We start from the raw sequence: 72,089 nt of genomic DNA, 5'->3' as shown, positions 1-72,089 counted from the left end.
GAAATACCATTGGTTTACAAAATTACTGAAATACCATAGGTTTGTAGATTTACCAAAACACCCTTGTAGGATGAAATGACTAAAATACCCCTATTAGGTAAAAAGACCGTAAAGCCCTTGTAGGGTAAAGTGACCGTAAAGCCCCTGTAGGGTAAAGTGACCGTAATACCCCTGTATGGTAAAATGACGAATATGCCCTTATGTTCCATATGACTGATGTGCTTAGGATTTACATATATTGATATTGGATTAGTTAAGTTTGAGTGACAGGTGGTGGTTATCGTAGGCGATTGATTTTGGAAACGTTTCAACTTCAACCCGTAACAGGTGTGTACTAACCCTCGTAATAGCTTAGATTAATATTTGCTGAGAAGCTGAAATGCTAAAATACCGGTATTTCAGGAACTTGTAATGTTGCGTTTGGGTATAGATGCGATAAATACGATAAGATCGATGTTTGGATCGATGGGCTGAAATTGGCCCAATGGGCTTTCGGACCCATTTGGGTAGAATTGATAGAAAATGGAATTTGGAAAAGTTGCACGTTAACACGGTTAGTATTGTTGTAAAATTTGGGTTAAGTAGGCTAAATCAGTATTCGTAGGGCCCATTAGGGGTTTTGGGCCCAAAAGCTCGAATTTGATAAAGTGGGTTAAAGATCATTGTTTAAACACTCAGAAATATTGATAATTGTAATGAACATGGAAAACCCTGATATTTGGTAAAATTACGAAAATACCCTTATAATATGAAAAATGACTGTTTTGCCTTATGGGCAAGTGACTGACTTGGACTGTGTGGTTGACGGATTTGATTGTGAATATATGTTGGTGATATGAATGACTTGACTGTGATTGTTTAATTTAAATATGGGCATGACATTCTGCATACATGACATGTTGCATTGGGTTGGGTTTTTATATGGATGGAGGAAGTGCAAAAGGGCTTATGCCCTAGTTTATTGAAAAGGGCTTATGCCCTAATTTACCAAAAAGGGCTTATGCCCTAGTTTATTGAAAAGGGCTTATGCGCCAGTTTACCGAAAGGGGCTTATGCCCCAGTTTATTGAAAAGGGCTTTGCCCCAATATACTGAAAAGGGCTTTGCCCCAGTTATTAAAGAGGCTAGGCCTCCAGATATATGATAAAGCAGCTATGCTGCCAGTGGTGTGTTGGTTGGGTGGGTTGTGTTATTCCCCACATGGTGTGTTGGTTGGTACGGGTGGAGAGTAGCGGATGGTGGGTTGAGTAGTCTCCCCAAATGGGCTTGCATACATTCATTGGTATTTCATGTGATATTGAAATGGGCTTGCATACATCTATTGACATTACATGTGATATTGAAATGGGCCTAAGGGCCATACCATTTACAGTAAAGGCTTCGGCCCAATGATATGATTTATGAAAAGGCTTCGGCCCAGTGATATGATTTATGAAAAGGCTTCGGCCCAGTAACCGTTAAACGAAAGGCTTCGGCCCAGTATATGTCAAGACTAAATAGGGCTTTGGCCCAGATTGTACTGATACTGTGTTTTCACTGTTTGTTTGTTATTGGGATTACACACTGAGTTTTTGTAAACTCACCCCATTTCTAACTGTGCAGGGAATCCCTAAGCTTAGATGGTTTAGAGCTGCGAGGGACTCAGAGATGGCCACACTACTGTTTCTGTTTCTTTTAATTGCAATAAGTAGCCGATTTATTTCTTTATAAGTTTTATCTTATTAATATTATTGTTTGGTTTTGGGTTGTAATAAGGCCATTTTAATTATTTTTCTGGGATTATTTTATTTTTAATAACTTTAATATGTTTGTTAATAAATGGACTAGACTTAGGACGTGTTTTCAAAATGATAATTGTTTTCAAAATAACACCACGCCACGATTATCTGATTTATCAAAGATTTCAACTTAAATAAATTACAACTCGATTTAACCAAGTGTGGCAATGGTTGTGGGCATGTCTAGGATTGGATCCATTAGAAGAGCTTGGTACTTAAGCAGCCTTCATGGCTCACCTCTTCTGTTACGGATTCCTACCTGGTGCCCAGCTCCCATTCACTTTGTTAGCTTAACAAAAGTCAGTTTTTAAGGTACTAAAACGAAACATGGGTTTTTAACTTCAATGTGGCACATCAGATTCGGCCATAACGTCTGGGCCGGGTTTGGGGTGTTACATGATCCATATCAGAAGCCGGATTCTTCGTCAAGACTGAAGATTTCCCTTCAATTTCCTTCAGGACTTTTGGGTTTTCTTTATGTTTTGTTATCTTTACTCATTTGAGATGTTTTCTTTCATAATTATGAACTAAACCCCCTAAATACCTAAAGGGAATGAAACCTAAGACAGATCTTGTTATTATTATCTGAATTGTATGATAAATATTTGACTTGTTCTTAATTATGTGTTCTTAATTCTTGTTTTAATATTCCAGGATATTGATTCAAGTTTATGCGCTTATTCAAAGGAGCAAAAGTCCCTGTCTAAGAGGAAATTTGTCATAATTAAGCGGAGTAGATTGCATGCCTAGAGATAGGGTGACAAGATTTTGCTGGATTTAGGTAAAACCTAATAAGGGAGTCCATAGATCGAGTAAATGCAACACTATGGTGTTAATTAGAAAGAGATTTCAATTAATCAACCTAGGGTTAGACGTTATTAGTCTCGAGAGGGATAATAATATAACTTAGGGATTTCTACAGATCAAGTCAAATGAATAAATCGTCTGATTCAGAGTTAAATAATAAGTGAAGTCTAGGTGGATTTTTCCTTGGGTATTGTCTTAATCAATCGAATTTTCCTAAAAGCTTTTCCCCAATTTTCTCCCTGTGCACCCTTAGTTTAGTTAATTAGTTTAGATAAACAAATCCCTTAATTTTTTGGCTAGATAATAAAAAGAAAGTACTTACTAGTATTCTTGGTTCCTTTGGGTTCGACAATCCGGTCTTCCTAAAGCTATACTACTGTTCGATAAGTACACATGCCTTCATCGTGATAATAGTTAGTTTCAAAAGCGATTAATTGTAAATTTTTAAAACCTGTCACGAATATCACTTACCACTGTGCACCAAAACAGGGATAAGGAGAGAGGTAAGAATAAGAGGGATTCAAAGCCCATGAATTCTGCACTGAGGCCTAAGAAAAAGGCCAGATCTGATGGGCTAGTTAGAGTTGGGGCCCCTGTTGCACCTACTGGGAATGTGTCGTATGGGCAATGTGGTAGACACCATCCGGGCGAATGTTGGAGGATGATTAGGGCATGTTTGAGATGTGGGTCTATTGAGCATCGCGTTCGTGAGTGTCCGCTGAGGGCTGAACAGATGCAAGCTCTTGGTGCTTGTACTACGTAACCGCCGAAGGTCATTCAGTAGCCATCTAGGGATCGTGGTCAAGCTAGGGGTGGTAACGGCATGGGCCGTAGGCAGAGAGCACCGGGCATATGTGCTGGACATACTGAGGTGAGACAGTCTGCTCTTGTTTATGATGCTCATCGACGAAAGGACAAAGATGCTCCAAACATCATTACGGGCATGTTTTTAATTTATAATGTACCTTATCTTGCACTGATAGATATAGGCTCCACACACTCATACGTAGCAAGTATTATGTCTGAAACTTTGAGGACTCTAGTTGAGAGTACTAATAGTGAGGTAACTATACTGAGTTCTTTGGGGCAATCTGTCCGGGTTAGTAGACTGTATAGAGAAGTCTCATTAAAGGTTCAAGGGATAATATTTCTGGCTGATCTGATGAAACTTCCATTTGGGGAGTTCGATTTAATTTTAGGGATGGACTGGTTAGTCAAGCACAGAGTAAGTCTAGACTGTACGACCAAGAGAGTTGTTCTGAGAACCAATAAGGACACTAAGATAGTTGTGATTGGGGAACGTCAGGATGTTCTGACTAATATGATTTCGGTATTGGTGGCAGAAAAATTAGTTCAGAGAGGATGTGAGGCATATTTGGCCTACGTAAGTGTTTCTAATTTTGGGGATTCTTCTGTAAATGACATCAGAACTGTGAGGGAATTTTCGGATGTCTTTCCTGAGGAGCTACCGAGTTTGCCTCTGAACTGAGAGGTGGAATTTAGGATAAAACTTATTTCACGTACAGCTCTAGTGTCTATTGCCCCCTACCGAATCGATCGTGGGTTCATCCATCCGAGTTTAAATCCATGGGGAGCACTGGTACTGTTTGTAAAGAAAAAAGATGGATCCATGCAGATGTATATCAATTATCGGTAGTTGAACAAGCTGACGATCAATAATAAGTACCAAGTTCCGAGAATTGATGATCTGTTCGACCAGTTTAGAGGGGTTTTTGTATTTTCCAAGATTGATCTATGTTCGGGTTATCATCAATTAAAGTTTAAGGAAGCTGATGTGTATAAGACGACATTTAGGACTCGTTATGGTCATTATGAGTTCCTAGTTATGCCTTTTGGTTTGACCAATGCACCAGCAACATTTATGGACTTGATGAACCGAGTGCTCCAGCCCTACCTAGATAAATTTGTAATGGTGTTCATCAATGATATATTGGTGTATTCAAGGTCAGAGGATGAGCATGATGAGCATCTGAGAGTGGTACTACAGATTCTTCGTGAGAAACAACTGTATGCGAAGTTCAGCAAGGGTGAGTTTTGGCCCCAAGAAGTAACATTTTTAGGACATATGGTCTTTGCTCAGGGGATACAAGTTGATCCTCGTAAGGTTGAGGCAGTTTTGGATTGGAAATGGACGAAGAATGTGTCTAAGATTCACAGCTTTCTAGGGTTAGCGGGGTACTATTGGGGCTTTGTAGAAGGGTTCTCTTTGATCGCAACTCCGTTGACTAAGCTTATGCGTAAAGGATTTCCTTTTGTATGGACTGATGCACAGCAAGAGAGGTTCAAGAAGCAAAAGACTGTTCTGACTCAAGCTCCTATTTTGATTCAGCCTGAGCCCGATAAGGACTTTGTGGTTTATAGTGATGCATCACATGTTAGTTTGGGTTGTGTATTGATGCAGAAATGAAAGGTGGTGGCATACGCATCTCGTCAACTCAAAACTCATGAAGCGAACTAACTGACACATGATTTGGAATTGGTTGCCATAGTTTTTGCTTTGAAACTCTAGAGGCACTATCTGTATGGTGAGAAGTGTATTATCTACACTAATCATAAGAGCCTCAAGTATCTCCTCACTCAGATGGAGTTGAATCTTAGGCAGCATAGATGGGTTGAGCTGCTTAAAGATTATGGTTGTACCATTGAATACCATCCTGGCCAGGCCAATGTGGTGGCTGATGCATTGAGCCATAGGGCTATGACTGATCTAAGAGCGATGTTTGCTCGACTTAGCCTATTCAACGATGGGAGGTTGTTGGCTAAACTTTAAGCCAAACTGACATGGATAGAGCATATCAGAGGTAAATAGGTGGGGGATAAGTCTTTCGAGTTACATTTCCGTCAGATTGAGAATGGTGACACTACCGATTTTGGGATAAACAGTGATGAGGTACTTTCTTTTTACGGTCAGATTTGTGTAACGAATAGTGAGGATTTAAGACAGTCGATTTTGAGGGAAGCGCATAGTAGTCCCTATGCTATGCACCCTAGCGGGAATAAGATGTACTGAGATCTCTAAGAATTATACTGATGGCCAGGGTTGAAGCGTGAGGTTACTGACTTCGTTGCTCGCTGTTTAACTTGTTAGCAGGTTAAGGCTGAGCATCAGTTGCCTTCAGGGTTGCTGCAGCCGGTTAAGATACCGTTATAGAAATAGGAGCGAGTAACGATGGACTTTGTTAGTGGGCTTCCACTAACACCCACTAAGAAAGATTCTGCCTGGGCCATCGTGGATCGATTGACCAAGTTTTCTCACTTCATCTCGATTAAGGCAGACTTTTCTCTTTAGAAAATGGATAAGCTCTACATATCGGAGATAGTGAGATTGAATAGGGTGCCTGTCTCGATCATTTCTAATAGGGATCCTTGCTTTACATCTCGGTTTTGGAAAAAGCTACATGAGGCTCTGGGTTCAAGGTTGAATCTCAGTACTGCTTTCCATCCTCAGAAAGATGGCCAAACTGAAAGGGTGGTCCAAATATTGGAAGATATTTTAAGGAGCTGTGTAATTGATTTCTGAGGCAGTTGGGAGGAGTACTTGCCATTGGTAGAGTTCGCCTATAATAATAGTTTCTAGACTAGCATCCAGATGGCACCTTACGAGGCACTGTATGGTCGTAAGTGTCACACTTCTCTATGTTGGACTGAGTTGCGGGAGCAACGTGTTCTGGGTCCTGAGTTGGTCTCCGAAACTGAAGATACGGTTCGACTGATTAGGGATCGATTGATGGCAGCTTCTGACAGGCAGAAGTCTTACACTGATCTAAAGAGACGTGAGATCAAGTATTCTGTAAGGGACTTCGTGTTTCTGAAGGTCTCGAAATAGAAGAAGGTTTAGAGGTTCGATCGCAAGGGCAAGTTAAGCCCTAGGTTTATTGGGTCGTATCAGATTCTGAAACAGCTGAGACCAGTTGATTATCAGTTTGAGCTATATCCACATATCGATGTTGAGGCGCTACCACTCTAATCCTACGCACATCGTTCCTATTGAAGAAATTGAAGTTAAACCTGGTCTGACCTTCAAGAAGGTGCCGATTTACATTCTAGATCGCGATGTAAAGGTCCTTAGGAGGAAATCCATTCCTTTGGTGAAGGTGCTGTTGCAGAATCATAGCACTGAGGAGGCTACATGGGAGCTTGAGGATGCGATGCATCAGTAGTATCCTCATCTGTTCTAATCAAGTAAATTTCGAGGCTAAAATTTTCTTTTAGGGGGTAGAGTTGTGATGCCCCAAAAATTTAATTTTTTTTTGCGTATGTGTGACACACAACTGTGTATCTGCTTCAGTGGTTAAGTGTTCTGGGTGTGTGTGTGAGGTCCAAGGTTCAAGCTATGACTTGGGAAATTTTGGTATTTTTATAAATGTAGCTCAATGTTTGGTTGTTAGGCTTTTAAATAAAAGATGGTAAATAATTAACAGAATAGGCCTGCTGGTCTGATGGTTAAGTGGAGTGTTAATATGCTGGTGGTCCTGTGTTTGAATCCCTGCTCGAGCATGGATGATGTTTTTGCTCCAAATTTTGGCCAGAGTTGTGTAAAATTGGGTTTCTGAGTAGTTGGAGGTTAGTGGGAGTAGTGGTGAGATAATTAAAGAATTTTGGGATTCTATAAAAATCTGTTTTACAAATTTTGGCTCATCCAAAATTTTTGTTCTCTCTTCCCCAAAATTTCTTCCATCGTTCTGACGTTTGTTCACCCATTTTGTTGCTGAATTTTCACCTTTCCCTCTCTCTTTTCTTTTTCATTTACCTTGCTAACTGAAAAACCTCCCTTTTTAGCGCAGCGTTTTATCGGGTTGGTTCGGTAAGTGGTGCTTTCTCTTAGTTCTGTCGTATTTGATTAAGCAATTAACATGAAGGTTTGTGTTACTCTCATTTAGGTGCTGTTCGAAGGTTGTAAACGGATATTTTAATGGGTGGTGACAGCTATTATCGTTTCCGTCGTGGTGAGTTTTTCGAATCGTTATTGGGTTAGTCTCTTAGGTTTTTCGTTTGGGGGTTTTTGTTTAAATGATGAATCAAATGATTAATTAAGTGTTATATTGGTCAAATATAGGTTCTTGAATGCTCGGGTTACTTTTCACAGCGAATCAACACCAGGTGTGTACTCGAAAATACAGAAAATAAGATTCGGCAAAAGCCAAAAAAGTAAATTGTCAACACCACACAGGCGTGTGGTTGCTCATGTGGTAGGCCGTGTGATCGACGAGTGTGGCCGTGCACGCGCAACACGACCGTGTGATGGCCAGATGAGGCCATGTGTGACATACAAGCTCGACCAATTGGGTCGCGTAGGCCACACGGGCATGTAGGCCTACAAGGGTAGTCTACACGGACATGTGGAATTCTAGGTCAGGCCATGTGATCGACACAACCAAGGCCAGTTTGGGCTGTGTAGGCCATACGAGTGTGTGGGCCCACATGGGTAGGCCACATTGGTGTGTGAGCCCATTTTTTTGAAATATCCTGTAAGGTTACACGGGTCGTCCAAGTCGATTGTGGACCTACTGTAGGGTTGGTAAGCTTTACTTAGACCCCTAATTATGTGATCTGATTCTATGGTGTCTGACTGAGTCTGATATCTGTACTGAACTGAATGTATGTTCTGTTATTAGCATATTTGCATTCCATTTATGGTATGTTGAATAGCATCGAGGTGGGTTAATGATATTTGGAGGAAGTGTCTGAAAGGATCTTAAGCCAGTTATCTGGCAACTCAGCTGCAAATTTCTGATTATGTGCCACATTTCAATACAACATGGTGTGTAGGGATGGGTGGGTTGATTTAATCCCCACATGATGTGTAGGGCTGGACGGAGATGGTATGTAGAGGCTGGTGGGTAGGATTCTGATTTACTATATCTGCATTCTGTGTCTGATATGGGACAAGGCCCTAATATAATTCTGAGATTGTATCTGAATAGGCTAAGGCCAAATTGATTTTGTAATGGACTTGGGCCCAGACTGTAAACAAATGTATTCTGATATGTTTCTGTATGCATGTTTTCTGTTGGGATTACACACTAAGTTTGTGAAAACTCGCCCTTTTCTGTTAAATCTAAATAGGTAGTCCCCAGACCTGAGGGGTCAGCGCAGCGGAGGACTCGACGGTGGCCACACGTAAATTTTAGGCTATTTTTCACAAACTTTCAGATTTTATTACTTATTTGGGGTTTGATGTAATTTATGGACTTTGGACTATCTGGCTTTAAATTTTTGGTTTCTCAAATTGTTTACGATTTATTACTGCAAGGCATGATAAAACATGGTTTTCCCTATGATCAGACGGGTTTTTTTCTAAAATAAGTGTTTTCAAAGCTTCCGCTAAAAAGATACGAATTTAGACATTTCGAAAAACATGCGTTTTTACTTCGACATTAAAATAAAGGCTAATTATTTGAACGGTTTTTAACTCGACAAACAAGTTTTTGAATTCCATTCCATGTGACACCACCAGATTCGGCCATAACGTCTAAGCCTGGTTTGGGGTGTTACACAAGATTCATAACTTGGCTTCGTGCTTGACTGTATTTGACCTTAGATTAACATATGTGCGCCTATTTGAGCGCATTCATCTTCATTTAATGCTCATAACATCCTTTAATTATAATTGCAACGCTTGTAATATTTTTAGCTTCAATGATTGTTTTATATGTTTTTCTGAGTTGTTGTAGTAACTATTGCATCTGATTGACTTTCAGGTTAGGTGAATGGTGTTAAAGCCATGCCCCTCTGCAATCCCACACTATGATCAACATTGGTTGTTGATAATCTATGGTTGGAACATTGTTGTGCTTGAATGATCTATGTGATTGTTAATGAAATCTGTTAGAAAAACAAGACTATGTTTATGAGTTGTTCTAGGATTATCTCATTTTTAATTATTTTCTTCTATAAAATTATTATTGTTCATGATTTATTCAAAGTAGGATATTGTTAGAACTATAATGTTGTTACATACCTTGTCTGACCCAATTGTCAGGTCTGAGTGACAGGATGCTACAGTAGTTTTTGAAGAAACTACCATCAAATGCACCAAAAATAAATCACTCAAACATTCCATTATGTTTTAAACACATTCATAATATGTTATACAATTAAATTCGAGCCTAATTAAATTTATAAAAGTTGTTTAATATACCCAAGCATAAAATAAGAACAAATTGTAAAGTTTTGAAAATTCAAGATCAATATCGTAACGTCACTTTCTCCACGTCATGATGTCGCCAAATAGTTGGTCACGTCACGATGTCAGACCACTCGACATCGTAACGTCACATACTGTTGGCCAAGGTTGTGACGAGGAAAATGTGGTCATTGGGATGAAAAATCTATTTTTTGTACAAATTCGGCCAATTGGTACCTATTTCAAGCCCACTACACCATTAACCCATTGGGTGCATAATTCCACCTTTGTACCTGCACAAAACCAACCAAAATGCATTCAATAACATTCATTTAACCATTTTCAAAACCAATAAATCCAATATGCCTCAATTTGGCACCATTTCATACCAATTCAATCTATTCAAACTTCACATTTACAATGATGCTTTTAAGACATCCAAACCAACATTTAACTATGCCATTTCAAGCTCAATTATGCTATATAGAAAGCTATACATGACATCATGCAAGTTAACAGGAATAAATTTACATATTTGAACATTAGCATTCCATAATTAAAAATTTTACCAAGTTCAATGAACTATCAAATACAAAGTTAACATCCTTAGTAACATCTATGCACATGCCATATAACCAAACTAAAATGATAAAAAAAGTACTGACTCTATGGTAGGATAGTGTGGTCTCCGAGTTGTTTCGATCAATAGGTTCTGCAAATCAACAATTTACAAGGAGAAGGAAAAATAATGGGTAAGCATAAAAAATGCTTAGTAAGACAATTGAAATTTACTTAACTTATCTTAACATACCAACAATTAGACAATTAAAAAAACATTGGAATTAAGCATGGAATCCATTTGGCATCTTATTCATTCATATGCAAATCAAAAAATACATCAAATAGGTTAGTTCATTTGTATAACATAGAATTATATCACAATCATATAGATATCACATTCCATCTTATAATATATGCAATTTAAATCATATTCAAATTTCAAACATGTGTAACTCCAATCACATACGTTCATTTCAACCATTATAATTCCCTTAGTACATTTTCATTTCTGTTTTTGCCCGAAGAACTATAGTAAATTGATTTTGGATACACGGGACTGATTTGCTCACACAAGTTGACATATTCAAGCTACTCACACAAGTTTCAAACAAGGGTTGCTCACACAAGCTTCAAACAGGGTTGTTCACACAAGCTTTTGAGAATCCGCAACACATGTTGGACCTTAAGCCATCAGTAAATAAATCTCATATCAAACACCCTATTTCCTTTTTGAATCCTACTGGCATGCCATTTCTATCCTAATCGTTTACTAAGTTCACATAGGCACTATTACTGTTTCCATATCATTTCAAACATTGTAACATCTTCATATACATATCATTCAATAATATAAAAATCTCATATTTGTTCAATACATCGTATCTATACATACTAACCATAGTTTCCATAATTTACGATTTAGTCCTTTAGATGCCAGCATTATGAAATTACAATTAACCTAAACTAATAGACATTATAATATAATTCAAATATAACATAAATAACATAATAAATTTTATATGAAATTACCTGACAAAACAACAACAAACAAGACGTCAATTTTACTTTTTCCTCAATTATCCTCCGATTGATTCAAATCCCGATCTGTATGATAATTCATTTTAAATTATCATTTCCAAATACCTTATAACATCCTATTATATGCATATGATAGTTCAATTTCACTTTTCAAATGTTTCCTAAAATTTTTCATTTTATTCAATTTAGTCCCTAAAACTGAAATTATTAACTTTCAAATCTAAGCCTCGATTTCAAAATCGATTTCAATTACATCCTTCTAAGGTTCTCTACTGTCCATAATTGCATAAATTTCATAGAAATTTTAAAATATTTACACTTTAGTTCCTATATTCAAAAACTAACAACTAAACTTTACAAACTAGTCCTTTTATCTAAGCTTAAAATCTAACAAATTAACACCAATTTCTTCAAGAGTTCATTAATGGCAACTTTTAGAAACTTTAACAGTTTTACAAATTAGTACAAAGGATAGCTAAAAATGATAAAAGTTCATGGAAAATTTATGAAATGATGGTTTGTAAATATTGATTTAGGTCCCTAGAGAATTCGGCTAGCATGAGAAAATGATTAAAATGTTTAAATTTCAATTTATGAGCTTAAAGGCTAAATTATGAAAAGTTAAAATGTTAGGGGTAAAATTGTAATTTTGTAAAAATATGAAATATAGACTAAATTGAATGCTAGAGATGTTAAATGAATTAAATTTGTCTATTTAGATCAAGATAGACCACGTACGGATCTAGATCAGGGAAAAGCTAAAGTATCGAATTAGTTGATCTTATTTTTATGCACTAGTCGTTAAGGTAAGTTCGTATGTATGGATTATTATGTTTATGTTGTTTAACTATAGGTTAATATGTATTTAAAATACTAGTGAACAATGTATATCCAAAGTCATGCTATGACAATTAATGAGTCTCAGTTGAGCCTTAGGAATTAGTAGGATACAAATGAAATGCCATTAGGGATTTCATGTTTCGGGTGCTAGTCTTGAATGTCCTATTGATGGCTGAGGTCCTCTTTTTGTTTTGGATACTCCACAATTCGTGTGAGCAACATTGTGTAGCTTACATTCTAACCCACAGCTCGTGTGAATAAACCCATTTCACAGCTCATTTGAGTAACGATGTAGAGGAAAGGTTACAATTATATGTTTAAGCACATTTCGTGTGAGCTTTCCAGAGTATCTGATGATATTCTAAATGGTTCAACAGGAATGAAAAGGAAAGGATATCGTAAGTTTCCAAATGGAATAATGTATATGCTCATGAAAAGATGAATGGATCCAATGATGTATGTTCATGTGGAAACGGCCTACCTTATGTTTAATTCAAATGAATTATGTTTAAATGCACTAACTTGTGTATTGATGATGATGCTTAGGCTTGTGCCAAGCAATTGGCTGTACTTTATGCTTATACTAAATGTTATATAAATGAAATGGTAAGTTATGTTTCATGTTTTACTAACTTACTAAGCATTATTTGCTTACATAGCTTTCTTTCCTATGTTTTATAAATAACTGGAAGCTCAGTTAGTTTGGAAGGTCGTCGAAGATCTATCACACTATCCAGCATAAATATCAATAGATTTTGAATATTTTGGCCCAGGTTATAATCGAATGTATAGGTGGACTTGTATTGGTATTTAGTTGAATGTTAGTTGATGATTTTGGCATATATAAGTTATTTGGAATTGATTCCTTTTGATGCTTGCCAAATTATGTCATTTTTGGGTACTTGTGATGCTTGAATGGTATGGCTCAAAAGTTGTGTTTGTGATGAAGTGCTAATGGTCATATTTGTGGCATGATTTGTTAGAAGTTGAATTATGTTTGATGATGGAAATGTGATCAAATAAATGCATGTTTAGGTAAGTATACATGTTTGCATTTGAGGTCCCTTGATTGGCATATTGGTTGATTGCCTTTGGGCCACTGAATTGGTCATTATATGAATGATTTGGTAAGGCTTTGATGCTTTGATAATGTGCACTAAAGGTCATTGGGTGGATGCATGAGTTGGTGTTGGAAATGGCTTGATTTTGGGCAAATTCATGTCCACACAGCCTGAGACACGGGGGTGTGACTCAGCCGCTTGTGACACACAGCCTGGCGACATGATCGTGGGTCCCCTATAGGTTTATTTCATGCAAGTCAAGTAGTTACACAGCCTAACACACGACCTGGCACATGGGCGTGTGGGGCTATTTCGAGATTTACATGACCTGGCATACGAGTGTGTGACACGACCGTGTTACCCTACTCAGAGAGTTACATAGGTAAGGACACGGGTTGGATATGGTCGTGTGTCTCTAATTTGATTTTTACATGTCGTGTGTCTCTAATTTGATTTTTACATGGCCTGAGACACGGGCATGTGTCTCAGCCATGTGAGGTACACGGTCGTGTGACCCATACAGTCAAATTTTTCTAACTTTTTCTTGAACTTTCCAAATGTTTCCAATTTAGTCCCGAATTGTTTATAGTTTATTTCTAGGGCTTTGAGGACTCGATTTAGGTACGATATGTATGTAAATGAATGATTTATGTTATGTATATATTAACGTATGAAATGTATGTTTTAATGTTCTGTTTTTCTGGTAATGCTCTATCACCCTATTCTGGCGACGGATAAGGGTTAGGGGTGTTAAAATTGCCATAATGTTTTGGATGCTTTCATGAAATTATTGCTCTTAGGATTTGTGGATATTGATCTTGGTATATTGATTGCTTGTTCGGACATATTTGTGATGTTTTGAACTGTCATTATAGTTGTTTTGATGATTGTTGGATGAGGTAATAGATACATGTTGAGTAGAGATAAATTAGAATTGACTAAAAAATTTAAATATGTTGTGTTTTTTATGTCTAGAGCATATGTATCGATATTCGGGTTTTAATATCGATACCTCCATGATATTTTGAATGCGCAAGAAGTCAGTAACACAATTTGGTATAAATACCATATCACAAGTATTGATACTCAAGGTAAAAACATTGATACTTTTTGAAATGTACCGATAAATTCTTGAGTTTTAATTTTAAGTGAGAAACAGAATGCTAATTTGGTATTGGTTTTCTAGGTGGTATCGATACCATCTATAAGAATTATCGATACCCTAGATTCTGTTTGTTGACATTTTTTTAGTTTGCTTTTTTTTTAATAATATTGTACTATTCTATCTACCAACATTTTTGCTAACTTATATGTTTGCATTTTCATTACAAAATATTTTTTTATCTTAGTTTCCAATTTTTAAATAAGAAAAAGGAATTCTAGACAGTAAACAACTTCAATTTTTTATTAAGATTTTTAGGACAACATTGAGTTTTTATTCCAATAAAATCAATCTTAGTATAACTTACAAATACAAAATGAAAATAAAAGAAAAGAAAAAAAATTGACTATATCATCAACTATGCCGAAAGAAGATTTGTGCAATGATCTAATAATATTTGTAACAACAAAATCAACAACAATAAAAATTGATTTAAACAAAAATAAGCACAATAAAATGATAAAGAAAAAAATAAAAAGAAATAACAAAGAGATTAATCCAACATTTTTTATCCTAATAAAATTAAATTCAAGAAAACAAATTAACACAACAAAACCATTTCTCAATAAATTCAAGCAAGGCAAGGTTTGGTTAATCTAAATAGAAGATTATACAAGGTAAAAAAAATTACATAAGAAAATAAAGATTGAGATGAAGAGTCACCTAGAGGATTGTCATTTTCCAAGCATGTAAAGTGATACCTATATCTCGAGCTATGAATTTCATTGTTTTGAATGACGCTACATATTGTAGAAGTCGAATACCCAACGCACCAGCTTTCGGTTCCTTATCTATTCAAACTCAAGCTTTTACTTACATCAAAGTGTACGAGTCACGCATACATAGCCTGTCATCCACTCAAGATTTAAGTATGTCACACTATAAATGTCACAAGTGAATAAAACCATAAAAAAATTCAAGATCTATTCTTCTTGGGTCCTATTCAATGTATTGTTAATCCAGTCATTCACGTCTATGTCTCTATCTTCTAGGAGTCATCTGCTCTGATGACCAAGACAAAATATCTCCCCAATTTGACTTGATAGAAGACATATTAAACTCTCAATCAATTTTTTCATTTTCAATTAGACTAAGGACATGTTTAGGTTTATCTACTAATATAAGTTGTCTTTCTGTATTACAATTCGACCATATAATACCGCTTAGTATTAGTTAAACATTAGACAACCATGAGTAACATTTACTTCCATTTTACTTTGAGCACAAAAACCATATGAGGACATTATACAAAGTATTAATGTATTTCATAAATGGTTTTATTAACAAATTTTTTTTGAAAAAATTACAAGTGCACTGGAAACACGAAAATACACAATGTTTCATGCCCTTTTTAACTCAAGTTCATGCAATTTCGGTAAAATTATTGTCGAAAAATATATAATTATTATAAAATAATTATTTTGGACTTAAATTTGTTAACATAATTAATTTTAAATAATTTTATAATAAATTTTGATTAGTTTTGATCATTTTCGACAGATTTGCACAAACGGCAAAAATTGGCTCGACAGACACTGCTAGAAGGCAAAACGGAGAAGCGAAAAATCGAGAAGTGATTTTTGAAGCGTCAAGCCGAATGATTTTTTTAGCTAATGAAAGTCCAAGTTATGTGTATTAATTCATAATATAATTAGTTTTACTTTTAATTCAATTTAATTTGGGTTAAATAAATTATTATTAATTAAATTATGAAAAGTGGTCCAGTTGAGTTGAACCGAGAGAACCAAACCAATCAAGCTTTGGGCAGCCCAAAACCGTCCAGCGTGCTGACCCAATAACCTTGCTTGGCTGATTAATTGACTTGCAAAAAGGCCCTTGAAGACTTCGTCAAACTGCAAACAAGTCCCTCCACTATTTGTGCCTTTCTAGATTTGCCCTAGCCTTAATATAGCAAGTTTGAAAACTTCAAACTTGCCACATGTGTGGCCGGCCATGGGAGGGCTTTTTGGCTGCTGATTTTGTATATTTTTAGCAGCCCTCTCACCCTATTAAAACCCCCCTTGGCTGCTCATTTCAACACACCTCAATTTTCTCATCTCTTCTCTTCTCTCTTAACTTTCTCTTTTTATTTTCCATCTGTTTTCCTTTGTCCTCTTACCGATTTCACCTCTTGAAAAAGACTTGTTCATCCATAATTTGGAGCAGCATTCAAGTATTCATAGAAGCATTAGTTCGACAAGGACAAGTGAAGAAGGAAGAGTGGAGCAACCCAGCCAAGCCAAGGAGAAACACCGAATTTGCTTCTTATTCCTTATCTTTTTAAATTCTGTTGTTGTTATGATGAACATGTCTATGATTATTTATGTTGATATGATTTATTTAATTAATATGGCTTAAATTTAATTCATGTTAGGTTGATTGCATTTTGTCTTCTTAATTTATTAAAATTGTGTTTGTGTTGTTATAGGCCTCAGTAAGATGTTTAATTAAGTAAAACCATGACTAAGTTATTCTTGTATTACAATTGTAAGGTAACTAATGAATTAATTATTTAAAAGGATTGAAATTGTAATTAACTGACATGATACTTAATCAGTGCACATTTAATCATCTAAGGTAGCTGAGGGTTAAATTAGCAACAGTATCAAGCGATACAATTGCCTTGCATAACTTGCAAGATTATTGTGATTAACTGTTTCAAGGTAGAAATAGTTTGTTACCTCACGTAATCTTTTATGTGCTTATGTGATTAAATTAATTGTTTAAATTAGCATAGAGATATGTACAAGAGATTATTTTAATTTCATAAGTATGTATGTGCATTAACACATTTGCCTATTAAAGTTTGTTTAATCAGTTGAATTGACATGGAGATATAGTCAAGAGATGAATGGATTTTTGTAGGTGAGTATGTTCATAAGTTAGCAAATTACCGAGTTGCCGTGAATTTATTCGTAACAACATAAACATGAGCTTAGTAATTCTAAGTTAAGAAATGTAATTAATCTAACACAAGTATGTCATCTTGATTAAAATCAGCTTTTGAAATCGTGCATTAGAAATTTATTTTATTTTACTCACTTTACTTTGTTTTATAGTTTTTAATCACTTTTCAAAACAAAATATTTTCTCCACCAAAGTGTTTTAAATTGCATTCATAAATATTTCTTTTCACAGTCCCTGTGATACGATAACTCGACATTTACTTGTCACTTTATTACTTGTTGCGATTGTGTACACTTGTACATTTCTGTCGTTCCATGTACATTGACAAAAATACTACACTTAGGGCACCAGATCCAACATACACAACCTAATCCATTAAGCGAAGCATCACCGTAAAAATGAATTCTTTCTCGGATCCAAGTTGAGTCAACACTGAAGTTTTTATTAACATAGATTTCGACTAACTGAAACTCTATTGACATTATTCTAATCAAACAAAACTGACATTTTTCTGTAACAGTTTCGTTAATGATGAAACAATTATAGAGAAACTTTTAACGAACCATCCGTAATACCCGGCCAGTTCTCAAAAAAGTGCGTACCATTGCAACATTTTTCAGAGGTTTCCAATTTACAATTGCTAAAATTTTGTTCGGATCAACCCGGATACCTTTTGTAGAAATCACATGACCTAAAAATACAACTTCTCATAACCAGAACTCACATTTACTAAATTTTACATTAACAATTTTTTTCTCACAATGTTTGCAATACTATTCTTAGATGCTGAGCATGTTCAGTTTCATTCTTTGAGTAAATCATATTGTCATCGATAAACACAACAACAAATTTGTCCAGATATGACTAAAATATTTGATTCATCAAATCCAAAAATGCAATTGGGGCACTGGTAAGTCCAAATGGCATTACTAGAAATTCATAATGTTCGTATCTAGTCTTAGAAGCAGCTTTTGGCACATTTGGTTTGTAACACCCCCTACCCGTATCCATTGCCGGAATAGGTACGAGGCATTATCGGAGTTTATTGAACATTTTCAGATAATTCTGAGTCATTTATTATTCATATTTTGAAAATAATCATAATGTCTCTCTATTGGGCCCTTGAAGCCCCAAACATACATTAAAAACCAACCGGAATTAAATCGGGATCATAAAAAATTTCGCAAAATCTTAAATATTTTCATCTAAGTACTTATCATTTCAATGCTTCTTATAATTAAACATGTCACCATTCAATCAATAGCTTGACACTTGCCTAAGCGTCAAACAACATCATTGTTAGTATACTTGCACATATTTCATATAAATTCAACATTGATATACTTATTTTCTCGACATGTCATGCTTGAGTTTAATAATTGTCTTTACTTACATAATTTCCTTGTATCAACATATCAAAGATAATCATATATGTACATGTCATGAAACATATCATTCTCTTACCGTTTCTTCATAAGTATATATCAATCATTTCATTATAAAATATTTCATGCTCCATCATTTCCATTTATTTTATGTATATTTGTTCTGGTAAAGTTTATATCAAACTTAACATAAATTATATTCCATGTACTTATTCTTATTTCGTTTATCTATCTTCATAATTATTTCATACAACTATTTTGTACATACATTTCCATATGACCAGTTCTTGTAAACATTTCACACAACCATTTCATATAACCATTCGTCATCTGATACATATTACCTGAATATCAATTGTTCAATAGATGTCATCGCGACTCCCATCCACAGTCTTATTTATCTTTGACATGATGCCATAGTGTCTTTCAACTATGGTCTTACTCATTTTCTGTCAGGTTGCCATGGTATCTTTCAACCATGGTCTTGTTCATTTCATGTTACATTGCCATGGTATCTTTCAACCATGGTCTTATTCATTCCCGTCATGTTGCCATGGTATCTTTCAACCATGGTCTTACACATTTTATATCCTGTTGCCATGGTATCTTTCAACCATGGTCTTACACATTTCATATCATGTTGCCATGGTATCTTTCAACCATGGTCTTACACATTTTATATCCTGTTGCCATGGTATCTTTCAACCATGGTCTTACACATTTCATATCATGTTGCCATGGTATCTTTCAACCATGGTCTTACACATTTTATATCATGTTGCTATGGTATCTTTCAACCATGGTCTTACACATTTCAGTTCAGGAAGCACACTCCCGCGAACCTCATCCTTACAGCAGGATTACCAGTCCAGGCTAAATCCCCTGTAATATAAACTCATAGAGTATTGTCGGGATTACCAGTCCAGACTAAATCCCCTGCAACGACAATTACTCTAATGAGCTTGGATCTGAATTACCAGTCCAGGCTAAATTCAGACCCTAATTCGGATTACCCATCCGGGCTAAATCCATTTTACACGTATTCTTCGGGAGGGCTATATCAGAATAGGATCACCCGTCCGGGCTAGATCCTTTTTACCGTCAATTCCTTTTTCAATGATCCATCGAATTCCATTCATTCAACCGGGATTTATTTTCAATTTATATCGAGTATTATCAATATTTCATCAATTATCATGAATTGAACATTCAAATCATATTTTCATCACATAACCACATATTTCAAGTATTTAAAAATACAATTCAAGTTGCACAAACTTACTTCATTGCTTGTTTGTGTTTATAATTTCATTAATCTGATATCTTTTCTTTTCCACGATCAAGTCTCATATTTGAGTCGTCCAGATCTTTATAAATAAATTTGATCATCATTTTCCTTCATTTCATATTCTAATGCATTTAATTAATGCTCTAGGCAAAATTACCACTTTGCCCCTAAACTTTTAATTAATGACGATTTTATCCTTAGCGTCAGGAAAATAAAATTCTTGCAATTTAATCCTTATTTCCAGCTATTATTCTCATACATATTGATAACAGTCAATGAATTCTATAAAATATCAGAATTTTCCATAATTTCAACTCTTTTCAATTTAATCCCTAAAACATGTTTTCCCCCGATCTTGAACTAAATTAATAATTTCATTCAATTTTATAATTTCAATAATAAAATAATCCATTTCATGCAATTTGGTCATCTCAGACATTTTTACAAAATTGCCCATAAAGTTTTACTTTTATTCAATTTAGTCCCTGAGCCTAAAATATGCAAATTAGCCATGCTAGATGAATATTCATACATATTTTTCCTCCTCCTCCTCTCCATTCCACAATCCTTAATGTATATACACACTTGTAAGTAACATTATCTATAATTTTTATTATTTACTTTTATGAATATTCAAGCTGTCTATCTGCGTCATAATCACTAAATTATTTATATCTGGAGATATAGAACTTCAAATTAAGATCCGCTAATTTTCCCTGAAACTAGACTCAAATATATTCTTTCCATAAAATTTTCATAATTTTTGGTTTAGCAAATAAGTACAGTTTATTCTTTAAAGTCACCCTTATTCTGCTGCCTGACAGTTGTGACCCTTCTTCACTAAAAATTAATTATCTCCTCATACAGAATTCGAATGATGTTCCCGTTTATTTCTATTGAAAATAGACTCATTCAGGATTATAAATATACAAATTTAAGTCCATAATTATTTTTATCCAATTTTTTATGCTTTTACAAAGTCAGAATAGGGGAACCCGAAATCATTCTGATCTTGTCTCACAAAATTCATCATATCTCATGATTTAAAATTCCATTGCTTACAGCATTTCTTCTATAAGAAACTAGACTTAATAATATTTAATTTCATATTTTATTCATCCTATAATTAGATTTATACAATTTTTTATGATTTTTCAAAGTTAGACTACTGCTGCTGTCTAAAACTATTTTAGTGCAAGATATTAATTACCATGTTATAACACCCTTATTTTCTTTTTCTACACCATTTCTCATCACTTTCTCTTATTTTCTCTTCACTAACATATCAAGAATATAGAACCTTATGTAAGAAAACTCTACTATTACATTATTTCCATACTTTGTCAATAATAACAAACTTAAAAACATATTGAAATCTTGATGTACTTACCTTGTCCTATTGATACTAATCTTTAACTTGATTTTCTCTCTCCTCCAGCTTCTATTTCTTGAATCCAACTTGATATTCTAACTCCTCATGGTCTCCTTAACATTTTTCTCTCTTGGTAGCTATGGAAATTCTTTTGATTTCTAAGTGAAAATGGTAAATTTTTTGTGGAAGGACCAAATTGTAAAAAAAGAAAACTTCTTTTCTTCTTCCTCTCTCTCACGTTGGTTTGCATGGGAAAGAAAAGATGATGATTCTTCATCTTTCTTTCCTTATATATACTAAATAAAATAATAATAAAATAATAAAATATCATTTAAAAATTAATTTAAAGTATTAATAAACTAATATTTATTTATTTAATTTATCTAAAATATCTCCAACAGCATCATTGTCTCTAGATTTCTCTCTCTTCCAATTGACCATTTTGCCCTTAGTGATCTTTTAAAATTCCATTCTTGAGTCATCACTTAATTTGGTAAAATTACAATTTAGTCCCTCATAATTCTTCACCTATTCAATTTGGTCCTAATTCATCAATTTTCCTTGGTTTCTAGATCATTCCACCCTTAAAATATTTGCACTATTAGTCTTTCAAATTTTCATATTTACATTTTAATCCCTCAAATTTTGAGTATTTACTCTTGGGCCACAAAACTTTTCTCACTTTTACAATTTAGTCCTTTCTTAAATCAGTATATCATAATATACTTCCCAGTGACATAACTCAATTTTTCCTCTTCTTGTCACTTTATTTCCTTATTTTACTATATTAAGGATAATATCTTACTGTAGAAATTTTCAGGGTGTTACATGGTTCCTTAACTCGGAGCTGATAGTAACCTGATCAGAGATCAATCTTAGAAAATATGGTAGCTCTCTTCAACTGATTGAACAAGTCATCAGCACGAGGCAACGGATATTTGTTCTTTATCGCGACTTTATTCAATTGTTTGTAATCAAAGCACAATCTCGTAATTTTAACTTTGTTTTTCACAAATAGAATTGGAGCACCCCAAGGTGACACGCTCGATCGAATAAATCTTCGATATAATAACTCTTGCAACTGTGCTTTTAGCTCTCTTAACTCAGCCGAAGTCATTCTATACGAAGCAATTGAAATCGAAGATGTTCCGAGTGTCACTTCAATTACAAACTCAACTTCTCTCTTAGGTGGTAACTCTAGAAATTCTTCAGGAAACATGTTAGTAAATTCGATAACTTTTGGTACCTATTCAAATTTCGATTTTGTCACTCTGGTATCTAAGATGTAAGCCAGATATGCTTCACAGTCTTATCTAATCAATTGACGTCCTGATATCGCTGATATGATATTGGCCGCACAATCAGTTCTCTCAGTCTCAACATTAATCATTTCATCATTTTGGTACCTCAGTACAATCCATTTATGTTTACAATTAACCATAGCATCATGTAGGGCCAACTAATTCCATGCCAAGTATAACATCAAACTCGTCAAATGGCAATAAAATTAGACCGATAGGAAATTTATAGCCTTGTATTCTTAGTAGACAGTTTTTACATATCTTGTTAACTATGACACTCTGACCCAAAGAATTCATTACTCTGATGTCATACTTAGTCGAGTCTACTAGTATGTTCTTTTCAGTTACTAAAGTAGTGCATATATAATAATGTGTTGACCCAGTGTTAATCAATGCATGTACAGTAACATCCAAAAAAGAAAAGTACTAGCGATGACATCAAGAGAAAAAGTTTCCTCACGAGCTCGCATAACATAAGCCCTGGCAGGTGCCCGAGCTTCTAGTCTGACAGTTATATATTTGGTCCTAACTCGACTAGATCTAGCGTTAGCACTATTTCCCAATCGTCTACCTCCTTGAAGAGTGGTTATAGACTTCACACTTTGTTCTTTCTTTCGATCTGCCCAATTCGGCCAATCTCGTTTCCAATGATCTTTGGAACCACATGAGATACACTCTCCACTTTTTATTGTGCACTCTCCTCTATGGTTTCTTCAATAGTGCTCACATACTGGTCTATCTATGTTTCAAAACTACTGACACTGGGTGCTAGTGTAGTCTGAGATCTTAAGTTGCTCAATCTTGATCTATCTCTTCATGAAAACCCTAATGGAGAAGTGAAATGACTGTGTAAATCCCTAGAGTTCTTCGGTGGAAGGGTCAAAAATGATCTAGTCATACTTTATTTACCAATATCTCAGAGCTTCAGTTTGACCTATTTCTTTTTGTTGCATATATCCTCTATCTTTTGTGGTCTTTAAAATAAAATCATGAAGTATTTCAATTCCAAAACCCCACTAACATTTAAGCATTTTCATTCAATCCCCATTCTAAGCGAGTGTACAACTTGGCCTCTATTGGTAAAATCTCTTCAGCGTATTTACTGATTCAAAAAAATTCTCGCTCATACCCAGCAACTGACATGCTTCCCTGCTTCAAATTCTAAAAACTTTCTTTTTATTTTCTAAATACAGTCAACTGAAATATTTCTTTCTAAATTCAAATTGAAAAAGTCCCAATTCACTCAATCTTTCAGTACAACCACTGTTAGAGTAGTCTATTACTGATAAGTTTCTTCTTTTAGTAGTGATACGATGCATCTTAAACTATCTTTGAGAAAGTATACTATTTTATCGAGAACTCGCTAACTATTTTCCAACCAGTATTCAGCTTTGGCTAGATCATCAATTTTACCTCGAAATTCTTCAACTGCACACTTTCAAATCTTATCAATTGGAGGCCGCTGAACAGTTATTGTATTTCGATTCGAATGACAATTGGGTTCCATATGAGGCACGATTGGGGGTGGAGGTTATACCTAAGGTTGCAGAGTTGGAGGGTTAGCTCCCAAAAAATACGTAAACTAGTGGTTCATCATCTAAAAAAAAGGCATCTCTCACCTCATGTCTAGGCATTTGTGGAATTGGAACACTATGACTGGATCCTTGATAAGAAGTTGGAGCATTATTATCTACCTCATCAGATACTACATAATTTGTTTTAGTCGATATGGTTTTCCATAAGAAAAACAAAGTCAAATCGAATAAGAAGACATCACACTATCACAAGTTATTGTGGCATGTATTTCTAGACTCATGCGCATTACATTTCAATCCTAAAACCGACTATATTTTAGCTTTGGTACCACTAAATCTAACACCCCTTACTCGACCTAATCGTCGGGTTTGAGTTATAGGATGCTACAGTCGTTGTCAAAGCAACTACTATCAAATACACCATAAATAAATCACTCAAACATTTCATCATGTCTTAAACACATTTACATTATGTTATACAAATAAATTCAAACCTAAATTGAGCTTACAAAATCTGTTTTATAGGCCCGAGCACAAAATAGGAACAATTTTTAAAATTTTAAAAATTCAACGCCGGCATCATGATGTCACCTTCTCCACGTCGTAATGTCACCAAATAGTTTATCACGTCACAATGTTAGGCCACTCGATGTCACAATGTCACATACTGTTGGCTGACATTACAACGAGAAAAATGTTATTGCCGGGACGATGACTCTATTTTTTGTACAAATTAGGCCTTTTAGTACTTATTTCAAGCCAACTACACCATTAACCCACTTGATGCATAATTGCACCTTTGTACCTACACAAAACCAACAAAAAAGCATTCCATAACATCCATTTAACCATTTTCAAAACCAATCAAGCTAACATGCCTCAATTTGGCACCATTTCATATCAATTCAATATATTCAAGCTTCACATTTACAATCATGCTTTTAAGACATCTAAACCAACATTTAACTGTGCCATATCAAGCTACATTATGCTGTATAAAATGCTATACACAACATCATGCAAGTTACCAAGCATACAATTACATATTTGATCATTAACATTCCATAATTAAAACATTTACAAAGTTTAATCAACTATCAAATTCAAAGTTAACACACTTAGTAACACCCATACACATGTCATATAACCAAACAAAAATGATCAAAAGACAATCGACTCTATAGTATTATAATGTGGTCTTCGAGTTGATCCAATCGATAGGTTCCGCAAATCAACAATTTACAGGGAGAAGGAAAAGCAACGAGTAAGCATAATGAATGTTTAGTAAGTTCATATGAAATTTACTTAACTTACCTTAACATACGAACAATTAGGCAACTAAAATACATTGGAATTAAGCATGAAATCCCTTTGGCATCTTATACATTTATATGTAAATCAACAAACACCTTTACATACCAACAATTAGGCAATTAAAATACATTGGAATTAAGCATGAAATCCCTTTGGCATCTTATACATTTATATGCAAATCAACAAATATATCAAATAGCTTAGTTCATCTGTATAACATGAACTTATATCACAATCATATAGATATCACATTCCATCTTATAACATATGCAATTTAAATCATATTCAGATTTCAAACATGTGTAACTCCAATCGCATACATTCATTTAAACCACTATAATACCATTAGTATATTTTCATTTCTCTTTTCGCCCAGAGAACTATAGTAAATTGAATCCGGATACACGAGACTAATTTGCTCACACAAACTGACATATTTTGGCTACTCACACAAGCTTCAAAACCAAGGTTGCTTACAGAAGTTACCATATTCGATGCTGCCCACACAAGCTTCAAAGAATCCGCACACATGCTGGATCTAAAACCATCGTTAAATAAATCCCTCATTAAAAACCCTATTTCCTTTTGAACCCTAATGGCATGTTACTCATATCCTAATCTTTTACTAAGTTTACACGGGCACTATTACAGTTTCTGTATCATTTCAAGTCTTATAACATCATCATATACATATCATTAAATAATATAACAATTTCACATCCATTCAATACATTGTATATTTACGTAATAATTATATTTTTCCATACTTTACAATTTAGTCCTTTAGATGCCAACATTATGAAATTACAATTAACCTAAACTAATAAACATTATAATATAATTCAAATATAACATAAATAAATATTAAGTTCCTTATGAGCTTACCTGGAAAAACAACAATAAACAAGACATTGAGGACTAATTTGTAATTTTATCTTTTCCTCGATTATTCTCCGATTGATTCAAAACCTAATCTATATGATAATTCATTTCAATTTATCATTTTCAAATACCTTATAACATCCTATTATGTGCATATGACGATTCAATTTCACTTTTTGAACATTCCCTAAAGTTTTTCATTTTATGCAATTTAGTCCGCAAAGCCGAAATTACCATAACTTTCAAATTTGAGCATTGATTTTGAAATCGATCTCAATTATATCCTTCTAAGGTTCTCTAATATCCATAATTGTAGAAATTTCATACCAATTTTGAAATATTTACACTTTAGTCCCTATATTCAAAAACAAACAATTAAACTTTATAAACTAATCATCTTTTTCATATCTAAGCTTAGAATCTAAGAAATTAACACCAATTTCTTCAAGCATTCATGAATAACAACTTTTAGAAACTTTAACAGTTATACAAATTAATATACAGGTCAGCTAAATCAAGCTCCCGAGATCTCAAAAACATAAAAATTACAAGAGAAGGACTAAATTGAACTTACAATTTGAAAATTGAAAGCTTGAATACTCTAGGTTTCTTTTATTTCAAACGGTGAAGAAAAATGAAAAAAAAAAGATGATAACATAATTTAACTTAGATACTTCACTTAACCTTTAATTAATTATAATTAAATTAATTAACATTAGTATAATTAAACTTAAGCCTAATTAACAAACTTAGTGGATGTTAAATCTCATCCACCACCGTTTGACAAATTAGGAAGGATCAAATTGCTCAATTGGTCTTTCAATTAATTAAAAATTTATAGTGATTAATTTTGACCACTTTTACAATTTAGTCTTTGTACCTTAATTAACTATCCAATTGACAAAATTAAAAGACTAAACTTTAATCAAACTTTATACTAACTTCGTAAATATTAAATAATGATATTTACAGACTCAAGTATCGGTAATTAAATTCCGAAACCGCCATTTTCGACGTCACTAAAAAAAACTAACTATTACAGCTACACTAATTGTTGAAACAGGAAAAAGAAACAAGTATCCCAAGAAACATTACTAGTGTCGTGTATGATTTGATAAATTTGACTTGTGCTTAGTTGTTTGACCTTTTGTTCCTTATCTTAGTGGCAACAACAATAGGACTTGCATGATCTCAATAATGTAGGGTTCAAGATTTTTTGGTTTTATACTTTCCTTTGTTAAAGGATAGTGATTAAGAACGGGAGATTAATATCGCGGAGTACGAGAAATTTCAACTATCTGGTCTTATTTTAAGGAAGATTATTCTGTCAAGATGCTAAAAGCATAATCGAAGTTTATATAAGGGAGTATCATCCTCTGTTATTTGTACGAGTTGAGACAACACATTCCAATTCAACTACTAACTTTGTGTTGGTGCGGTTGAAAGCTTATTAATTAACATTAAAGAGTTGTTTCATAACCTTCAGTAGGAAATGTTACAAAGTTGAAATAGCTCATTAAAAGTGTGTGCGACTAAGGTTATAATAATATTTGGATTGAGTTGTAATTGACGCTTGTATTGAGATTTATTAATGAATTCAAAATTGAACAAAGTGTTGGAAATATAGGCAGTTCACCGAATTGCATACGCATCTTTTAAGTTCTATTTTTTTCCCTGTTATTATACATTTCTTCCAAGGACGGTTGTACCACTCAAAACCACATTCCATTTAACATTAGTTGAACCAGAAACTTTCACTTTTCAAATTAATAATTTGACAAATCCCATATCCCAAAGCATATTTTTTGAATCCTCACCTAGACCAAATGTTTTCGATCTTAATTCTATAGCCTTGTGAGTTATAGTTCTTTATTCCCAAACTCTATTTGGGTAACTTTTAGAAGTCGTAAAATAGGCAGATTTTATCTTTCCTAATTTTGGCAAGGTCAACACTAGAGCTTGCTTGCACACCTATCTCAAATGATGTGTTAAACTTGTTATCATGAGTCTTCATTGAACACCATAGACCATAGCCCTCGTCTTTCATATTTATTGTAGATTCGACCTCCATTATTACTTTCTGTGATCTTACAACTCCTATCTCCTACCCCACTAGGTTTGGCTATTCACTTTGGATAATAACTTTTTTTCAGCATGCGTCATTTCTTTAATCCTATTTTGCCGCATCCAAATCAAAGTTTATCAATCCCATTTTATCTTTAACAATTCCACTAGTGATAATGGGTAGGGTATTTGCATTTGTTTAGAAAAAAACATCACATTCCGCAATCTTACTCTTGCTTCCGACATTGTGTAACAATCCGCTCCAAGTATAACCCCCAATGCTTCGCCCGATTTGTAATGAAAATGATGACAAAATAGTACTCAATTGGCATCTCAAAAAACCTTACCCACACACCAACCAAATTAAAAATATCTGCCTCAATAATAAATTGTCCTCTAATATGATCCATTCGTAGTCCAGAGTCAGTCTTCTGAAATTAGAGAAAACAGCTATGGCTATCCAACCTTTTCCACTGTTTTGTGATTATGACATGTCTTATCATCTAATTCAGAAGTAGACCACGTTTCTTCCCCATTCTTTTGTGAGGACGATTGATGTGCCCTCATCAATGTTGCCCGTTGGATTGTGTCATTGGAGTCTTCATCGAGGTCAGTTTCCAGTCTAACCCTTGTCTGCATCCAAAAGTCGAAATCCGTATCTACCAAAATTCCTGACTCACGGCTGACTCAGCTTAACAAAGACCCTGTTTTGTTTTTTCATTCCAAATTTTGATGCAATCAATTTTATGATTACTTCCCAACAAGCCCTGTCTAGAATTTTCCACCACCAATCAGTTCACCAATTTGATTGCCAGGGTTAGGCAAAACTTCATCGGATTTCATAGAACTATGCGGGTCAAAAGGAAACCCACCAGATTGATACTAGTTCAAGCTCATCAGACATAATGACAAGACAATTGCAAAATTATGAACCTTACAAGATAGCTTCCAACCAACATTTAACTTAAACATTGAAAATATCGTTGTCAAAGTAGATACCATCAGCACGACTTCTTCAACATTTAGATGATGATTGTAAGATTTCTTTGGGAAAACTCCGGAGTAGTCATCTACACCATATTTTCCACTAAGATAGCCACTGTACGGTGCTTCAACTCTGAGAGGAAAATGCCCAAAAACAAACACACTAAAAGGAACCAACCAACCAGAATCAGCTTACCAGCTGCTCTCTATATAGTTCTACTAGGGACTGTGTTTCTTATTTGTCTTCACTTGTAAAAGCCAATGTATGAAATGAACTTTTTTATGAAGAAAAAAGCTACTTCCGAGTTGGGCTCCCAATTCAACAAACATTTAAAAATCAAAATCGAGGATATATCTAAGATCAAATCAAACTAAGAGCCCACCATAACATTTTGGAATCCCATGACCCAAAGATATCAAAATAATAAAATTTCAAATGAATTAATCTAATTCAAAAATCGTAGGGTCGAAATAAGAGATTCTAAACGAGACAAATATAACTTACTAAGTGAAACAAAAATTGTAAATTGCCATCATACTTGTAAAATAATCTCGCTCACAATTATAAACTAAATCCGGAAAATCACAAGTGTAATGCTCATTCAAATTTGATTTCAATTTCATAATGTAAAATTTATCCACATCCGTTCCTATTTAATTCTACTGTACATCCCAAGACAATAGCATAATTCGTTACACAAACTTTAACTGGAAAAACCTTATAACCTTGATTATAACATAATAGAAATCGAATAAAATATAGAAGAGATTCAATCGAGGTTTGAGTTGTCATTAAAAAAATGAGAATTATATCAAACTGCATGTTCAGCATCGATTATCCAGAGAGAAATTAATCAGTTACAAAATAATAAATTTGTCGAAAGATCAAACCAAAAGAGACTGAATGCTATAAAAATTATTTTGGAGAATAAATGAAGACGGATCAGAGTTCTGGCTTGGATCTCCAACTAATTGAAGAAAAAAATTCGCACAGTTTGTTCAGCTTCGATCATCTGGGGAAATAATCATCACTTCCATCTTCATTCTTTGTTTATCTTAAAAGTTGAAAATAAAGATTTAGGGGCATCTGAATGCATAAAACTCGAGGATAAAGAATAGTAAAATGCCAGAATCTCAGCCCCAAATCAGTATCGGCAACGTACAGCGCTGAAGTCGCTACTTTAATTAAAGCGCAACAGTGACTAATTTATTGCCTTCTTTGCACTTTTATTCATCTAATTTTCATTTAATTTTTTTAAAAAGAAAACACGATTAAATCAAGGAGATGGCGCTACTCACTATTTCTTGACACAATTTTCGCAATCACAGAACAAAAAGATCATAAAAACAATAATTACAAAAAATAGATAGAAAATAATATCAGATGGAAAGTTGCCTCAGAAAATAGAATTAGAATGAATGCATCAGAGAAAGTATTCTCAGATGGTACGGACAAATTTATTAACATCACAGGCAATCGATTCGAGAATATCTATCACTAACATATTTCAAATTCATCATAAAAAAAAGATACTAAAACAAGAATGGATTAAAAGACGTTTCAAAGAAAAATATGCAAAAGGAGGCGACTGCCTCAGTTATATGGATGACTGAAGAGGGATGCTATTTATAATAGAGGAGAATTTGAGAAACCCTAATTTGCTTGAGCTGTATCCAATTACCTCCTTGTCCTTTGTGAGCAAATGAAACTACAAATCTAGCTTTATCATAATGGACTATATTTATTTCAAATCCAAACCTGCCACCAAAGCCCCTATTAAGCCCATCAATCTCTCAAATACACACAGAGTTGATTATTTGTATGTATCAATTATAAAGTAAAAAATTAAAAATTAAAATATACCCAAGCAAGGTTTTTATAACTGGATCGATAGTCAAACCAATCAAGCCATTAATTATACGGTTCGATTAAATAAATCATTATAAAATTATAAAAAAATTGATTCAGCCAATTTTTAGCCTGGTTCAATCAATTCATATCGATTTATGGTTCAACTAGTTTGATGTCTCTCTTGGACTAATACCTGGCCAATTTGATATAATTTAATCAACATTATTCTAAGTCTCTATACATTTTGTACATTTGAATTTTAGCTTTTCTACTTTTTATTTTCAAAATTTTAACCCCTCAATTTTTTTGATTTATAAATCATTTTTCAACTTATATTTAACCATATAATATTTTAATTGAAAGGTTAACACTATTAAAATCCTAAGGATTAAATGTCAAATTTAAACATATTATAGAGACCAAAATTAAAATTTAATCATTATATAAAATACAAAAAAAAAAGCATAATGATTGTGTGCCTCATGTCAGTAAAAGGTAGATCTTTAGACCATCCTTTAATATAATATATAGATAGGGAATAAATAATATTAGGATAATCATAAAAAGTATAATTTTTAGGCACTAATAAAATAGTGACATGTCATAAAATTTTAAAGATAACCAAGTATTATTATACACTCATCTATATCTAATATCTTCTTTTGCGAATTTTAATCATTTCTTTTTTTTAATAAGTTAATATTTTTAAAAAAATAGTAATTTTTGTGTAATTTTTTATATGTCATTCACACATTATTTTGGTAATTATTTTACCATAAAGCTTAAACCTTGGACTTCAAACCCTAAACTCAAACCTATAACCCTAAATACTAAATAAAGAATCTCGAACCATAAACCCAAAACTTAAAAGTCTAAACCCTAAACTCAAACACGTTACACTAAACCTTAAACTCAAATACATAACCCTAAACTCGAACACATAACACTAAACCCTTAAACGCTAAACACAAACCCTAAAACTAATAACCATAAACACCAAACCCTCAAACACATAACCTTAAACCCTCAAACACATAACCTTAAATCCTAAACACAAACCCTAAACTATAAACTCAAACACATAACCCTAAACACTTAAACCCAAAAAACAAACCCTAAAATTAATAATCATAAACACTAAAACTTTGAACTTATAACCACTAATCCTAAACCATAACCCATAACCATAGAACCATAAACTCTAAAATTTTAAACCTTAAACCCCAAAATCTAAACTTGAATCCATACCAATAAATTTTAAATCATGAGCATTAAACCCTAAACTCTAAACATAAAATCTCAATTTTTGAACACTAAACCCTAAAATTAAACACATAACACTAAACCTTAAAATAAAACCTATAACACTAAACCATAAATACAAAATCTTGAACCTTAGACCAAAAACCTAGAAGCCTAAACTCTAAACTCAAAACCATAACCATAAACCCAAAACCATAAATCTAGAATCTTAAATCCTAAGCATTGAACCCTAAACCATAAACTCAAACCCAAAACCATGAACACTTAAAACCATGAACACGAACCTTAAACCCTAAACTCATAACCACAAACACTTAAACCTTTAGACACGAACTCTAAACCCCAAACAACAAACCTTAAAACCTTAAACCTAAACTTTGAACCTATAAACTCTAAATCTCAAATCTCAATGTTTGGTTCTGAGTTCAAGGTTCGAGATTTTGGGTTCAAGGTAAAATAATCACCAAAATTATGTGTTGACATGAAAAATAATGCAAAAAAATTATTATTTTTTTAAAATATGGTTGCACAAAAATAAAAAATCTTAACTTATAAAAAAATTAAAATTTGTAAAAGAAGAAAAGTTAATTATTTTAAGTAATTTAATGAAAGTTAAAATTAAGTTAGAGAAGATATTAGATATAAATGAATGTATAACAATACTTTATTATCTTTAAAATTTTATGACATGTCACTATTTTATTGATGTCTAAAAACTATGTTTTAAATTTCAAATATCTAGTGGCATAATAGAATTGTGTGCAAAGTTCCTAGATAAATATGTCAAGAGCAATAGGTACTGAAAAATGTATATTCTTTTTAACTGAAAAAGGAACTGTTTGGACAACATAAGGTGAGTTCAGTTTGGGGTTTTTAATCACACTGATGTACTTTCTTGAAGTCCGGTAATACTTATTTCCATTTCTTTTTTCTTTTTTTTTTCTTAACTGCTTTCACATTTTACAATTAATTATTTAAAAACTTTAATTTACATTATTTAAGGAAAACTTCTAATTACTTTTTACGCTTCATTCAGGTTTTAAAATATTTTCACTTTATTCACTTATTATAAAATTTTAATAAATTTTTAAGGTTTTATTTTTTAAGGTTTTCAATATTTTCATTCGTTTAATATAATAAAATTATATAATTATATATTAATTAATTAGAATATTTAAAATATTGTATTTATATTCTAATATTTTGTTAAATGAATTTATAAATTCACATATTTTTAATAATTTCATAAAAATAAAATAATTTTAAAAACTTTTATTATAGATCATTTCTAATTTAATATCCTTAATAGTCATTTTTTATTTTCACCTCACCGCTACAGCTGCATTTGAATCCAAACACACACTCCACTGTTGTTTCTAATCTCATTGTTACATTATCTAATCTCATTGGTATAGTAACTAATCTTACCACCACCACTATTTTTAACCTCAGCTGAGGTAAATGCACCACTCATCCAAACTAAGCCTAATGTGCCACTTAAACTCAACCTTTTGCTTTGGCATTCATCGTATTATTTTGACTCAAAACTTGTTGAATAGTAAAGGTTTTGGACACCAAAATTGTACCCACTTTGCAATAACCACAAGAAAACAATTGAATGCCTCTTGAAGAATTGTCTTGTTAGCCAACAAAGGTGGAAGTCTCTTAACCCAAATGGGGCCAACCCTACTCAAATGTATAGGGATTGGTTGGACTGCATTAGATCCAACGTCATGTTTAGTAAGCATTAGATTCCTTTGGAGAGTTTTATTTTTTCCCTTCATTTGACAAATATGGCTTACTAAGAATGTTAAGGTGTTTAGAAAGGACAAATTTATACCTGGACAAAGCAATCGAAAGCGGGGAATTTTACGCCCTTTCTAAATTACTGAAATTTTTATTAATTCCTACTATTATTTTAGTTTCATGGAAAGCTCCACTTGTGAAGTGGTTCAAGCTTAATACAGATGGCTCTTCCCTTAATACATGATGTGGTAAGGGCAGGTACCCTTATTAAATATCATGCCAGAAAATGGGTGATAGGTTTTTATAGACATATCCCCTTTGCCACAAGTGTTCAAGCAGAAATACGGGCACTTTGAGACAAGCTGATGCTTGTGAGAGAGGCTAACAATAAGAATATTGAGATTGAACTGGATGTCACTATTGTTACTGTTGAATCGAATAGCTGCTAATTGCTTAGTAAACAAAGTGTTGTTGAAGTGCTTGACGGAAACGACCATTTCACTTTCTTTTGCAATGAATAAACAAAAAACAAAGTAAATAAATGACATAAGGATTGTTTACATGGTTTGATTTCCTTATCTCTGCGGAGCTTAGTTCAATGAGTAAATTCACTATCTTTAATCTCTCATACAAAAAATGATTCAAGTTCTATCATAGTCCTGATATAGTAACCTCACATTTGTATTTAAAGACCTATATCACTCACCTCTAACTTCTTTCCATAAGAACTAAGGTTGTAAACACAACTTATTTACTCTCTCAAATGCACTCTCAAAATACGTTCCTCAATAAACAATTAAGTGCTCTCATTACTCAATACAAAAACTATGACGCCCTAAAAATTTAATTTTTATTTTTGCATATGTACTGTGTATCTACTTTAGTGGTTAAGTGTTCTGGATGTGTGTGTGAGGTCCCAAGTTCAAGCCATGACTTGGGAAATTTTGGTATTTTTATGAATGTAGCCCAATCTTTGGTTGTTAGGCTTTTAAATAAAAGACGGTAAATAATTGACAGAATGGGCCTGCTGGTTTGGTGGTTAAGTGGATTGTTAATATGCTGGTGGTCCTATGTTCGAATCCCTATGCAAGCATGGATGATGTTTTTGAATCAAATTTCAGCTAAAGTTGTGTAAAATTGGGTTTCTGAGTAGTTGGAGGTTAGTAGGAGTAATTTTGAGATAATTAAGGAGTTTTGGGATTCTATCAAAATCTTTTTGCTAATTTCTGTTCATTCAAAATTTCTATTCTCTCTTCCCTAAAATTTCTACTATTGTTTTGACATTTGTATACCCTTTTTACTGCCGAATTTTCACCACTCCCTCCCTCTTTTCTTTTTTGTTTGCCTTGCTAAATGAAAAACCTCCCTTTTTGGTGTAGTGTTTTATCGTGTTGGTTCGGTAAGTAGTACTTCCTCTTAGTTCTATCGTATTTTGATTAAACAATTAACAAGAGAGTTCGTGTTACTCTCGTTTAGGTGCCCTTCAAAGGTTGTAAACAGATATTTCAGTGGGTGGTGACGGCCGTTATCATTTTCGTCATGGTGAGTTTTTTGAATAGTTATTGGATTAGTCTATCGGGTTTTTCGTTTGGGGGTTATTGTTTAAATGATGAATCAAATGATTAATTAAGTGTTATATTGGTCAAATATAGGTTCTTGAAGGCTTGGGTTACTTTTCACAGTGAATTGACATCAGTGTGGTAGGCCGTGTGAAGGGACATGACCGTGTGATCGATAAGTCAGGCCGTGTGCATGCGACATAGCCGTGTGATGGCCAGATGAGGCCGTGTGTAACACACAGGCTCAACCAATTGAGTCGTGTGGGCCATACGGGTGTGTGGGCCTATATGGGTAGGGCACGTGGGCATGTGAGCCCATTTTTCTGAAATATCCTATAAGGTTGCACAGGTCGCCCAAGTCGACTGTAGACCTACTGTAGGATCGGTAAGCTTTACCTAGACATCTAATTATGTGATCTGATTGTATGGTGTATGACGAGCCTGATATCTATATTAAACTGAATGTATGTTTTGTTATTAGCATATTTGCATGTCATTTATGATATGTTGCATAGCATCGGGGTGGGTTGATGATGTTTGGAGGAAGTATAAATGGCTCTTAAGTCTGTTATCTGGCAGCTCAGCTACAAATTTCTGATTATGTGTCGCATTTCAGTACAACATGGTGTGTAGGGATGAGTGGGTTGATTTAATCCCCACATGGTATGTAGGGTTGGACGGAAATGGTGTGTAAAAGTTGGTGGGTAGGATTCTGATTTACTGTATCTGCATTTTGTGTCTGATATGGGCCAAGATCCTAATATAATTCTGAGATTGTATCTGAATAGGCTAAGGCCAAATTGATTTTGTAATAGGCTTGCGCCCGAACTGTAAACGACTGTATTCTGATGTATTTCTGTATGCATGTTTTCTGTGGGGATTACATACTGAGTTTGCAAAAACTCACATTTTTCTATTTAATCTAAACAGGTAGTCCCCCGACCTGAAGGGTTAGTGCAGCGGTAGACTCGACAGAGGCCACACATAAATTTTAGACTATTTTTCGTAAACTTTTAAATTTTATTACTTATTTGGGGTTTGATGTAATTTATGGACTTTGGACTGTCTGGCTTTAAATTTTTGGTTTCTCAAATTGTTTTACGATTTATTACTACAAGGCATGATAAAACACGGTTTTCCCTATGATCAAACGGGTTTTTTTTTTCTAAAATAAGTGTTTTCAAAACTTCTAGTAAAAAGATATGAATTTAGACATTTCAAAAAACATGCGTTTTTACTTTGACATTAAAACAAAGGCTAATTAACTGGAACAGTTTTTGACTCAACAAACTAGTTTTCTAATTTCATTCCAGTGACATCACCAGATTCCGCCATAACATCTAGGCCAGGTTTGGGGTGTTATATTTAGTAGTATTAGAGTCAGGTTGCAAAACTCGGCTGTGGATTTGGGTTAAAAAAACTTGGTTTTAACGAAATAATTTTAACATGGTTTGAAATATTTTTGACTGAGTATTTGGTACATCGAGTCTCCGGCGCTGATCCTGTAAGTTTTCTATATCCTCATAAAACTGATTAGAAACTACTGATAGTTTACTCTGAAAACATTGATATAGACTAGTCTGAAAACACTTTAGTTAGTATATACTGAGACTTCGAATTATGAAAATCACTTTAAACTACTGAAACTGCTTACATAAAATATTTGCTAATAATTATTGAATTGTCACTGATTCATAAAACTCTTAATACAAATAATTCGATTAGATATGAGCACACGAGGTATCAGCAGACGGGGTACTAGAGGCCGTGGTAGAGGCCGTAGAGGGGCTCGAACTGGGTTCTCATCTTCTAGCAACTTGCCTAACTTGGATATTAGTGATACGCTGATTTCACCTGTAACTGAGACTAGGTCTCAAGACTACATGGCAGAGGACGACGCACTGTCCTGAGCTATGCTCAGGATAATAGAGAGGGTTATTGGGCCCAATACTGGATCTGGGGGCCGGGGGTCAATTATGGAACCACTCTGGTCCAACGGGGCTGAGTTATTTAGGGGCATCACTGGAGTCACCCCTAACGTGGCTGAGTACTAGATAAAGGCCACGGAAAAAATTATGGACAATTTGGATTTTACACCCGAACAAAAACTGAAAGTGGTTGTTTTCTTGCTTCGTGATGAAGCATAGCAATGGTGGTTGACCATTAAGGAGGGCACTTAGCGCGAACGACTGACATGGGATTTTTATAAGTCTGCTTTCCAAGGTAAATATGTAGGGGCAAGCTATATCAATGCTAGGAGACGTGAGTTTTTAAATCTCACGCAAGGGGATCGTATAGTGGCTGAGTATTATATTGAGTTTTTTAGATTGAACCGCTATGCATGAGGTATGGTGGTGATTGAATATGAGTGTTATGTCTACTTCAAGGATGGACTTAGAGACAGTTTGAGAGTTCTAATAGCTTCCCAGAGGGAGCTGACTTTTTAGCACTAGTAGAGAAGACGAATATCGCCGAGGAGGTGAAGCGCGCTGAATGTCAAAATCAGGATAAGGAGAGAGGCAAGAATAAGAGAGATTCGGAGCCTTCGAGTTCTACATTGAGGCCTAAGAAAAAGGCCAGATCTGATGGGCCAGTTAGAGTTGGGGACCCTGTTGCATCTACTGGGAACGTGTCTTGTTGGCATTGTAGTAGACACCATCTAGATGAATGTTGGTGGACAACTGGGGCATGTTTGAGATGTGGGTCTATTAAGCACCGCGTTCGTGAGTTTTCGCTAAGGGCCGAGGGTCAATTACGGAACCACTCTGGTCCAACGGGGCTGAGTTATTTAGGGGCATCACTGGAGTCACCCCTAACGTGGCTGAGTACTAGATAAAGGCCACGGAAAAAATTATGGACGATTTGGATTTTACACTCGAACAAAAACTGAAAGTGGTTGTTTTCTTGCTTCGTGATGAAGCATAGCAATGGTGGTTGACCATTAAGGAGGGCACTTAGCGCGAACGACTGACATGGGATTTTTATAAGTCTTCTTTCCAAGGTAAATATGTAGGGGCAAGCTATATCGATGCTAGGAGACGTGAGTTTTTAAATCTCACGCAAGGGGATCGTATAGTGGCTGAGTATTATATTGAGTTTTTTAGGTTGAACTGCTATGCATGAGGTATGGTGGTGATTGAATATGAGTGTTATGTCTACTTCAAGGATGGACTTAGAGACAGTTTAAGAGTTCTAATAGCTTCCCAGAGGGAGCTGACTTTTTAGCACTAGTAGAGAAGACGAATATCACCGAGGAGGTGAAGCGCGCTGAATATCAAAACCAGGATAAGGAGAGAGGCAAGAATAAGAGAGATTTGGAGCCTTCGAGTTCTACATTGAGGCCTAAGAAAAAGGCCAGATCTGATGGGCCAGTTAGAGTTGGGGACCCTGTTGCATCTACTGGGAACGTGTCTTGTTGGCATTGTAGTAGTGGACAACTGGGGCATGTTTGAGATGTGGGTCTATTAAGCACCGCGTTCGTGAGTTTTCGCTAAGGGCCAAATAGATGCAAGCTCCGGGTGCTGGTACTGCGCAGCCACCGAGGGTAGTTCAGCAGCTATCTAGGGGTCGTGGTCAGGCTATGGGTGATAACGGCATAGGCCAGGGGTAGAGGTGCTGGACATAGTAAGGCGAGACAGTCTACTCTTTTTTATGCTGTTCATCAACGAGAGGACAAAGATGCTCCAGACATCATTATGGGTATATTTTTAATTTATAATGTACCTTATCTTGCACTGATAGATATAGGCTGTACACACTCATACGTAGTAAGTGCTCTGTCTAAAAACTTTGGGGACTCCAGTTGAGAGTACTGATAGTGAGGTACTGTATTGAGTCCCTTGGGGCAATCTTCCGGGTTAGTAGACTGTATAGAGATGTTCCATTAGAGGTTTAAGGGATAGTATTTCTGGCTAATCTGATGGAGCTTCCATTTGGGGAGTTCGATTTAATTTTGGGGATGGACCGATTGGTCAAGCACCAAGTAAGCCTAGATTGTATGACCAAGAGGGTCATTCTGAGAATCGAAGAGGATACCAAAATAGTTATGATTGGGGAACGTCAGGATTTTCTAACTAATGTGATTTCGGTGTTGGTGGCGAAAAAGTTGGTTCGAAAAGGATGTGAGGCATATTTGGCCTATGTAAGTGTTTCTGATTTTAGGGATTCTTCTGTAAAGGACATCAGAACTGTGAGGAAATTTCAAAATGTCTTTCCTGAGGAGCTACCGGGTTTGCCTCCAAAGCGAGAGGTAGAATTTGGGATTAAACTTATTCTGGGTACAGCTCCAGTATTTATCGCCCCCTACCGAATGGCACAGAAAGAGCTTACGGAGCTTAAAATTCAGATTAAGGAGTTGTTGGATCATGGGTTCATTTGTCCGAGTGTGTCTCTATGGGGAGCACCGGTACTGTTTATAAAGAAAAAGGATGGATCCATGCGTATGTGTATCGATTATTGGCAGTTGAACAAGCTGACGATCAAGAATAAGTACCCACTTCTGAGAATTGATGATCTATTCGACCAGTTCAGAGGGGCTTCTATATTTTCCAAGATTGATCTACGTTCGAGTTATCATCAATTGAGGGTTAAGAAGGCTGATGTGTATAAGACGACATTTAGGACTCGTTATGGTCATTACAAATTCCTAGTTATGCCCTTTGGTTTGACTAATGCACCAGCGACATTTATAGACTTGATGAACCAAGTGTTCCAACCCTATCTAGATCGGTTTGTAATGGTGTTCATCGATGATATCTTGGTGTACTCAAGGTTGGAGGACAAGCACAATGAGCATCTGAGAGTGCTGCTACAGATTCTTCGTGAGAAACAACTATATGCTAAGTTCAGCAAGTGTGAGTTTTGGCTCCAAGAAGTAACATTTTTAGGACATGTGGTCACTGTTGAGGGGATACGAGTTGATCCTCGTAAGGTTAAGGCAGTGTTGGATTAGAAACAGCTGAAGAACGTGCCTGAGATCAACAGTTTTCTGGGGTTAGCGAGGTACAATCGGCGCTTTGTAGAAGGGTTCTCCTTGATCGCAGCTTTGTTGACTAATCTTCTGCGTAAGGGAGTTCCTTTTGTATGGACTGATGCACAGCAAGAGAGCTTCAAGAAGCTCAAGACTGTTCTGACTTAGGCTCCTGTTTTGATTCAGCCTGAGCCCGGTAAGGACTGTGTGGTTTATAGTGATGCATCACATGTCGGTTTGGGTTATTTGTTGATGTAGGATGGTAAGGTGGTGGCATATGCATCTCGTCAGCTCAAAACTTATAAAGCGAATTATCCGACACATGATTTGGAATTGGCTACCGTAGTTTTTGCTTTAAAAATCTGGAGGCACTATCTGTACGGTAAAAAGTGTATTATCTACACTAATCATAAGTGCCTCAAGTATTTCCTTACTCAGAAGGAGTTGAATCTTATGTAGTGTAGATGGGTTGAGCTGCTTAAAGATTATGATTGTACCATTGAGTATTATCCTAGCAAGGCTAATGTGGTGGCCGATGCGTTGAGCCGTAGGGCTATAACTGATCTGAGGACGATGTTCGTTCGACTTAGCCTATTCGATGATGGGAGCTTGTTTGCTGAACTTCAGGTGAAACCAACATGGATCGAGCAGATCGGAGGTAAATAGATGAGGGATAGGACTTTCGAGTTATGTTTTCGTCAGATTGAGAATGGTGACACTTCCGATTTTGGGATAAACAGTGATGGGGTACTTTGTTTTCGCGATCAGATTTGTGTACCGAATGATAATGATTTAAGATAGTCGGTTATGAGGGAAGCGTATAGTAGTCCCTACGCTATGCATCCCGACGGGAATAAAATGTACCGAGATCTCCGAGAATTATACTAGTGGCCAAGGTTGAAGCCTGAAGTTACTAACTTCATTGCTCGTTGTTTGACTTGTCAGCAGGTTAAGGCTGAGCATCAGTTGCTTTCGGGGTTGCTGTAGCCTGTTAAGATACCGTTATGGAAATGGGAGCGAGTAACGATGGACTTTGTTAGTGGGTTACCTCTAACACCCACTAAGAAGGATTTTGTCTGGGTTATAGTGGATCGATTGACCAAGTCTTCTCACTTTATCTCGGTTAGGGCAGACTTTTCTCTTCAGAAATTGGTTAAGCTCTATATATCGAAGATAGTGATATTGCATGGGGTACCTATCTCGATCATATTTGATAGGGATCCTCGCTTCACGTCTCGATTTTGGAAAAAGCTACTAGAGGCTCTGGGTTCAAGGTTAGATTTTAGTACTACTTTCTATCCTCAGACAGATGGCCAATCTGAGAGGGTGATCCAGATACTGGATGATATGTTAAGGAGTTGTGTAATTGATTTTTGAGGTAGTTGGAAGGAGTACTTGCCGTTGGCAGAGTTTACCTATAATAATAGCTTTCAGTCTAGCATCCATATGGCACCTTACGAGGCACTGTATGGTCGTAAGTGTCGCACTCCTTTATGTTGGACTCAGTTGGGCAAGAGACGTGTTCTGGGTCTTGAGTTGGTCTCCGAGACTGAAGATAAGGTTCGATTGATTAGAGATCGACTGAAGGCAGCTTTTGATAGGCAGAAACCTTACGCTGATCTGAAGAGACGTGAGATCGAGTATTTTATGGAAGACTTCGTGTTTTTGAAGGTCTTACTATGGAAGAAGGTTCTGAGGTTCGGTTGCAAGGGAAAGTTGAGCCCTATGTTTTTGGGTCGTATCGGATTCTGAAACGAGTGGGACCGGTTGCTTATCAGTTGGAGTTACTTCCAGAGTTAGACCGCATTTATGATGTGTTTCACATCTTGATGTTGAGACACTACCACTCTGATCTCACGCAAATCGTCTCTGTTGAGGAAATTGAGGTTGGACTAGATCTGACCTTCGAGGAGGAGCCAGTTCAGATTCTGGATCGTGATATAAAGGTCATTAGGAGGAAATCCATTCCTTTGGTGAAAGTGCTGTGACGGAATCATATCACTGAGAAGGCTATATGGGAGCTTGAGGATGCGATGCGTCAGCAGTATCCTTATCTGTTCTGATCAGGTAAATTTCGAGGCCGAAATTTTCTTTTAGGGGGTAGAGGTGTGACACCTCAAAAATTTAATTTTTGTTTTTGCGTATGTGTGATACACAACTGTGTATCTGCTTCAGTGGTTAAGTGTTCTGGATGTGTGTGAAAAGTCCCAAGTTCAAGCCATGACTTAGGAAATTTTGGTATTTTTATGAATGTAGCCCAATCTTTGGTTGTTAGGCTTTTAAATAAAAACGGTAAATAATTGACAGAATGGGCCTACTGGTCTGGTGGTAAGTGGAGTGTTAATATGCTGGTGGTCCTGTGTTCGAATCCCTACGAGAGCATGGATGATGTTTTTGCTTCAAATTTCGGCTAGAGTTGTGTAAATTTGGGTTTTTGAGTAGTTGGAGGTTAGTGGGAATGATGGTGAGATAGTTAAGGAATTTTGGGATTCTATCAAAATCTTTTTGCTAATTTCGGTTCATTCAAAATTTCTGTTCTCTGTTTCCCAAAATTTTTTCCATTGTTCTGACGTTTGTTTATCATTTTTGTTACCTAATTTTCACCTCCCTCCCTCTTTTCTTTTTCGTTTACTTTGCTAAGTGAAAAACCTCCCTTTTTGGTGCAGTGGTTTATCATGTTGGTTCAGTAAGTGATGCTTCCTCTTAGTTCTGTCGTATTTTGATTAAGCAGTTAACATGAAAGTTCATGTTGCTCTCATTTTGGTACTATTCGAAGGCTGTAAACAGATATTTCAGTAGGTGGTGACGGCTGTTATCATTTTTGTCGTGGTGAGTTTTTTGAATCGTTATTGGATTAGTCTCTTGGGTTTTTCGTTTGGGGGTTATTGTTTAAATGACGAATCAAATGATTAATTAAGTGTTATATTGGTCAAATATAGGTTCTTGAAGGCTCAAGTTACTTTTCAAAACAAATTGACACCAGGTGTGTACCTGAAAATGAAAAAAAACCGGGATTCAGCAAAAGCCAAAAAAGTAAATTCTTGATGCCACACGAGCGTGTAGTCCCCCGTGTGGTAGGCCGTATGAGGGGACACGGCCGTGTGATTGATGAGCCAGGCCATGCAAGTGCGACACGACTGTGTGTGACACATGGGCTTGACCAATTGGGCCGTGTGGGCCACACGGGCATGTGGAATTCTGGGCAAGGCCTTGTGATCCACACGGCCAAGGCCAATTTGAGCCGTGTGGGCCACATGAACGTGTGGGCCCACACGGGTAAGCCACATGGATGTGTTAGCCCATTTTTCTGAAGTATCCTGTAAGGTTGCACGGGTCACACAAGTCGACTGTGGATTTACTGTAGGGTCGGTAAGCTTTACTTAGACCCTTAATTATGTGATCTGATTATATGGTGTCTAACTGAGCCTGATATCTGTATTAAACTGAATGTATGTTTTGTTATTAGTATATTTGCATGTCATTTATGGTATGTTGCATAGCATCGGGGTAGGTTGATGATGTTTGGAGGAAGTATCTAAAAGGCTCTTAAGCCTGTTATCTGGCAGCTCAGCTGCAAATTTCTAATTATGTGCCGCATTTCGGTACAACATAGTATGTAGGGATGGGTGGATTGATTTAATCCCCACATGGTGTGTAGACCTGGACGGAGATGGTGTGTAGAAGCTTGTGAGTAAGATTCTGATTTACTGTATTTGCATTCTGTGTCTGATATGGGCAAGGCCCTAATATAATTCTGAGATTGTATCTGAATGGGCTATGGCTAAATTGATTTTGTAATGGGCTTGGGCCGGGACTGTAAACGACTGTATTATGATGTGTTTCTATATGCATGTTTTCTGTGGGGATTACACACTGAGTTTGCGAAAACTCTCCCTTTTCTATTTAATCTGAGCAGGTAGTCCCCAGATCTGAGGGGTCAGCGCAGCGGAGGACTCGACGATGGACACACATAAATTTTAGACTATTTTTCGCAAACTTTCAGATTTTATTACTTATTTGGGGTTTGATGTAATTTATGGACTTTGGACTGTCTGGCTTTAAATTTTTGGTTTCTCAAATTGTTTTACGATTTATTACTGCAAGGCATGATAAAACACGATTTTCTCTATGATCAAACGGGTTTTTTTTCCTAAAATAAGTGTTTTCAAAGCTTCTGCTAAAAAGATATGAATTTAGACATTTCGAAAAACATGCGTTTTTACTTCGAAAATAAAATAAAGGCTAAATAACTGGAACGGTTTTTGACTCGACAAACTAGTTTTCGAATTCCATTCCATGTGACATCACCAGATTCGGTCATAATGTCTAGGCCAGGTTTGGGGTGTTACAAAAACTTATAAAAGTCTATCAAATATATAGCAGTACGAGACTTACTAAGATACCAAGAGATTAGTTACAATCTAATCGCCTAGTAACAAATAGTTAAAATAGAAAAATACAATATACTAATAAAATCAATATAAAAGTCATCTGTTTGAAGATATGTCTTCAACGTTATCCCAATCTAATGTCTATTATCCAAGGGATTTAATTTCTTGATCCGATCCAATCTAATTTTCAAGATAGTTGCTTTAAATGGATTGGTCTTCAAAGTTGCGCTTGCATATTCATAATATCAACATCATTCAAAGCCCAAAATTTTGTTTAAAAAATTATCAACATCAAATATGAAAAGTAATCATGTGTTGTAACACCCCTCACCCTTCTCCATCGCTGAATTAGGGTTACGGGATGCTACAACAATTATCCGAACACATAAAGGCTATTTCTATACAAATTTAATTTCAAAACAATCATCAATAGACTTTCATTCAATAAACATGTTATTTATACAAAAACAAAATTAAATCAAGCCTACGAATCTCGAAAATCAATTCAGAAATAGACAAGGATTGTTTCGAAACATAACATAAATAAAAGTAGGGTAAAAACAGAAAACAAGGGCCACACGACCTTATGACAAGGCTGAGGCCCTGCGATGAAATAGCACAAAGTCAAGTCCCCAAACTGTGTAATAGACTGATGCCATGTATAATAGGGTCACACGACTATGTTATCAGGTCGTGTAACAGGTTGATGCCATGTGTACCTGAAATCACAAAAATTAAACAGAGCACATGGTCGTGTTACATGCCCATGTGAGACATACAGCCATGTGGTAGACCATGTATGCCATAAGGGACCTTGAAATAGAAGATATATATATATATATCAATAATTTACTTAAATCCTAAGCATACCAAAATCATTCATTCCTGATCGCGTTATTTCGTGATAGGTTTTAAATATTTATAATTAATCGTTTTTGAAACTAACTATTATCGCGATGTAGGCAAGTGTACCTATCGAACAGTAGTATAGTTTTAGCAATACCAAATTGTTGAACCTAAAGGAACTAAAAGTACTAGTAATGACTGCCTTTTTATTATCTAGCCTAAGAATAAAGAGGTTTTGTTTTAATTAACTAATTATCTAAACTAAGAACTCACAAAGAAAAGAATTGGGGAATTGCTTTTGGGGAAAATCGATTGACTTAAAAAAATACCTAAGGAAAAATCCACCTAGACTTTACTTGTTATTTTGGCTCTAAATCGGACGATTTATTCATTCAACTTGTTTCGTAGAGATCCCTAAGTTATGTTATTATCCCTATTCAAGACTAATAACGTCTAATCCCTAGATTGAATAACCGAGCCTTTTCTCTAATTAACACTCTAGGGTTGCATTAACTCGATCTATGGATCCCCTTATTAGGTTTTACCCTAATCCGGCAAAATCTTGTCACCCTATGTCTAGACGCGCAATCAACTCCGCTTAATTATGACAAATGTACTCTTAGACGGGGTCTATTCCTCCTCTGAATAAAAGCTTGTCTTGAATCAGTATCCTGGGATATTAAAACAAGAATTAAGAACACATAATTAAGAACAAGTTAAATATTTATCATACAATTCAAAAATAATAACAAGATTCATCTTAGGTTTTATTCCCCTTAGGTATTTAGGGGTTTTAGTTTACAACTAAATAAGAAAACATCTCAAAAGAATAAAGAATACAAAACATAAAGAAAAACCCAAAACTTTTGAAGGGAAATTGAGGAGAGATCTTCAGTCTTGATGATGAATCCGGCTTCTGAGATGGATCACTCGGCTTCCTTGGAGTAATTCCTTACTCCCTATTCTCCATCTCCTTTTCTTCTTTCTCTATGGTGTATTTATAGGCTTTGGAATGCATAAAAGCCCTCAAAATTAGCCTTTTCCGAATTGGATTCAACTTGGGCTCAGCAGGGACACACCCGTGGCACACGCCCGTGTTCGATTACTTCAGGCCGTGCTCGAGCCTGCCAAATTGACAAGGCCGTGTGGTCTGCCCGTGGAAGGAGGTCCAGGCCGTGTTGATTTCGTACTTTGGCCCATTTTCTCCGTTTTTGGCCCGTTTCTCGTTCCTTTCGCTCTCCTATGCTCTTTTAAGTGTAAAACATGGAATTAAAGCATTAAGAGCATCGAATTCACCAATTCTCACCCATAAAATGCATTAAACATGGGGTAAAAATATGTATAAATTACGGTTTATCAATTCCACCTATTCAAAACATACTAAGTTCATATTGAAACATGTCATTTGCCTAGTTCTAACCAATATGTCATAAGACACTATCACAAACAACATTCAAAAGTACAATCAAACCATCCACATAGAATATATATTCACTAATGTACATTGTATCAAAAGTGCAATCTAAGCCATGCCTTTCTATCAAGCTAAAACTTTCCTGTCTTAATCAAAGTAAACTTACACTAATTACACACATTATCATTTTGGTACCTATCCAAACTTACCATCCATGTACATTTTTATATCACAATTTGCATTAACTACAAACATCAACTAGCATAGAAACCAAACATTTCATACAAGTTCAACCATTTCCAACCATTTCAAAATCTAAGATCAACATAACATTTTCAAGATGCTTTTATCAATTTACCATATCAACATATCATAGTAAACATTATATTTATCTTATTACAAATTAACCATTAAAACATATTACAATTTCCATCCTACGACTTCAAATCCAACAACCCAAAATACCTTATATACATGCCACAAAACTAAATTAAACGAGTCAAAATCTACCAAGACGAAGGATTGATAGTGTGAGCCTTGAAGTTGATATGTTTGTCCAATTCTGCAAAATGTTAACTAGAGAAATAGAGAATAAATAGAGTAAGTTTATATAACTTAGTAAGTTCATAATTAAAATCTAAACCAACTTACCTTATACAAATGATTGAAATTAAAAAACTTAGTTTATAATGACTTGTTATTCAATTTGCAAGAACATGTGAGACTTAACACAGAAATAAATCATCATATAATTCATATTCTTCAATAGTTTAATCAAAATCATTCATATATTCATTCCATTGAATCAATATCAAAAACATTCTTCTATATCCATTCAATAGCATAATTCTTTTGATAGTTAATCACATATGTAATAGGCCCATTTCGCCCGGGCCCATGAAAAACAAAAAAACCAAAAATAAAAATATATTTATAAAACCAAACAAAAATAAATGAAAGGCCAAATCGTTTATAGGGCCAAAGTCCATTTACAAAACCCAAAAACTAAAATGCAAAAATAAAAAAACAATACAATAAAAGTCCAATAAAATCCGACCCAATTAAATAAATCCTAAAACCCAATAGCCCAAACCCGAGGCCCAATACGCCCAAAAAAAGAGTACAGCAGATGAGAGCACTAGAAGCTTCTGGAATAGGCCAGAGAGTTGGGGCTCCCACGAGTGGCTCCTCGCATGGCCTCCTTCGCACTTCTCCTCGCTTCTCTGTATGGCCGAGTTTGCACAGGAATACACGAGAAGAAGCAGTAACAGAATATACAGCCAAATGATAGAAGGAAAATATAATTTTTATTTTTCATTTATTCTGTAAATCTGGCTACAAAAAGCCATTATCTGTACCTTGATTTTTGACGCGGACTATACGCATACACAGGCAAATCAAATAGAGAGAAATTAGTCAACATTTTAAGGTGATTTTAGCTTTTCTAGTTTTTTTTTCCTTCTTGATTTATTTTCTGGAAGTGCTTCATCACTGCATTTTTTTAAAAAAAATAGAAAAAAAGGAAACAAGGGAAAAGAAGTGTTACCGTGCAAAAATGCCATGGATTTCTTCTCTTTGCTTCGTTGACATCGAAGTTGAAGGGAGATCTCGAGACTGATTCGGGCTAAAGTGGATGTTTTCTTTGAACTTTATTTTGCTTTTGGTAAAATAGCATAGGATTTTAAGTTTTTTTTTTTTAAAAAAAAAGGGAGAAGGAGTGCACTTACCAGATCTCCATGAGCGGGGCTTCTGTTGACAAAATCCGATCACCATTGGTGCTCCCTTGGCCATCAAATAAATGATGGTTTGGGCGGCTGCATGTTGAGCCAAACCCTAGTGATAGGGGATAAAATTTTTGTTTTAGGAAAATGGAAGGTTAAGTTGAATTTTGAAAAGAAAAAATGAATGAAAATTAAAAGGTAGCATTAGATTTGGAAACAGCATCATGTAAAAGAGTGGGCCTGCGCGTGTTGACCCAATCCGAGAATTGGATCCGCTTGCTTTTGCTTCAAATGGGTTAATAGCGCATATGGTCCTCCTCTTTCATGCCTATTTTCAATTGGCCTCTGTTTATACTTTGTTTATCTTAGAAATTTTCCCTAAAATTTGTATGCCTTCGTATTTTAGCCCACATCTCAACGCAATGTTTCAGGATCAAGGATAATTTCAATCTGGGTCCCTGTGAATTCACGCGTGTTATACGTGGGTCCTTATTTTATTATTAGTAGTTTATTTTATTTGTAAATTATCCTTTTTCATTTTTTACTTTGATTTCAATTAGGTAATTCGTTTAGATTCATTTTATAGTTTTAAATTCGGGCTTATTTACTTGTATATTTTGAGTTACTTTAGTAATTATTTTTTTAAATTTATTTTTATCATATCATTTATATTATTTGTAATGTTTGTATTAATTGTATCATTTGTATTATTGGTTTACTTATTTGTTGTAATTTGGGTAATTGGTAATTGTATTTTCACATGTTGTATAATATTTTATGTAACATTTTATACATTATTATACATGTATATATATACCTTATAATAAAATTAGCTTTATTCTATGAATATTATTAACATTAAATTATTACATACATCTAACTGTTTTTGAATTTACTCATATATTTATATATATATTTGTTGTTCAAAAGGAAATTACATGTTTCATATATTACTTAAATATTATACGTATACGGAAACATTGGTACATAAATTTAATTTATATACATTACTAAATCCATACATTTTATGCATATAGTCTTCTTTGTACATATAAGTATATTATCAAGTCTATTATATAATTTATAATTTAATTTAATCTTAAAGACATTATTTAGTGCATATTTTTTTACAAGTAATGATTACTAAATTTATTTATGTATATGTATGTTTTTGTAAACTGTATGTATTTCTTAAAGATTATATTTTATTATATATTTTTGTTATCCTTTTATACCCCATACATTATCTAAATTTTCCTTTATATATTTTAATAAATATATTTTTTAGCCCTTGGAATATTTCTTGATTTAAAAATCTTCGTCCTATTATACATATTTTAATGACTACTTATATATCTCTATTTTGCTTCAAAATCATTAACTTCTCAATTTTTATATATTGTGTGATCATTATTATTTAAACTTGCCTTACATCATGTCGTTTTTTAAAATTTTCATTTTATTTTGTATATCTTGTATTAATTGTGCTGCATCAGATTATGTATATTGTTATTGTATATTATTTGTTCATGGTTTTATTTGTTATATTAATTGTTCTCCTTTTATGATTAAGAATTTGGTTACATTTGCCTAGAATAGTTGTATTAAGTTGTATTTGGCTTTAAAATGGTTTATCCTTTTCTATACAAATATTTCTTTGTGATACATTAAGTATTCTATCTTATTTCTTTTAAAAACGAGTAAATGTGTTTTAAGCTAATTTCCAATTTTCATTATTATTCAAAAATTTTGAAATAAGGCAATATTCAATATTTGGGAATTCGGGAAATCGTGCCCTACTGTGCTGGGTATGATTTTTCGGTGAACTAAATATTTGGATATCCTTTTATAATTTTACGAGTTTTTGAGGATAAAAAATCAATCGTATTTTTGAAGGTATAAAGGATTGTGTCCAATCGTGCTAGATATGATGCTGCATATCTTTGAAACGAGAGAATTTTGACCGTTAATTTGAACTAGTCAAACATTTTAAAAAGAATTATACTTCGAAAGATGTTTTTTAAAAAACCTTTGATATAAGGATAGCATCGAATTAGTTTGGTACCAATTTTTTGGGCGTAATAAGGGTGCTCACCCTTCCCATGCGTAACCGACTCCCGAACCCATTTTTTTTGGTTTTATGTGAACCAAAATTGATTTAAATGAAATAAAATGCTTTTACTTAGTGATCCAATCACACCTAAACAAAAAGATTGGTGGCGACTCCACATTCGGTTTTTAAAATGTCGATTCCTGTTTTTTCTTTCAAATAAAAATGGTTTCGACAACATATCTTAACAAATCCTATAAAGAGCATCCATAACTTTTAATAGCCCGATGAACTTTAGTATAATAACTTAGATACTTGGGTAACTACACCACACCAGAGAGCATCGAAATGCTAAACAAAGGCACTGAAGTCCAATTAGAGACATTAAAGTGTAAATAGAGGCATCGAAGTGCAAACATAGGCACCAAAGTGCAATCCCATACAAACATGCGTTCTAACCCTATTGGCATGTCAATTGTATCCTAATCATTTATTACGTTCAAATTGGCATTTAATAGATTTCATAACATTTGTAAATTAGAGGCAATTCCAAAATATTCGTACACATGCTGTAAATCAATTATATTCTTTCCGAAATCATATAACTCATGTTTCATATATGCTCGTAAATTTTCAAATAGGTACTTACCTTGTACTTAATTGTAAGCAATTAAATAGTTTATATCTAGAATTAATGATTTAACCACAATTAAATTAACAAACTTCATAATAGCACAAATCATAAATATCTATATATATCTATACTATGAACTTACCTATTATATTCGGCTAAAGAATTGATTCGTAGAGACTATTATGCAATTTTTTTCTCGAGTTTTCTCCGTACAGTTCAATCATTGATTTATATAATAGTTAAATTCAATTTATCAAATTCAATTATACTCATTTTTATGCATATGACATGTAAATTTTATTTTACAAAATTTTCCTAAACTTTTACACTTCGTTCAATTTAATCCCTAAAATCAAAACTATTAAAATCATCACATTTAAACCCCAATATATAAAATCGAATGTAACCTAACCCATAATTAGCCCTCACATACTAAAATTTTATAGGATTTTCATGCTAAACTTTACATATTTTCATATTAGTTCTTAAACCCAAAACTAACCAAAATTCATTTACAATATCGTCAGATTTAACAACCAAGTTTACAATTTCATCATTTAACCTCATGGACACTTAAGATTCATTAATGGTAAGTCATACAATCTTTAACAGTTTTACGAAATAATCACTGGGTTAGCTAGATTAAGTTACAACAATCTCAAAAACATAAAATTTACAAGAAATAAATAGAAAAATCACTTACATGCATGAATCTAGTTTTGGCTGAACCTTAAGCTCAAAAATGGTGTTTCTTTGGTTTCTAAATTCGGTGGAAAGATGAGCTAAGGAAGATGATATTTTTATTTTCTTTTTGTTTATGCTTTATTTAATTGATATCTTCTTTCCAAGCATAACTTTTTGCTGCAAGTCTAGAGTTATAAGTTTTCACTTTTCCATTTGCATTTATTTTCCTCTTGTAGATCCACTTACACCCTTTAGGTTTTATCCAAATCAGTAAGTCTACAAGTTCCCACACTGAGTTGGAACCCATAGAATCCATCTTAACTTTCATAGCTATTTCTTAGAGTTTGGAATCATCACTCTGCATTGCTTCTTCATACGTGAGTGGGTCATCATCTTCCTATTCGGTAGACTCAGTGTTAAAAACATTTTCACCAAATTGGAAGAACTCAGGCCTATGAAAGACCCTCACACTGTGACGAAACACCTTATGCTTCTGATCGTTTGTAGTTCTACTATTAGGAGTTGGTTTTGGAACCATTTCATTAAGGTTTTGTATATTTTTCGAAAGTTCCTCGAGTACCTTTTTACTCTGAGGTTTGAAGTCATTCATGTAACTTTCTTCAAGGAACGTAGCATGAGTTGACACTATAACAGTTTGCTCTTATAGGTTATAAAACAAACCACATACACCTTGATCTAACCGAAGTGGCATTACGGGTAAACCTAATTGTTTCTCTACTTTCACAAAAAACTCTTTGAATTTATCAAATGTTTCACTCTTGCGGTGCATTATGTATACATACCTATACCTGAAATAGTTATCAATAAATGTTACATAATACTCGTAACCACCTCTTGCACTAACACTCATGGGGCCACTTACATTACTGTGTACAAGTTCTAGGGGTTTTTGGGCCCTTGTTCCTTTTGCATTAAAAGATCACTTAGTCTCTTACCTTCCAAGAAAGATTTACATTGTGGAAGATCAACTTCTTTAAGCAAACTTTAGATGTCATCTTTCACAAGTCTAGTGATTTTTTCGGATAATATATCCAAGTCTTAAATGTCAAAGGTATGACTCATTAGAGTGAGAAATTTTAAGTCTTTTATATGATATTTCAGTCTTAAGTAGTGTGTACATCTTTGGTTTGATAACATAGAGACTATTTGACATCCATCCATTACAAATAAGATTGCCATTTCTAAATATTGCAATTACATTATTAAAATTCATGGTCAAGCCGTCTTTATATAAATATCAACATAAATTAAGTTTCTTTTCAAATTTGGGACAAAGAAAACGTCTCTTAAAATAATTTTCCTAAAATTATCAAAATAAAGATGTACATCTCCCACTGCTTCAATTGCCATACTTGTCCTGTTCCCGGTTCGTAACAATAAGCTATTATCTCTAAGATCTTTCGTCTCTTCAAACCTCTGTAGAGAAAAAAAATATGATTAATGGCTCTTGACTCAATGAGCTAGTGGTCTATCGAATCTTCCACTAAACAAACTTCCATCATAAAGAGTTCTATACATTTTTCTTTGGTGGCTAGGTATTCCTTCCACTCTCTACAATTTGCTTTGAAGTGTCCTTTTTTAATGCAGAAGAAGCATTTAGACTTAGATAAGTCTTTAGGCTTCCTAGTTCTTTTTCTTTCCAATTGTGGTGGCCACGAGACCTTAGTCTTGCCTTTCTTAGCGTGTTTACCTTCCCTTTTGAGGAAGAAACAACAACTATGTTTGCTTATGCTCTTCGGACAGGCTGACCGTCATTCAACATCAACTCATTAGGATTGTAACTCCTTTATGAATTGTGTAAGCATAAGGTTTTTTGTTGCCAAAGTTATATGCGGCACGAAAGGCATCAAAATCCTTGGACAAGCTCTTGAGCACCATATCAATTTGAGTGTTCTATTCCAAATTGGCTTCATAGACCATGGCCTCGAAAAAGTATCTCATAAGAGTAATCATATCTTTTTTGACCGGAATACAGGGTTTTTGTTGGGCATTCATCAAGCTGGTTATAGCAGACTGTCGAGCCAAGGTAGCTTAGCCTTCGAACATGTCTTCTAGCTTATTCAGAATGACTTTGGTAGCCTTATAGCTCTCTAATTTCTTATATAACGTGTCGCTCACACTTCCTAGCATATAGCAACAAACTATCTTATCAGACTCCTCCCAACATTTTTTAGCCTCAGGTTAAGTGGTCAATAGACACTTATTATCAAGAATTTTTTTAAGTTTCTCACAGCTCAGGACAATTATGAGGTTCCTTTTCCATTCCTTATAGTTATTTCCCTTCAATTTGTTTTCATTGAGTATGTTCAATAAAATAGTTGGTGCCATTTTCAAACTGAAAATAAAACAGAGTTGGTGCCATTTTCAAAATGAAAATAAAACATTCATATATTAATATTTTTGTATTAAGAAAATGTTTAAAAATGTTTTGTAACATTACGATATGTATTAAGATGATGCATGTATCTTACATTAAACCTTGAAAACATTTGTAAGTCATTGAAATGATAATTCCTACACCCATTGTATCAAGCCACTAGGGGTGACCAAGATCAACTAGTAAGAACATGAGTTTCCATCCAATTAGTATATGAACCTAATTCCTTAGGCATTCATATGTACTAATAATCATGTAATGTTCGGTCATCATTGTAACTTAAACATAACTCTTAGGGGGTTACTCAACTAGATGGTCTTGAGTATCAACTCAACACCTATTTTATCATGCACCACAAATGAGTCATCTTGAGATAAATCTCACCGAGTAGCATATTGTGACTAGTTGTCCTCTTTGAAGACAAAATTTCTTGATATATCGCATGATAATACCTACCACAAAGGTCAGTTCAATTATCATATGACCATAAGAAAATTCTGCTTACTTTTAGAAAATCTCCTCAGTCCACATAACAACGTCTACCTTGAGGCAAGTTCATTTCATTCCATTATAAGAGACCATTGTTGGAGGTCGTAGGTCTTGTTTAGCGACCTTCTCCCACTCAAAATTTTAAAAATGTGAAAGGTTTTTAATTTTTGATTTCAATCATGAATGATCAATATATGTATGACAAGTACATGTGGCATTATTCCCAAATTTATATGGCATGCTTATGTCATATATGCATGAATTTATATTTGTAGTCATACAAATATCATCATGCTTATTTCATAAATATAAAAACATAAAATTTAAATGACTCTAACTAGCCAAAGTTTCTATGATTCCATCCTAAAAAAAAATAAAACTATAGAATTACAAAATTTACCAAACATACTTTGGGCCTTCAATTTTGTCACCACGATCTTCTACTGCGGTACTAGTTTATGTTTCTATCGTCATTGTCTTCTATCATTGTTTTTATGTCAATGCCACCATCAGCCACCATCGGGCCATCGTCGTCGGACCATCGTTGGCCATCATCGTCGAACCACCGTTGACTTAGCTAGGTTGGGTTTTCTTCGTCTAAGTTTTTTGGGTTTTGTTAGGAAAAAATAGTTTACAAAATTCCTATGTTTGTTTCTGGCTCACATATTTTATTCTAAATGAATAAAATTAAAATCTTACATGGAGATTATAATCCATGGTCTAAAATATACATGTTCAAAAAATAAATTAAATTACAAATAAATTTCTAGTAATCACAACTTTGGAAAATTTACTTTATCATCCATAATAATAAAATGATTATATACATTCATTCACATATATTCCCCTAAACATCCAAATATTTACAAAAATGTCATATCTTATCAAATATCATCATACATGAAGAAGAGAGGAAATTTCTGTCTCGATTTACATTATAAATATAACATAACCTAGCTCTGATATCAATTGTTGGAAAAAATTCGGTTTGAAAATGGATTTCTTGCATAGTAGAAAATTATAATTTTGAAAATTGACCTGGTTTGTGATATTTATAGCAATAAACCTTGAACTGAAATCATACCTGTGTTTTTAGATAAGCAGATCCTTAACGTTTTCTGATATTCAACCAAACAATATTCTATGCTATTCTTGTACTACGAAGTGATTCAAGTATGGGCTAGAACCAATTGAATCAAAACACGAATAAATTGGTTACCAATTTCTATTAAAGAATAGAGAATTTTCATTTTCACCCCAAAAGAAAAGAAATCTTTTCTAGTTTTATGTTTTGATTCAATTGGTTCAAACCCACACTCAAAGCAGTTCGTGATACGAGAATAACAGAGAAGATTGCTTGGTCGAAAGCCGAAAAATATCAAGGACCTGCTTATCCAAAAAAATACATGTACGGTTTTGGTCTAAGATTTATTGTTATAAATATCACAAATTGAATCGATTTCAAAATTTTTAATTTTTCGTTGTGCAAGAAAACTATTTTCAGACTAGATTTTTTACAAAAGTTACATGGTTGATGAAAAGTTAATGTAACCACAGGTCGTTTGTCTTTGTGGTGAATGACTTGATTACTATTTTATAGTAATTGACTTTTCATGAAGGAAGATGTAATGGTTACCATGAGATAAAATATGATCATATTGGGAGAATGGATATTATCCCAAAGAGATTAAGGATATCAATGAGGGTAACACACTTATGACAAGGTCATTGGAAGAGCACTAATTGAGATACTTTCATAACAGTATGTCGTTGGAGGAGAGCTTTGTCGCGATACTATAGTGGAATGACTTCATGACTAAATGAGTTTATAATTAATAGGCAAAAAGCTGGAACTTAAGTACAAATCATTTGAGCCTCAATTGCATATGTCCAATCGGCCCCTCTGCTAGTTCATTGAAACCAGAAATGAATTGCGTGTTTGAATCAAAATAAACGGAATGAATAGAAATAGAGAAATGAGAAACATTCAGGAATGATTATAGTTTTCTCTAAAATAAAGAAATGGAATCATTTGAAAATGAATGTGATTTTCTCAAAATGGAAATGAAAATAGAAATGGAATTGAAAATGAGAAATGATTCATTTGCAAATGTAGATGAATTAGTGAAAAATAATCCGGAGAATGAGTTTATGTTTTTGAGTTATTTTAAATTCTGGAAATGAAAATAAATTATTCGATCATAATGAACAAATTAAGTTGTGAAATATTAAATATATTTTTAAGAAATTTATCAGGGTAAAATCGTTATAATTTTACTAGGGATAAAATTGGGATGAGAAAATTATTTAATCTAAAATATTGAAGTTTATTTTGGAAAATAGAAAAATAGAATCAGGTTGGATCAAGTTACAAAGTACTGGGCCGAAAAGTTCAAGAAGTACTCGTAATTGGACCCGATGTGAGAGATAACCAAAATTCCTTTAAAGAATATGAAGGGGCGGCAACCCTAATAGGAATACTAAGTGATGCCATCCACCCTACTCCTACTTTAAGTAGGAAGTTGTTTTTCTAAGTGAAATAAATTTCTACAATTAAACAAGGTTTCTACCTTCTTTTCTTAGAAATAAATGGCATCGATAGAACTATTAACACAACTTTGAGATATTGTTAATTTGCCGAAAAATAGAGAGAATTTATTCTCAACTATTAAATATATCTTTCCAGAATAACAATTCTACCAGTTTCTATTAAAGGAGAGAGAATTTTTGTTTTAACCTCAGAAGGAAAAGAAAAAGGTTTCTAGCTATGTATTTTGATTCAATTGGTTTGAGCCCACGCTCAAACAGTCTAAGGTTTATTGCTATAAATATCACAAATCGAGTCAATTTTCAAAATTTTAATTTTTCACTGTGTAAGAAAATCATTTTCAAATCAAATTTTTTCCAACAGTAGTAACTGTCCCACTTCCATTGGAATCTCACCAACAGGTTTAATGACTTCCTTAACCTTCAAGGTGGTTAAACAAGAGAATTCATCTATACATACTTCTTTAGCAAATTGGATTACAGATAGTGTTTTTCCTTTCATACCTCATTTCCTTTTCATTCACACTATACATTGATGGTTCAAATTCAAGATCACCATGTAATTGCCAAAAGGAAAAATACCCGCATTAATCTAGTCAAGAAAACTCAGTCCAAGCACAAAGTTAAAGTCATCGAGTGGTATTACCTTAATGGTGTCCATATAGATCTAATTGCCAAGTTGGAGTTCCACTCTTTTTGCCACAACTTTTATTTGAGCACTTTTCAAATTGATCATCTTGATCTAACCCAATTACTTTTCAACCTTGAGCCCAAGATCACGAGCAGTCTCTTTAGACAAGAAAAAAATTTAACACACCTGTATCAATAAGCGCATTTAGTCTTCTGCCAACCACAGTGATGTCTAGAAACATCAGCCCTCTACCCAACTTGTCTTCGACACCACCTAATATTGAGATAAGTTTCTTAGTCTTCTTTTCTACCCCATCGTCCCCCTCGATGGTAGAAAGTGCTGCCTTTTTCGGGTAGTCCCTTACCATATACGGACCATCACAATAGAAGCAGGATAAATATCTAATCTTCTTCTTTTCTCATGGCTTTTCGGGCTTAGTTTTTTGAAAAATTTGAGTCTTCCCATTGTCATTCATTGTTGGCTTATCTTTTTCTCCCCTACCATTGCCCCTCGATTTGAATTTGGGCTTGGAAGACTCAAGCTTGTCTTTCTTTAGATCAAGCTCATTTAAAGATTATACTATGGTCATGGCTTTAGTAAGCTTTTGAACTCCTCGGCATTGTAACTCTTGATTCGCTCATGGATTCAATCCATCCATGAAGGAAAAGAATACCTCATTCTCGCCTATATAAAAAATATGAAGCATGAGTTCATTGAAATTCTACATATATTCCCTAACTATGCCTTGTTTCGTAAGTCGGTGTAACTTTTCCCGAGCCTCGTCCTTGGCATACTTCAGGTAAAACTATGCTTTGAACTCTTTTTGAAACTCCTCATAAGTCCCAATTCCAGTTTCACCACGTCTTACATCTGTTGACCTACGACGCCATTATAACAAAGCAACGTTAGTGAAATACATAGCAATAGTATTTACCTTAGTAGCATCGTCCATGATGCCTTTGGTACAAAAGTATTACTTCATTCCCCACAAGAAGTTGTCCACATCTCTCACGGACCTTGTCCCCCTGAATTCTTTCGGCTTTGGAACATCCACATTGGGCTTAGGTGCCTCAAAAAACACCCCATTACCCAAAGGAGCCTTATAGATTGTGAGTTCACCCTTGAGATCTACAATCTCCTCTTTTGGGGCCATCATCATAGCCTCGAGGGCATCATCCCTTCCCGTCAACTTGTTCTCAATGGAACTAAGAGACTCTAACACATAATCCATAACTTGCTCTTTCATTGATTCCACTCTATCGGTGTCCTTCCTTGACTTCCTCAAATGTCTCTTTCACGTCCTCTATGGACTCATTAAGAGTGACCACTCGCCCTTCCAAAGCCGACATGTCCCTTGATCGACTTGCTTTTTTGGCTCTTCTATGGGTTTCCATTGGCTCAACTTGCTCAACAACGTCTTTCGACGTCTTTCAACGGTGCCTTTAAAACCTTAGCTTGAATACCAACTGTTACGGGGCTAAATCTTTAGTGTCACAATTCGTGCAACTTTAGGCAATTTCTTCGTTTTAAATATGCCTAAGTCAACCTAATAAGTCAACCTAACTTCTGAAATTGAAGATTATCGCAGAATTCCTCTAAGACACCAACACAAATCCGACGACTAAGTTCGTAAATATTATTATTTAATAATTATGAGCCAAATATAGTATTATAATATATTTTTATTTGATAATTTATATTATTTGAACGAAATCCTAAAGTCAAGTGGTAAATCTTAAAGTCAAGTAGTTTTAGAAAAGGAGGTATCAAGACCTTGTTTCTATAAACCGAGCCCATCAATATTTAATAAAATATTTATGTAGTTTTATTAAGGTCATATTACAGTTTGGTTAAGAAATTTTATCATTTAAATAGTTAATTAATTAAAAAGGACTAAATCATAAATGTTGAAAAAGTGAGTTTTATTAGTTAAAAGGTGTTAATTGGTAAATTATTAAAGTTACAAGAGTTTATGTAACAATTAAGCCATATTGTTTGGTAAGTGTGGTTGGCTTTTGATTTTTAAATTTAAAATATGTTTATTTAATTAAAGTAAAAGGTAAAAAATTGCATATTATAGATTTCTCTTAACTAAATAAATTATATAATTAATTTTGGGGGTTTTATGTTGCAATTAGAACATAATAATGAATTATGGCTAGTTAGTGGATGTAGAAAAGAAGAACTTATAATTTAATATATGTTTATTAATTAAACAAAAGTTAAAGTAATAAAATAAAACAACCAAAAGCATTCATCATCTTCTTTCTTTTATTTCCTTAGGCGAACACTATTGTAGGAAGGAGGGAGCTTTGGTTTTTCTATTTTTCTTTGCATGTAAGTATTTCTTGACTTGTCTTTCATGAATTTTATGTATTTGTGATGGTTGTTTTGATATTTAGCAAAATTGAGGATTAATTTATGAAACTATCAAACATTTAGAAATTTACCATTGATGATTTTGAATGCCTCTGATGCTAATTGGTTTTGTTGGAAGCTTGATTGTTAGACATGCTCATTTTGTTAAGTAAATTTTAATGATTTTAATGTTTAAGGATTAATTTGTTAAAATAGTAAAACTTCATGTAAATATTGGGAATTGATAATGGATATGGGTTGGTTATAAATCATATAAAATTGGGCTAGCTGATATTTTGATTAAATGTGGATAATTCATGAATTTCAGGATTTAGAACTAAATTGCAAAAAGGCCAAAACATTGGGGTAATTTAGTAAATTCATAAAGATAAGGGTCATAGGCTTGAATTAATTATTTAAATGCTGGAATGAGATTAATTTAATAAAAATATTTATCTAGACCAAGAAACAACTCGAACGAACACAAATTGCTGAAAAGCCAAAGTTGAAAATAGTAGTCGGTTCATGTTAAAAGTCATTTTTGAGTTCAGGTATGTTTGTAGTCCTTAACTCGAACTTTATTTATTTAGTTAGTTTGATTTTTAGTTAATTTGATAGTCGATTATATGTATTCAAATGATTAATATTTTAAATGTAATGTTATGGAAATATATATATGAAAATGGTTAGGGATTAATGAATTATAGAAATTTAATATAGAAGATTAATGTAAAGGATTTAAATTATGAATTGAAGAATTATGGAATGATGTAATTACGTATATATTTGTTTGTTTATTCGACTAGCGTTGGGCATAAATCATTGCCGGTTTATCCAACTAGTACTGGGTACACATTTGATATCGTCGGTTTATTCGACTATTACTGGGCGCAAAACATTGTCGGTTTATCTGACTAATGCTGACACACATTTGATATTTTCAATTTATCCAACTAGCGTTGGACGCAAAACATTGTCGGTTCATCCGACTTTATCCGATTAGCATTGGGCACAAAACTTTGTTACGGATTACCCGTCAAGCACTGGGTGCTTATAATAGATTGATCCATGTTGATGACGTATAAACGATCCATTGAAGAAGGTTGAAAAGGATATAAATGAAAAGGTCGAAAAGGATATCAACGAAAAGGTCGGTACCTCATCCTTTAATCGTTCGCTATTTAGGTAACATGTTTCAGGTGAGATATATATCACAAATAGGAATATGAGATGAATGTTTAACTAGTATAGTTTGGTGATGAATATAAATGCATTGTTGTAATTATATGTTTCATGAGTCTTTAAACATGTTAATTAGTTATGGTTGTGGTGGGTTTAGAGAGTAAAATGAATATATGAGTATTTTCTAAGTATTCAATGTTATTTCATTAGGTACATCAGGTAATCAAGGATTAATGGAATGAATATATGTGTGGAAGGTTACATGATTATAATTTGTAAATTAAAAATTAACGTTGTGAAGAATTGATATAGGATTTAATGATGGTGAATTAAGTGTTGAATGGAATTTGGAAGGTAAAGCTTATTACGTATATTCAAGATTGGTTGTATTTATATGTATTATTGATTCATTTGCTAACCTTTGTAACGTGTGAGTATAGAAATGGTATAGAAATGAAAGATGTACAATTGGCATATAAATGAATTCATGTTTGAATGGTTTAAATTTTGTATGTTTGGTAAGACTAAGTTCATTTTATACGAGCTTACTAAGCTTAATGCTTATGTTAGTTATTTCATTTTATGTTAGTTATTTCATTTCTTTGTAGGTCATCGGAAAGCTCGATCAGTTGAGAACATTGTCGGAGCACGATCACACTATCCAACGATTCATTTTGATGGTTTTTTAATGTTTTAACCTATGGTTATAAATGGCATGTATAGGGTTGTATGTTAAATTGGTATGCTTTGGGTTGTGTCAAGCTTTGGTATGTTTTAATATCTTTTGTTACTGGTTGTGTATGGTCTTTTGAAATTAGGAAAGAAATGATTGATTGATATGTGTTTGGTTCATTGAAGTGATTAAATGATATATGTGCTTTGAAATATAATAGGTGCTTATCTAGTTTGATCACATGGTGTATTTTGGCTCTTCTTGTGTCTAGTAGTATATATATAGTTTGATTTGGCTTGTATATGTTTAAACTTTTATGGATATGGTCATTTTAATTTTACCTATCTAAATTGGTAAGTTTTGATGGTATAATTTGAAAAGAAATGGTCTTTTGGTATTCATGATATATAATTGAGATATGATATTGTAATTTAGTTCATGAATGGTTTTGGAGTGTGAATTGGAGAGTCTATTGATGACATATTGGTTGGTCATAGGTTTGATGAGAATTTGGCATGTTTTTGATGCTTTGAATGTACTTTTAACCATGTGAAATAGGTTAGATATGGTGTGCATTGGTATGCAAGTAATTGAATTTGAAATGGTTTGTTAAAGGGCACTTTTTACTGTACACGGCCTGGGACACGAGTTGTCACATGGCTGTTTTCCACACACGGTCAACTCATGCGATCATGTGTCATATTAATTTAGGTGCAGGTTTCACATGGTTTGGCACACCTCTTGCGACACGGTTGTGTGACCCAAGTCAGTGAGTTACACATTTGACACACGGGCTGGGACACAGCCATGCGTCCCATAGTTCAAATGCCCTCACGGCCTTGCCACACGGCTGTGTGACCCCTATTTTTAAAATTCTCAAGTTTGGCTTGAAATTTTTTATTTGTTTCTAATAAGTCCCTGATTATTTCCAAACTTTTTTTAAGGCCTCTTAGGTTCGAATTTAGGTCGAAAAAGTAATTATGCTATAATTTAATTATGTTATTAAATGTTAATATATAAATTGTATGTTGGTTCTATTTCAATGTTAAATATTCTATTTTGTACAGTAATGCTCCGTAACTTTGATCCGATGACGGAGACGGGTCAGGGGTGTTACAAGAAGCAACTCAATAAAAGAACTCGAAAGAAGAGAAAAGCCACAGAAAAGCAAAAGCACAAAAGTTTGAATGAATACTCTCAAAGAATTCTATTACTCAAGAATAAAGTGATTACAATGAGGGGGAGAGACCTCTATTTATAGTTGAGCTTCCCCAAATTTAATGTTAAAGATTAAAGTATATCAATGGCCAAGATTAAAAGCTATCTACAAAATTAAATCTTTAAAACTTACATAATCAAATCTTCTAAGATTACAAATCCTCTAAGATTGCATATCTTCGAAGATTATGTCCCATATTTGCCATGCTTTGTAGATGAGCCTTCAATCTCTCTAAACAACAGGTCAATTTTGTTGGGCCATGTGGCCCCTCGCGAACAAGATGGACCAATCAAATGTGTCATGATTGCGAGCTCCCTTGCGCAACTCATAACACTTGATCAATGATTTTAATTGTTTTAATTTTTTTATATAACATTCAGAATAGGGATAAATTACATGGTTTGAATTTATATAAAATGAATGTCCAAAAAAAATTTTAACCACAACATCATACAAGTTAAAAACAATTTTAACTAATTTAATTTATATTTTATTTCCATGTTATTTTAAATAAATTTTCATTTTTGAGTTAGTAAGTTGGATTGATTGATCCAATTATCTAAATCGAACTACTTTTAAAGAGATACAATGGTGAGAATGCACCAAAACTAAGGTAAAACTCACTACTAAAGATAAACAGGAGCTTTATTCTGTCTTATCAACAATTTAAAACAACTCAAGTGGACTTGAGTATAATTAATTCTTCTACTTTCTTGTACTCTTTCTTTGTAATTAGTTGACAAATACCCAACTTTTAAGATGCAAATTCGTTTGAAAAAAACATTCCCAAGCTCTCACAATTAGTGAGTGAGGTATCATTTTGAGAGAATTTGAGTTACTAAAAAAAACTCACTTACCTAATTCTTTGTTGTCTTGAATATTCAAAACGATCTAAAATTAAAAAAAAAATAAGTTTATAATTAATTGGTGCATATATTTCTTGGAAAATTTAAAGGGTTTTTCTTGGTAGAAATTATTCACCCTACGTTAGAATTACTTAGCGACACCTAACATCAACAAATTTATGGGAAGGGACTAAAGCATAGTGGTAATTCTTTTGTATTATGAGGGATCGGAGGGTCGATATGTAGGTTGTACAGAGTTGACTATATTTGTTAATGGTTTAAGGCATGTGGCATGTGGCATGTGGCTAGTTGCTAATTCTCTTTCCATTATACTTGTAACAAAAAGAGCATTTTCCGCAAAACATTCAGGCTTCAAGTTTTCATACATTGAAATTCTGCGAAGGAATAATGATAGTCGATATAATATTTCTTTAAATATATTATTCTGATCTTCTTGTCTGGTTCCCATTATATATGCTAGCTCCTACTCCTATGCATCTTTATTTGTTTGTTTACGTGGCTTCATCTTCATGTGCATTTGCTTATTAATTTTTAAAACTTGGTCTAATCTTCTCCTTATTATATATACATCTGAAGGGTTGACCGGCTTTGTGTGGGGTGCAAGACAGCTAAGCGTGCGATGCAAGACAGTTCCTTCAAGCAGGCCACAGTTTTTATAGTCAAACCTTTTGTCTCAGAAGTTTCATTTCTTCGATAGGGAAACCCTCTTTCAGGTAAAGTTAGACTTTAACTTAATTTTCCATTTTATGCTATTGCAGTCGTTTTCCAAAGTACTGTTTAGAAACATTAACACTTGTATTTTTGCATCTTATCTTTTAACCTAAAGCATTAAGAATGTCTAAAGAACCCATGGAAGGCAATTGGATGTCAACTCCTGCAGCAGATGAAGATGAAGGCACCAAGTTCAATGGAGAAGGAGGGTCTAGGAAGGTCCATCAATTCTATTTTGTCAAATTTTGGCCCTACAAAGACCCAGAAAAGGATTCAAAGCTCGAGTGGTCTAGGCAACAGTGTGAACAATTGGATCAAGAAAAGAAGCTTATCGTAGATGATAAAATGAAGGAAATCATGGTATGTCTTGGAAATATACATATATGCTCCAAATGATTACCAACTGTTTTTATTATTGTTGAGTATTTTTATGTGTTGTTAAATGATATTAAATTTTTTATTTATATGATATGGTTCGTGGACGTGACATCTTATGTGAGATTTTATGTATGTTAATAAATATATCATTTTAAGATTAACACGTATTTTTTAAGTATGGGTTAGCTTGCATGATGATGCGAACCCACCACGTACGAGCTCATATAAGCTAATTATGCAAGTTATCATTATGGGAGTAAACAAGGGCGAAGCTAGGGGGCTGGCATGGGCCCCGGCCCCCTTAAAATGTAAAATTATATTTTAGGCCTTTAAAATTTTTTAAAAATTTTAAATTAGTAAAGGTAAAATTACACTTTGACCTCCCTAAAATTATAAAAATTCGATTTAATCCTTTACAAATTATAAAGATATAAACTATAAAAAATTAAAATTTCATCCGACCTCTCTAAAAATTTTTGTAGCTTCATTCTTGAGAGTAAAGGGATTGGGTCAGTCCTAATCGAGTAACAGGATAGTAATGACAAACATTTTATATTGTTTTGAATTATATTGTGAACAGTCACGTGGAGAAAACATCTATTCAGAGCTAGAAAGGAAAAGATATCGCAGTGCTGTACTTGGAGCCGGCGTTGAATGGAAGACATTGGTGGTGGGTTTTCTGCAGGCTTCTATGGATAAGCTTAATGTCACTGCCTCTTCCTCTTCAAAACAACCTGCCATTCATGTACCAAACAGTAACCACTATCTATTCATTGCTAAATCTTTAACCTCCACTGCGTAATATATATATATATAACTTTTGGTTATTTGTTGTTCAGTCTCCACGTACATTGGTGACACACGGAAGCAACAATTTGGCCAAAGAAGAGCAACTATCAAAGAAAACCCCTAGTGCCCATCAACCTCAGTTTTTAATGTCAAGCTTACGTAATGAGATTGGCCGTGCTGTAAGTTATATAAACATATATAGTGGTTTGAATAGTAGGTAGCTATAACCCATTAACGTGACCATCTCCATCAACAGTATTTCTGGTATAGCCAGAGCAAGAATAGAAAGAAGTTTGAGCAGATACTGAAAGAAATCAAAGAGATAGAGGACAGACATGATAAAGCCAAGGCTGATGCTGCTGCCAAAGGGAACATTTGGAACCCTTTAAGTTCCAAAAAGGCCATAGAGGATCAAATTAGAGTATATTTATCTACTCCTTTTTTTTTTTTTCATCCATCGGGAGCAAACTCAGTACTGATTCGGTATAATTAATGTAATGATGGCATCTCAATTGCAGCTTTTAAATAAGATACCGGATGAACTGAAACCGGAACGTTGTGAAGTGATGGAGGAAATTAAGTGCTTAGAGAATGAACTTAAAGCATTGAAAAAAGAGGAAAACATCGTATCCGAAAAATTCCAACGCCTAATCAACAGAAAGTCTGACTTATGTGACTTCGTTCTTGCTATCCGAAAGGAAGAAGATGAAGCGGTACGCTTTTTATTTTATATTTATATACTATTTTTCTGCATGCCATTTATTTTATATATATTTAATTATCAATATAATACATTCCTATAATCTATATTATTATTTAAGCTTGAAGCTTGAATTGAATGAATGTTATGAGTTAATTAAATATTAATTTAATTAAAAAATTTATAAAAATATTTTTAATAATTAAAATATGCTATATTATTTAAGAGTACTTTAGTTCTTTTAAATTTAAAAAAAAAATACAAAATTTGCATGTGGGGAATTTAAACTTACCTTACTAACCTCAATAAATAATAATTTTAATATAATATTCATATTTTAATTGTACTATGCATTTTTTATTATCTCCATCAATTGTATGTATAAATAGCTTGTTGATTAAGTTAGTGTTATGAGTCAACTCGGCACTAACTTAAAATTGATGACAACATTATGATAAATAATTATAGTAAATTTATTATTCTTGATATGATGTGTCCACATGTTTAAATTTAATTTTACTCACAATTTAATTTATTTTTTTATTTTAATATGGTACATATTTAATATATTATTATTAATTAGTTTCAGATAATGTTTTATTATTGATTATATGTGTTTTAAATACATAATTTTCACACATATATTATAGAATTTCTTGTATGTATTAAATACTTAACTAAGTTAGTGTTACGGATGCTAATGACAAAAATAAATAATTGTCTTATTTTAGGTTTAGCATTTTCTTCTCACTTTTTTAGTTTCAAATTTTGATTATACGTTTTACATAAATTAAAGAAACAATTGGATAATTCTGCACCCACTGATATAAAGTCTATTTATTTTATCTATTTAGAATGCCAACTACAACGAATATGTTTCGCTGATAAGGAATGTCAACGAACTAGCAAGAAATAAAGATGTGAAAGCTCTTGAACAACTCTCTAGCAAGCAGGTACGTTTCAACGAATCGAAAGCTAATTGTCAGTAAATTTATTTGATTAGAAAATTAACCCCCCCCCTCTTCTAATTGAAACATAAACAACTGTGAAATGTTAAAAAATTAGGTTGATGATTTCATGCGGCAGTGGAAGGATAGCCAATCTTTCAGAGAGAGATATGAAAAAACAGTGCTATGGTCACTTCACTATCGAGAAATGAGTAGAGATGGACGGATTAGGAACGACCACGAACAACCCATTCTTGAAAATGGAGAGATTCATCAACTATTTCTTCATTTAGTTTCCACTTTTTTAACTTTATTTCTCCTTTTGGATGTACGAAACAAAATGCTACATTAGCCAAGGCCCACGTTCTGTATTTTTCTTTTCCTTTTGCTTTTGGTCTTCCTTTAATTGTGCAAATGTTTTTCATGTACATTTACAATAAATTCTGGTTATACATAGAGTACCTTTTGAAAAAGAAAAGAAAAGGAAATGGTTGTTCCAGTCATTCTGGATTACATGTAGATGTTTATAATTAGTTTTCCAAAATCAATTATATTAAACTTTAATAAATTAATTCATTCATATATAATTTATATAGTTGAAACTCGAGTTTTGAGAACTCCAATCTTATTATTTTTATTGGTGACGTTTATACTTAGTTATTGAGTAGTACTTGAGTCTCAAAATTAGTTTTATGGGTCAAATTGTATTTCATAAACATGAATTGTAAAGTATCCTAAAATGTGAAGTAAAGATTGGTTAAATTTCAGAGTCATTAGATCATAAATTGGTGGTTTGTGTGTGATTTGATTAATATATCAAGAAAATATTTGGTGACATCCTAATTCACATGGGCCAGAGCTGTTGAATGGTATAGGCGCAAGCAAAGCTCATACGGTGTCCACCACATCTTACCTCATTTTGGACACTGTTATATTTGGCGTGCTGGACTAGCACATTGGATAGTTACTTTTGTTTATTTTAGATTACAGTTTGGTTATCTATGTTTGAAATGTTATATTTTGGTAATTTATATTATTATTTTTTTACGAAGTGGCCACTTTACCGTTAAGCTCCGTTACCTTTCTAATGACAGTCTTATGTGGTTGTTCAAATTAAATTTATTTAATTAAAAACTTATTTTTATCCTAACAACTAGACATTGAAATTGACATTTAAAACCCATTTGAACTGTCATGTAGGATTGCTGTTAAAGAAGTAACAAAGTTTAATAGTAAAGTGATCACTTCGTGACAAAATGATAACGTAAATGAAAACGTAATATTTTAAACATTAATGACTAAAATGTAATTCGAGACAAATAAAATAGACCATTTCTAAAATTTACCTATTGTATACTACCATAGATTAGAATAGCTTATTAAACCATAATTTATCATTATAACACACCCACCGCCTCTTTAATTTTTTTATTTATATTTTCCATATAAATTTAAATCATGAACATATATTTATATTTGATATTCACATCAAAATTTAAATAATATAAGTAGCAATAGTATTTTATAGCTAACGTTTTCTAAAATTCAATGCTAAATTTTATTGGAGTTATCTGGTTCAATTTTTATTCAATCTTTGATATTTCTATGTATCAATTGTATATGAAACACCCACTTGAACGAATTCGTCTGTGCTTGTAATCGTACAATTTGACCAGTCACTCACTTGGACAACAAGGCATGACCAAATATAATAAATTTTAAAAGATTTTTAAATATGTTTTAAGCAAGCTGAAATGTAGGTGTGGTAAAGAAACTATATTCCCAAAGTAGGATTCTTTTCATACTTTAAATGTCTTATATTTAACACATAAAATTCTCAGCGGCTCCCATAACCTATGAGTTAGTGATACTTGGCAATGACATCATATTTATACACAATTTAATATCATTAAAGAAAAAAAAAAACTAAAGCATTGTGTTTGCTACTAGGAAAGGGATCAAAACAACATTCTCCATGCTTTCCTTGATTGATTTATACGTTCAGACCATTTGTGCTTTTGGGTAAGTGGAGCAGTTGAATTTGCATCGAAATCTCTAAAACTGTGTGCAAATTTTGTCCCTATAAGAAGAGTGATACTTGGTCCTTCTCTTCCAATAAAGCAGTTGTTGGTGTAAAACATGGCGAATGGAGTAAAATATGCCAACAACCTTCGAACAGATTCGTCGGACTACCGAGCCGAGCTTTTGTCACCGGCTCCAAATGGAGAGAATCATGTAACTATGGCGAGTGAACAATCTTGGCGACTCAACATGGATAAGTTTCACCTTCCAGAGAGACGCAAGGAGTCTTCCTATTTTAGCCTTGGGTATTTTATCAAGGCCTTAAGTAAGCAATTCCAGTCTCGTTTTATGACAGATTTTTGGGCTGCATTTTCCATGGTTTTAGGTTAATACTTAATAGTTTGCAATTGTTTTACCTTTACAGAGAGACATAGAAAACTTTCACAGTATTACAAGAGACAGGAAGAGCTTCTCAAAGGGTTCAATGAAGTGGACGCATTTAATGAATTGGGCATTTTACCTGGGAGTTTGTCAGAGGTTTTTTTTTTCCCTTTCATTTTGATTTAGTGAAATAAGGTGTTTGAAGTGAAAGGTAACGTTAGTTTTGATGCATGTGTATATATGTGATTGTTCCTGCAGGAGGAAATGAAGCAGGTAGCAAGGAGTGAGAGGGTGGCAATATATGCATCAAATGTGGCAAATTTGGTGCTTTTCTTGGCAAAAGTATATGCATCAGTTATGAGTAGATCATTGGCAGTGATAGCATCAACTTTGGACTCTTTGCTGGATCTCTTGTCAGGCTTTATTCTGTGGTTTACTGCTTACGCTATGAGAAAACCAAATCAGTATCGCTATCCCATTGGCAAAAACAGGATGCAACCTGTTGTAAGTCTTTGTTTCTCTCAGAGCGAGAAAAAAAAAATCCCTTTAATTAGAATTTATTTTGGCTAAATATTGTCACAGTAAAGAATATACATATATTTAAAGTCAACCTCATGAGTCATGCCATCTGAGATCTACACAGCAGCATGATGTAGGGTCTGTCAGGTTGATTGGACAAATTGAAAAGAAAAAGAAAATTTATTCTCTCTCTATGTATATATACATATTAAATTGAATTGTATGAGGTGTGCAGGGAATTGTTGTTTTTGCATCCGTAATGGCTACATTGGGGTTGCAAATATTGTTTGAATCAGGTCGAGAACTGATTATCAAGGTTTGTAATTGTAAACTTTGCAATTGCTATTTAATATCCACAAGAAACGAGAAAGGTTGTTGATCTAAGAGACAGCTGAAGTGTAAACCCTGAACTTTTCCGATCAATATGATTGCTGATTGCGAATTGCAGGCACAACCTGAAAGGGATCCCGTGAAAGAAAAATGGATGATTGGGATTATGGTATCAGTGACACTAGTAAAATTGGTGCTCATGTTATATTGTCGTAGATTCCAAAACGAAATCGTCAAGGCATACGCTCAAGATCATTTCTTCGACGTTATCACTAACTCAATTGGTCTAGGAACTGCCGTTTTAGCCATCAAATTCTACTGGTGGATCGATCCTCTTGGTGCCATTCTTGTAAGTTTGAATCTGTTATTTATAAGTTTTAACACATTGGAAAACT

General features: G+C 34.0%; 3 protein-coding genes, 1 long non-coding RNA gene and 2 other non-coding genes across 6 annotated transcripts in view; 3 read left to right on the top strand and 3 right to left on the bottom strand.

Annotated features, from left to right (window-relative positions):
• Positions 1-30,363: 30,363 nt before the first annotated feature.
• Positions 30,364-30,463, bottom strand: LOC121212978 (small nucleolar RNA Z103). The gene has a single exon (XR_005908348.1). It is a non-coding gene; the product is annotated as a small nucleolar RNA Z103 (small nucleolar RNA).
• Positions 30,464-30,817: 354 nt separating this feature from the next.
• Positions 30,818-30,901, bottom strand: LOC121213013 (small nucleolar RNA snoR117). Its single transcript, XR_005908382.1, has one exon. It is a non-coding gene; the product is annotated as a small nucleolar RNA snoR117 (small nucleolar RNA).
• An 8,449-nt stretch (positions 30,902-39,350) lies between these two features.
• On the top strand, positions 39,351-42,802 carry LOC121212327 (uncharacterized). Its single transcript, XM_041084792.1, has 7 exons — positions 39,351-39,451; positions 40,007-40,255; positions 40,616-40,718; positions 40,803-40,970; positions 41,274-41,441; positions 42,321-42,444; positions 42,486-42,802. Exons 1-7 carry the CDS (start codon positions 39,351-39,353, stop codon positions 42,800-42,802), a joined length of 1,230 nt encoding a protein of 409 aa, XP_040940726.1.
• Positions 42,803-48,276: 5,474 nt separating this feature from the next.
• LOC121212462 (uncharacterized) lies at positions 48,277-49,748 on the bottom strand. The gene is made up of 2 exons (XR_005907680.1): positions 49,012-49,748; positions 48,277-48,688 (listed from the first exon to the last, which is right to left on the bottom strand). It is a non-coding gene; the product is annotated as an uncharacterized lncRNA (long non-coding RNA).
• A 15,757-nt stretch (positions 49,749-65,505) lies between these two features.
• On the top strand, positions 65,506-68,925 carry LOC107895142 (proton pump-interactor BIP131). Its single transcript, XM_016820381.2, has 8 exons — positions 65,506-65,630; positions 65,744-65,988; positions 66,587-66,751; positions 66,846-66,974; positions 67,052-67,216; positions 67,314-67,508; positions 68,350-68,448; positions 68,561-68,925. The coding sequence occupies exons 2-8, from the start codon at positions 65,752-65,754 to the stop codon at positions 68,792-68,794; spliced, it is 1,224 nt and encodes a 407-aa protein (XP_016675870.2). The 5' UTR covers positions 65,506-65,630; positions 65,744-65,751; the 3' UTR covers positions 68,795-68,925.
• Positions 68,926-70,484: 1,559 nt separating this feature from the next.
• Positions 70,485-72,089, top strand: part of LOC121212461 (metal tolerance protein 9) — a 2,153-nt gene continuing 548 nt past the window's right edge. The window contains exons 1-5 of the mRNA XM_041085195.1: positions 70,485-70,789; positions 70,889-71,001; positions 71,104-71,349; positions 71,600-71,680; positions 71,813-72,043. Of these exons, the coding sequence (XP_040941129.1) occupies positions 70,582-70,789; positions 70,889-71,001; positions 71,104-71,349; positions 71,600-71,680; positions 71,813-72,043 (879 nt within the window). The 5' untranslated portion in view covers positions 70,485-70,581. The remainder of the gene's footprint in view (positions 70,790-70,888; positions 71,002-71,103; positions 71,350-71,599; positions 71,681-71,812; positions 72,044-72,089) is intronic.

The sequence above is a fragment of the Gossypium hirsutum genome, chromosome A13 (assembly GCF_007990345.1).
Source record: "Gossypium hirsutum isolate 1008001.06 chromosome A13, Gossypium_hirsutum_v2.1, whole genome shotgun sequence".
In the NCBI taxonomy this organism is placed as follows: Eukaryota; Viridiplantae; Streptophyta; class Magnoliopsida; order Malvales; family Malvaceae; genus Gossypium; species Gossypium hirsutum.
This window is presented reverse-complemented; position numbering and strand designations above follow the sequence as displayed.

Excerpts from the sequence above, each read along its gene's own strand:
- LOC107895142 (XM_016820381.2), top strand. The coding sequence starts at position 65,752 with ATGTCTAAAGAACCCATGGAAGGCAATTGGATGTCAACTCCTGCAGCA. Across the intron at positions 65,989-66,586 it reads ATAAAATGAAGGAAATCATG|TCACGTGGAGAAAACATCTA; the intron begins GTATGTCTTGGA and ends TATTGTGAACAG. Across the intron at positions 66,975-67,051 it reads GTAATGAGATTGGCCGTGCT|TATTTCTGGTATAGCCAGAG; the intron begins GTAAGTTATATA and ends CTCCATCAACAG.
- LOC121212327 (XM_041084792.1), top strand. The coding sequence starts at position 39,351 with ATGCAAGCTCCGGGTGCTGGTACTGCGCAGCCACCGAGGGTAGTTCAG. Across the intron at positions 39,452-40,006 it reads GATAACGGCATAGGCCAGGG|GGATTCTTCTGTAAAGGACA; the intron begins GTAGAGGTGCTG and ends TTCTGATTTTAG. Across the intron at positions 40,971-41,273 it reads GCTTCAAGAAGCTCAAGACT|TGTAGATGGGTTGAGCTGCT; the intron begins GTTCTGACTTAG and ends AATCTTATGTAG.